The 59,380-nt window shown below is 42.9% G+C and overlaps 2 protein-coding genes and 2 long non-coding RNA genes across 6 annotated transcripts in view; 3 read left to right on the plus strand and 1 right to left on the minus strand.

The window, feature by feature from the left end:
• Positions 1-1,372: 1,372 nt before the first annotated feature.
• On the plus strand, positions 1,373-10,473 carry LOC306827230 (LIM/homeobox protein Lhx8-like). 2 transcript variants are annotated; one of them, XM_079348903.1, is made up of 8 exons: positions 1,373-1,529; positions 3,324-3,488; positions 4,860-4,981; positions 5,992-6,212; positions 7,521-7,624; positions 7,854-7,949; positions 9,037-9,217; positions 9,965-10,473. In XM_079348903.1, exons 1-8 carry the CDS (start codon positions 1,503-1,505, stop codon positions 10,039-10,041), a joined length of 993 nt encoding a protein of 330 aa, XP_079205029.1. In that variant the 5' UTR covers positions 1,373-1,502; the 3' UTR covers positions 10,042-10,473. The 2 variants fall into 2 exon arrangements, with proteins under 2 accessions (XP_079205029.1, XP_079205028.1); XM_079348902.1 differs by lacking the exon at positions 1,373-1,529 and adding an exon at positions 2,762-2,955.
• Positions 10,474-16,186: 5,713 nt separating this feature from the next.
• Positions 16,187-18,202, minus strand: LOC306827039. Its single transcript, XR_013779563.1, has 3 exons — positions 18,060-18,202; positions 16,717-16,794; positions 16,187-16,261 (listed from the first exon to the last, which is right to left on the minus strand). It is a non-coding gene; the product is annotated as an uncharacterized lncRNA (long non-coding RNA).
• A 14,080-nt stretch (positions 18,203-32,282) lies between these two features.
• On the plus strand, positions 32,283-33,315 carry LOC306827474. Its single transcript, XR_013779638.1, has 3 exons — positions 32,283-32,361; positions 32,446-32,523; positions 33,235-33,315. It is a non-coding gene; the product is annotated as an uncharacterized lncRNA (long non-coding RNA).
• Positions 33,316-50,000: 16,685 nt separating this feature from the next.
• Positions 50,001-59,380, plus strand: part of klhl20 (kelch-like family member 20) — a 13,483-nt gene continuing 4,103 nt past the window's right edge. The window contains exons 1-13 of one of the 2 annotated variants that reach the window (XM_079347816.1): positions 50,001-50,132; positions 51,628-51,691; positions 52,292-52,549; positions 52,646-52,754; positions 54,140-54,346; positions 55,372-55,530; positions 55,623-55,717; positions 57,236-57,351; positions 57,676-57,859; positions 57,939-58,082; positions 58,787-58,920; positions 59,005-59,213; positions 59,330-59,380. The exon at positions 59,330-59,380 is cut by the window's right edge and continues 56 nt beyond it. In XM_079347816.1, the coding sequence (XP_079203942.1) occupies positions 51,669-51,691; positions 52,292-52,549; positions 52,646-52,754; positions 54,140-54,346; positions 55,372-55,530; positions 55,623-55,717; positions 57,236-57,351; positions 57,676-57,859; positions 57,939-58,082; positions 58,787-58,920; positions 59,005-59,213; positions 59,330-59,380 (1,689 nt within the window). In that variant the 5' untranslated portion in view covers positions 50,001-50,132; positions 51,628-51,668. Of the gene's footprint in view, positions 50,133-51,627; positions 51,692-52,291; positions 52,550-52,645; positions 52,755-54,139; positions 54,347-55,371; positions 55,531-55,622; positions 55,718-57,235; positions 57,352-57,675; positions 57,860-57,938; positions 58,083-58,786; positions 58,921-59,004; positions 59,214-59,329 lie in introns of those variants that run through there. The other variant, XM_079347815.1, reaches the window with a different exon arrangement.

Genomic DNA, 59,380 nt, shown 5'->3' on the forward strand with positions numbered 1-59,380 from the left:
TCTTTGACCCCTGGCTCTGGTGAGCCATCGTCTCCACTTAAAGTCTCACTACATAGCCTCTTGCATTAAGAGCGCAGTCGGACCCCACACTTGAATTCATTACTTAACGCACTCAACATTTCACCTCCAGAAATGTAAATAAGGGTAGGACAAAATGTCTTCAAACACTGGGGTTAGTAATATGATACAATAACTTAAAAAGCAAGTCTACCAATTAATATAACGTAAAGGTATACGTAGAGTTTTTAAATATTGTATGACAATAAAATCTCAAGGCTGGAAAGTAAGTTAACCCTGTCTCATGTGACATGAACACTAAAGCTTTCAGGAGTTCAGTGTGTGTGAGTGCTGCTGGCGCTCAGACGGTGTTGGTGTCTGAAATAATATCATTCGGTCCCTAAACTCAACCTGTGCTGTGTTCATGAAGTCCCTGAAGAGCAGGAGTGTAAAGATGAAGAGCACAGATAAGGTCACAGGGCTGAGTGAAGAGAAATGCTTCTCACAGAAGAATGTGGACTGTTGAAGAAGGTTTGATAAAGAACATTAAAACAGTTTTCATAAGTTGTGAGGGCAGGTCAAGGGGGTGACCAGTGGTTGCTTTATATACCAGTCCAGACTGTATCTGACAATTATTACAAGTTTATCTTCTGTTAAGTAGTTTTCCATGGTGTGTCATCAGTGGAGCATGAATATTAAAACACCTTGTAAGGCCTTAGATTCACATCCCGCAGATTGTGAGACAGACGTGCAGCCTTCTGACCCACAATTAGCTGACTCCAAATTATTTCCTGATCGGGTGTTTGTGTTCTCATAGACAGGGCTTTAGACATAATTATTCAAGCAGTGTGGTGGCAGCTATTGAGACTTCCCTTGCATTTCAAATGTATCATTTTGTTTTTGTGTGAATGAATCTGAATGCAGGAATATTTTAGAAAGGTTTCTTTAATGATATTAGTTAAGTTAATATTAGTGCATATAGAAAGGGTAAATAATGTGATTTTTTCATCCACGTGTGTGTGCTGTTTATGTTTATTTATAAGTCAGGGCCCCAGTTTGGCTCCCCTGGTCAGGAAAGTCTAGCTCGCCAGTGAGTCTGACTTCAAGTTTTAGACTTCATGACAGGAGAATGCTGCATTGATTGTTCATTTCTTACATTAATTAAAAGAAAAAAATCTGAAATCTTGAACAGGATCAGATAAAAGAGGAATCTTCACAAAAGGCCAAATGAAAAGCATCCGCACATCGTTGATCCGCAGCAGCAGCGGGCGGGTCCAGGCCTCACTGTGGGCGGCGCGCGGCGCTGCTTTAAGTGACAACAGTCAAAGTTGTTCCTCTCTGACTGGTGACTGGAGAGAGAGAGAGTTATAAAGTTGAGACTTTAAACCGAGTTGAAGCAGGCTGAAGTGCGGTGGACTGCTGACGGAGGCAAACATCTGGCTCTCTGTCCTGTCAGCTCCTGTGGAATAAAAACATCTGGCTGCGCCCACAGATGCTCCGTGAACATGTTTACCTCCGTGTCCAACAGCGTGGTGAGTGAAAACACATCCATACAGGTCTAAGGCGCAAAACTCAAATATATTTCATAAGATTTGACATGGAATCTCCTTCATATCGACAATATTACCTTTAAAACCAACAATGAGACATGCTCTAACTTAAATGTAACTTTACATTTTACATTTCAGAGAACAAGCCGATGTGTCATGTCTCTTGACATCTTTTTCTAAATGTTTCATTTAAAAAAAACCTTTTATATTTGCACCGAAGGCTTTACACACATTAATGATTTAGGCTATTCTAGACAGGAACATTTTAATTGATTATAATATATTTATGGCCTATATGCAGAAGCGATATCCGCTCCAGAGTTTCAATGATTTTTCATATTTTCTCTTTGGGGTGTTAAGCTTCCCCCTCACATACTAAATAGGCCACCATGAAACCTAAGATAACGGGCCTACATGTACAACATTGCACCGATATAATGCAAGTTAATAGATACATTAAAGTCAAATAACTGTGATATTAGAATTATAATTAAAGCCTGTTTCATTTAGAAAAATGGGCCTCTTAAGGAGGGATTAATAAAAATGTTTTATGAGGTATATAAAGTCAGGGCAAATCTTATATGAAAAGGTACTTTTATCTGATTGTGTTCTCTCTTAATAAGAGGCCAGTCCATAACGTCACCCTGCCGTGTTTATAATTTATAGGCTATTCATCAGACCATCCGAAAACATCAAAAGCTTAATTAAAAAATAAATAAATATATATATATATATACACATCTTTTTCACTTAAAGTAGCACATACTGTAAGTGTGAAGTCTGTGGATAGGAGACCAGTTTGAAATAGTGATTTAAAAGTAATTGGTTATTAGTTTGATTTGTGTATGTTTACGAAAACATATAGTTACACTAAGCTCTACAGCATTTAAAAACTTTTTTTTTTTTTTTTTTTAAGTTTAAGCGACTTTAAACTAGTTAATGAGAGTCTGATTTGGCTTCATCTCGGAGACGTTGCCTTGACTACCGGGACATCAAAGCGACCTCTCCTCACCTGATGCCTCGTTAACTGCTCACGTGCGCAGCAGAAATCAATTAGTAAGAATCACGTTCAGCTGCGGACAGTCTCCATTGAACCACAAGTTGAAAACGTTGTTTTATTTGCCTTTTTTTATTTTGTGAATAAAATTAAGTGTAGGCTAAGGCTGACACGTGAATAAACAGAGATGCATGCTGAACGTGTGTTTGGACTGAACTTAGTGTGGGGGGTAATTACTTGAAGTGTGGGGGGTAATTATCGCGGTTGTCATGGATATACAGTATGAGGGGACTTTAGGTCTCTTTGTCGTCATTTGGCTTCATGGAATTCACTGACAGCATGTCGGACGGAGGGAGGCGACCGAAGGAGGCTGTGTTCACTCAGCTGCAGGGGAAAAGTTGTATCGACTCAGTAGGTGTTTTCAACGTCAATGAATTCAGGTGTTTAAAGTGTCAAAAGTGGATAGAACTGAAATTGCACGTAGCTGTTGTGTACAAACACTTTCTACAGCTAAATGCGAAATTAAATGAAGAGAACTTTTTTTTAAATTCACATTTTAAACTCTAATAGTTGAACAATGTTTTCACGAACAGATGTTTCGAGTGCTGTTTACATTTGAGACATTTCTCATTCGGATTGAAGCTTACATTGTGTTCAACTCAAACCGAGGCACTACAATGTGATAAAAACATGTCGTCACCCTGATGGTTTAGAGATAACATTTCTAAAAAATAAATACAAATTGTTCTTTTTTTCTTAATATTTGTTTCCTCTGTCAGGGTTCCTCTGGGCCTGAAGATATTTTCGACGAGGACTGCTACTCTCCGTCCTCCCTGTCCTCCTCCTCCTCCTCCTCCCCCTCCGTCCCCACGGTGGCCTTTCTGCCGGGCCGGACCCTGTGCACCTCCTGCGGCCTGGAGATAGCGGACCGCTACCTCCTCAAGGTAACACTCACTTTAAACTACAACTCTTTAACCCGCTTTCAAAAAAACAGAGACAACAAGAGGAAAGTGATATAAATATTTTTTCTCTTTATTTTAAATCTGAAGGATAAAATGAAGATAATGTGTTTAATTATGTCTCTTTTAAGTCCAATGATTAATTAGTGATTTTACTTTGATATACTTATCTTGTGAGAAACGCAACTATTTATATGAAAAAGGAAATGAGACGATGACAAAATAACTTAATTTATAGTAGATTTCATAGTCTCAAAGTTTGCTTTGTTTGAATTATCCAATTTTAATAAACTTTATTAGACCATCATGTTTCAGCATGTGGCCTTCATCAGATTCATAAAAAAAAACACATTGCAAGCATAATTTAAAAAGTGAAATTTAGATGAATGTAAAAAATATAGATAATAAAATTCATCAGACAGCTTATAAGGCACCTCGGTGGGCAGGTTAGACCAATGAGCTTTTCAAACATTTCACTCTCCAGGTATCCTGTCAGAAAGTGAAGTTGTGCCAGAAAATATTTTGTTCTTCAGTGACGTATCCTGAACCTCACCTTTAGAAAAGTCCAATCATGTGATTCTTTTGACTTTTATTAACAGTGTAAAAATATAATTAAGCAGACTGTATGAAAATCTTGACGCCTCACTAAAAAAATTCTCTTAAACTCCATTTAACAGTGGTTCAATATATGTGTGGCTCACACGTTGACATCTTGGCCAGATGAACTTTACACAGGGCACATATCTGATGATCTGCACTACAGAGCGTGCAGCCTCTGGCACACCTTTGGACAGTTCACATCATGCATGATGCCAGCTTGAAGCCAAATCTGAGCCTCGTGCGTGTGCTGTGTGGGTGGGCGACCCTGTACCTACTGTATGTGATATCCATCCTCAAACTGTGAAAGTTAAAACTCTTATTAGATCTATAATCCACGAGTGACACTAGAGACAATCTGATGTCTTTATGCTCTTTCAGTCAATTTTCCCTTTTCTTTATTTAAAGTGAAAATGGCCTTGAAAGTTCTTTGTTCTGTCAGGAAACGTTTGGGCCTTTTAATTGAAAACGCAATCAAAGTTCAGAATTATGCAATTTACAGTAAGGATGATTGATTCCTGTTAGGGTAAGCATTAATGCAGGTTTTAAATATAAATAAGTTTTTAAGTATTGATAAATCTCAACATGTTCTGCGGTCTTATCTTTGTTTTTTTGAGACTGTGTACTTTTTTCACTGATGATAAAAATAATGTTACACTGAACTGTAATACATCTCACTGATGTGTTTGTTTAAAAGCAACAGTGAGCGGATCCTTTTCTCTCCAAAGTGAAAACGTTCCTCTCGTTTGTCGACGTCAGGTGAACGACTTGTGCTGGCACGTGCGCTGCCTCTCGTGCAGTGTGTGTAAAACATCTCTAGGGCGACATGTGAGCTGCTACATCAAGGAGAAACAAGTGTTCTGCAAACTCGACTACTTCAGGTAAGTGAGACACATGTTCATCTTCAGTCTTGTTAAAACATATACCTGTTAAAACAAGAGAACGCTGATCTAATGAGACTGCAGTGGTCTTTAATGTGATGTGTGTGTTGTTCTTTTCTGGGGCATTTTAGCCTTAATGAGGCAGGACAGATGAAAAGTGAAGGAGAACGGCTAAAGGCCAAATAGATCCCATAGAGGCAAGGCCGTAGGTTTGGATTCAACATTGGGGGGGGGGACATTTTCAGCAGGGGGTCTGGGGTCCCCCCCTTCATTTCCTGCATTCTGGTAAATAAAAAATGCAATCATTTGTGCTTTATGGCAGAAACTTCTTTATCGTTTACCCCCGTCTTTACAAGGGCACCAAACATAACTGCTAGGTTGAATGGAGCCTCTGTGTGTTGCATTTTTTCATATTAAAGTTTTTATTTTTAAGAGGTCAGTGTTTAGTAAATACAAAAAAATGGTATAAAAAGTTTTTGCGCCCTGCAGCACTCTTGTTCTTTCTCCCTGATTCTGCCTCCTATGTTGTCTGCTGCGCACCTGAAAGTCATTTAAACTCAGAGTTTAAAGTTAAACACAAGCTTTATTCAATATTATAATACCCCCTCAAGATTAAACAAAGAAAAACTAAAACATACACACATTCACAAAGTGCCCTCTGTGAAACACAAGGGGCTGGAGACCCAAAAAGAACAAATGATGGGAAGGTGGGGAGCTGGCTCCTCTACATACCCCTCCTCCACTGGGCTAATTGAAGGAGCCATGTAAGAGTCAGCAGTCCAGCTCGTCTGTACTGTTTTGAAAAAGTCTTTCCTCATATTTGACTGACCGGTAAAATCTCGATTAGTAAATCTGTGAAACTAAAGACAGAAAGATCACCAGGAAGCCTGAAGTGTTGCTCATGACTTGGTCCGACACTCTCCTTTAGAGACCGATAATTTGACTTCATTAGAATATCTTGGGACATATGATGAATCAAATGAACCTCTGTGTCTCACATCTGTCCACAGGAGGTACGGGACGCGCTGTGCCCGCTGTGGACGTAACATCCATTCCAGTGACTGGGTGCGTCGGGCCCGAGGCAGCACCTTCCACCTGGCCTGTTTCTCCTGCACGTCGTGTAAGCGCCAGCTTTCCACTGGGGAGGAGTGTGGGCTTCTAGAGAACAGGGTCTTCTGCAGACCCCACTACGACATCATGATGGACAATATCAAACGGGCGAAGGAAACCGGTGAGTTAATGCATGGGACTGATGATTGGAGACTGGACGGATAACGATGGTCGGGTTGAATGAAAGGGGGAAAAAATCAAAAACTGTTGACACAATTCAAATAGAATAGAGAAGCATTCACCTTGAATCCATTAAAACAAGTTCAAACATATTAGACACTCTATAAACTGTTCACCCTGAAATGAGGGAAACTCTGGGTTTTTAAGTTTCTGTGAGGTTGGTCCCTCAGACCTGACAAACGGGTAACTTTAGCTCTGAGTCTGTTACTATGGTTACTGAGGCCCCGTCCACACGTAGCCAGGTATCTCTCATCCACATGAAAATGCAGATTAACGGCATCAAAAACGAAGCTTTTAAAAACCTCAGACCAAAAAAGATTCGCGACTTCTCCGTTTATGCGTTTGCATGTGGACGGCAATAACTGTGGTTTTGTGTTTCAAAACGTCACTGCCTGCAACAAAATATGTTCTGACGTCACATAGACGACCTGTGTTTACAGTCGGAAACAGTGTGAATGTGCTTAAAAACACACTTCTGCGGTTACGTGTGTACGTAAGTTTTTTTTCTAGACGGAGGGGACAGGATATTAGTTTTTATAAAAACCTGGCAACGTGTGGACAAGGCCTGAGTCTAACCTGGTCTGGAGAAACCTGAGTTACTCTCCTTCTCCGCCGTCCTTTTAAATGCTGTTTCATGTCCTCATTCCCTCATTCAGGCCATATCGTGGTTTGGTTTGTCTGAATAAAAATCCCGGTCATTTTACAGTAATCACAAACAACACATGAACAAAGAAAAATCAAACAGAAACCAAATAAACCGAACATCCAGGGTTAAATATTTCTAATGATGGAAGGACGTTTATGTGTCAGTCTATGTACTTTACATTCAGTCATAAATCATCCACTGCTCCTGTTTATCACTCAACACTTTTTATCCTACTGTTCAGTTGATTGGTCTTTTTTCTCCAGAGTACAAATGTGTTTTTATTTCTTATACTTTGCACAGCAGTGGAGTCAGTCTGGTCATTTCCCTCTGAGCTGTTGTCAGTTAGGTCTTGGACATGCACATGATTGTTGATAAAATAAGTTACATATTCTTGCATCCCGTTTGTAATTTTATTGAGTTCTTCTTTCACACAGGTGATGCAAAAATGCCAAACGGTAGATAAATCAGACTCATATTGTGTACTAATAAAGCTGCAGTTTTTACATCTCTGATGTTACCAAAGCTCGGTGTAGAAGCTGCACACCTCCTTCAAACTGGCTCTGTGAGATCCATAACCCTGTGTCGTGTTTTATTTTCTTATAGAGCAACCAAGAGACGAGGACGAGGTGGAAGACAAAGAAGAGTCCAGCAGCACGTCCAGACCCGCCAAGAGGGCCAGGACCAGCTTCACTGTAGATCAGTTACAGGTACTGCAAACCACAGGCTGGGAGAAGTCATGTTAAAACCTGTGTGCGCTATAGCAGCTTATTTTTGAGGTTTTCTGCCCCCTAGTGTCAGTGGCAGGAAGTACGTTGTATTTAAATACTGTAGAGATCGTTCTCTGTGCAGTTCGCTCTTGTGTATTATTATATCAGAATTAAACAATAAGTCAGAGAAATGTAACCCTGTCCCCCTCTGTCATCTCTACATGTGTAGGTAATGCAAACTCAGTTTGCTAAAGACAACAACCCAGATGCCCAAACTCTCCAGAAACTGGCAGAGAGGACCGGTCTGAGCCGCAGGGTCATTCAGGTGAGTCACTGCAAGAGCGCTGTGATCAACCCCTGATAAGGTGACTTGATGCGTCCAAAAGTGTCAGTGAACATATTCAGATGTGTCTGTGGTTTTACAGGAGAGCGGCATCTAACCTCCTATTAGTTAAGTTTAAGTATTTGATTCATTTGCTTTCAGATTTGTATTAACAGCTGTAGCTCTACAATTCTTAAATGTTTACAAAGAAAGTCGACACGGTGTCTGTCTCCTTCGGCCTGTCACTCGTGTCTAAGCCTCTCCCAGTGAGGAGTTAGAAAAGACGCCAGGAACAGATGTAAGGACAGAGGAGGCAAAATGAGCCAAGTCCCTCGTTCCGCAGCGTCAATTTGATTGATGACGAGCTGCACAGCTGATTCACCCAACATCTGTTAGGTTTAATATTTATTCAGATGGATGGATGGCTGTAGTACGATTTTGTTTATTGAACCTGTGATGGCCTATAATCAGGTGAACAGCTGAGTTGTTTAATCTTCCTTAGAAATCTACTTATGTAAGATCAGTGTTGTGTTTGATAAATGAGGCTTTTTATTTGACTTTATTGACACTTTTATTAACCCAGCACTGAGCTGCATGAGTTTATATTTATTTAAAGGTTCAATAAAAAGGCAACGACGGACAAACTGTTATGTCTGATGCAGGTAGGTGCCGTGAGAAGAAACTGAAAAGACGTCATGAAAAGTAAATCTATCGTCCACCGTCTCGGCCTCCTCTCTCCTCAATGCCTTCAAATAAAATAAAAAAACTTTGTCCCTGGGGAGCAATTCACCGGCACACAGAGCAGTAAATGAAGAACAGTGCAGCTATACTAAAACTTAACCAAAGATAAAGTGTCAACAAAAGAATGTGTGAAAATACAAAAAGGAGGTATAAGTGGACTGTGATGTCGTGTGTGTTGAGGCACATTTGATGAAGCTGGTGAACAATTTCCAGGTCAGTCGAGGATGATTTAAAGAAATGTAATCAGTAGAACCCAGACTCTCCCTTTGTGCTCGACGTCCGGCTGATTGAGATAGGTTAGCGTTGAAGAGCATGGATAATATTAACAACCTGTTCTCCCTTCATCCAGGTGTGGTTTCAAAACTGCAGAGCTCGTCAAAAGAAATACATCAGCCCACATCCCGCCTCTTCAGCCATGATGACATCACTCGCTCCCGGTCAGCTGACACCGCCGATGATGGAAGATCTGCAATACACAACCTTTATTTCCCCGGACACGCCGCTGCTCACCACTCTGACTTACATGGACGGTAAGAAACATGTTCAGCTGGAGAGCCATGCTTCAGATACGGACGGCCCAGTGAGAGCACTGATGAAGACGCTCTTCTTATCTTCGCACAGCTCTAACACACTGCTGGACTAAGAAATCAGGGACAGTAGTTGTGTACAGGGGTAACTCTTCTGTACTTCTACTTTCAACAGTCAAGTCCTGAAGACTGAGCACTCCCACTCTTTGTGGTTTATCGCTTCAATATTTTAATTTTCCATCCATACCAGAGTTTGAAATATAATAGCAAATTTTCTTAAAACAAAAAACAAAGGAGTGAATAGCTACATCCTGTAACAGCCTAACTATGGATAACACGCATCCATCATAAAATCAAAATGGATGTTTTAAAAAAAAAAAAAAAAAAAAAAAAAAAAAAAAAGTGACCCATGGTTTGTGTGGCCATGAGGACAATGACTAACCAGACAAATATTGTTTTCTATGTTTTTGTACCAGGCTGCGCTGCTTTCATTTTATCAACAGTGGAAGTTGTTGCTTGGTTGTAAACTACTTTTCACAATGCATTGTGGGATACAATGCGTGGACTGTATAGGGTTTGATTATGGTGTGATTTTGGACAGCGCTATCATCATAGCTGTAAATAAAGGATATGATTGTCTTAACAGAAGTTTGTTTAAAAAAAACAAAAGAAGTCATTCATGTTACAGAAAATACTCTTTGAATATATAATCATTTTAATGTACGTTACTGTTTTTATTTTTCTCCACAGTTCAAAATCCAGACCAGCTCCTGCTGCAGCCGCTCATATCTCATTCGTTGACACAGCTGCCAGCCAGCCATGCCTGAGCCCAGCCGGCCTCATGAAGACTTCGAAGAGCAAACCCAAACTCTTCACGGAAAGAAATCAAAAGATTGAATGACTTTGATTCACTTTATTTCCAGGAAGGTCAAAACACTTACTTAAAACAGCTTTTCTTTTTTTATTTTAAAGTGTAAGAAATACAATGAATGAACCTGTTGAGTTACGGATATCAAACTGAGAGTCCAACGTGTGTATATGAGAAGACCTTCAGTTCTTATCTATGTTGTTTATTTGTCTTTAATTTATTTGAAAAATTTAATACAAGAAGGCACTTTGTCAAGAAAAAAAAATGAAGATGTTTTCAGTTGGATCCTATTTAAAGTTTGTTTTCTGGGGTAACAGAAATCAGTATTGTGTCTTTTGTGTGAAGTCACTTTCAGAAAATGCTGCAATAAAATCGACCAGCTCCACCGCCACAGGCCAAGTCTGTCCTTAACATTTAGATCACAATACATTTCCCAGGATGCCTTTCTGTCGAGTAGGAGTTTAGGATGGATTAAAGATGTGTTCCTTTATTGAGTAATATCTGAGTTAATATATGAGCTATGCTTTGACTGTACACTGGAAATACATATAGTCTGTCACGTTTGATAATTGACTGACTGGAGATGTCTTTAGTTTTGTGCCTTTATTAGAGGGATAGAGACTGAAACCAGGGAGAGAGAGTGAGGATCAATATGTCTTTAAGTTATTGTGCTTCCTCGAGTATTGCTCCTCAAACATGGAGTTATGAACAAACAACAGCTTCTTTTACCGAAGCGTGAACCTTGAATGTTTGGTGGCACATTTCTTAAGTGTTCATGAAACAGTTTATAACAGACACTGCTGTAAGATAATCTGACCATCAGCTTGACTGTAGATATCTTTACAAGTAGCCGTCTCACCACATCCGCTTCAATTTTAGTGAAGTGGCGACGATTAGCCTTTGTCAATGTTTTGGAGGACAGTTTTTCAGTGAAAATGAAAGCTGAATCAAGTTTTAGGTTAATCTGATTGACATTACATCCATAACTATGTAACATCCATGCATCGAAAATATATTTTTAGAACCAATCTTAGACAAAAACAGGAAAGTCCTGTGCTTTCTTACGAGAACAGAGAATTAATATGAGACAACACTAAAATGTGTTAAAGGCATTCGATTTTTACGGCCAGGTGAAAGGAGCTGTTACACTTTCTGGCTGTCCTCGCTTAATGCAGCGAAGTCTCTGGATGGATGGATAGATAGATGGATGCATGCTTTATTGAACCCGGGGGAAATTCAAGTAAAGAGAGGTCTTCTCCCTGCATTTTTCCTTGTGTAGTCCCTGAATGAAGGGGAGAGAATCCCCAATAATAATCAGAGCCATAATCACCATGTGCTGCAATGTGGAGTTAAAATAATGAATGAATGATGCCTTTATGATAAAGATGTTGAGAGAAAGCATAAAGATTCCCCTTTTTAGTTCTTATAAATGTCTGACCTCACTCTTGTGTTACGGAGTGACAGCCTTTTTAAAGATGACGGAGGCTCAATTGTCCTTTGTGAGCGTTACTGCTCTTTTTTTATTTAAGGCAAAACTAGCCGCACTCGCGGTACATCTCAGAAGTGTTTTTTTTTACCAATGAAGAAGCGTCACACACAACTTCACAAAAGACTTCTAACAGTATAACAAATCTTGAGTGACAAGATTTCAAAATAAAGTGCAATCCCATTACATTCTATTAAATCACCAACTGTAAATTATATCTCATAACAGTACAATGAAAATAAGTCACAACATCCTCCCGCCCAATGAACAGCCGTTCATCATCAGCCCTGGATTGGCCTTGCATTAACATACCTCTAGGGGATAATAACTGAACAGGCCTCCTTAATAAACCACCTGTAGCAGTGCAAACATTGCAGGAATGAATGAGACTATTCCTGCCTGGAAAAACTTTTGCAGTTCTGCCCATTTTCCAAACCTGTCTGGGTGCATTGTCCTCTGCAATGAGAACAACATCTCCTACTTTCAGAACAGTTGCAGTAGGAGTCTCAACCTTGTGGGCTGATATCAAGTTCATCAGATAGTCTCTGCACCAGCTGTTCCAAAAGCTGTCTCTGCCGGTATTTCCACCTTCTGCTCAGCTCTCTGGCATTTGCTGTGGGTACCTGAGCTGGGCAAGGAACAGTTTTTGGTGGCAAGGTAGTGAGACGTTTACCAACCAGGAAATGAGAAGGGGTAAGAGGCTGGGGCTCTAACACATCACTGTGTACATAAGACAGAGGCCTTGAATTCAGCACTGCCTCAACCTCAGTAAGTACGGTTGTGAGCTCCTCAAAACTCAATGACGCTTTCCCCAGTACCTTCTTTAAGCATGTTTTAAGCATGCCCCCCTGCTTGACCCATGCAGTAATTCTTAACACAGTATTAAGTCTGCTGTTCTTATCTAAATCCAACAGAGGTTCAGTTTGTTCAGTGCTATTTACATTTCAATTCATCATTAACCTCATTCAACACACAGTCATTATTATTGTCCAGCTCACTTTCAGATGCCGATGGTGAAGTGGTTCCACTCCACCACAGCTGGCTCTCAATGAGGATCTGCGCGTGCTGACCTTGTGTGGGCAAGTCAGCAGGGTTAATCTTACCAGCACAGTGGGACCACGACTCCGGGTTTGTCAGCCCTTGTATTTCCGTCACTCTGTTGGCCACGAATGGCTTCCATCGCTGCGCTGAGCTGCAGATCCAGTGAAGAGTGATCATCGAGTCCGTCCACATGTTGAGCTGATTCATCTCCATGTTCAATGGTTTAAGAAGGCTGTGTTCCAATCTTGCTTCTATGAGCGCGCCCATAAGCTCCAAGCGAGGCAACGTCATTTTCTTCAATGGTGCGACCCGCGACCTGGAGGCCACCAAACTAGTCACAGTCTCTCCTTGTTTGTTTTGTCCAGTGATTTTCCACAGCACTGTATGCCCTTTCACTTGCATCGCAGTAGACGTGTAATCGCACATCGTGTGACTCCGGCTGGATCTCGATGTGGTACCATCTAGGAAAAGTTACCAGGTGAAGCAGTAGCAGCTCCAAACACCACTGTTCCCATTTTTCAGTCAAATCAGTGGGTAATTGTTCATCCCAACTGAGCCATCTCTCCCACATTTGTTGGAAAGGGCACTTCACTCTGATGGTAAAGGGCGTGAGAAACCCAATGGGGTCAAAGATACGAGCAGATGTCCGTAGTACACTTCTCTTTGTGTTTTCCTTGTCCCTCAGAATGTTCATTAGGCCCCTTTGATCAAACACAAAGTCGTCTTTCTCTGGTCTCCAAACAAGTCTCAACACCTTGAGCACATTTCAATTGGGTAACCCATTTGCAGAGGTTCATGCCGGCTTGGGACAGAATGTGCTTTGCTGCGGTGGTCTCATGTAGCGCTTCTTTCACAGTAGGTGAGCTTGAAAGGAAGTCATCTACATACAGAGCGTCACTGAGTGTCTGTACTACCTCTGGTTGTTCCGTTTGAAACTGTTTGAGATGCTTTCTATTGGTGGCAGCGAGCAGGAATGGGCTAGGAGACACTCCAAAAACAACTCTGTTCATCCTCAGGACACGTACTTCATTTTTGCAGTCCTTGGACAGAGGTCTGTACAGCAACAGGAACCTCACAGCGTCTTTGTCCTTTTCTGCAAGGGCAATCTGCAGAAAAGCCTTCGCTATGTCAGCATTGAACGCCGTCTCATGCAATCTGAACTTGATGAGCACATCGAGCAGGTTTGGGTTGAGGTTAGGCCCCGTGTACAAACAGTCATTGAGGGATGGCTTCAGTCAAACTGATGTGCATGCAAGTGGTGTCTGCTACATTGGAGGTAGTCACTGGACCCTGTAAAGCCCATCCAAAAATACTTTCCACTGCCACAAGTGAGTTTGTTAACTTTTGGACTTTACCAGTAACTGCTTGCCAGTAGTAGTCTGCTCCTATTAACACCTGCAACTCTTGGTCATTGGCGCCCTCCAGACATTTCTGTGAATGTAACTACGCTGGCTGCCCCAATCAAGCAGACAGCGAGTTATCTTTCTCTCCTTTGGGCCTACTGTCCATGTCTTAACTGTCTGAAGCAGTACTGTGTTTTGAGTATTTCGCTCAACCTTTACAGGACTAGTTACTGATGACAGCACAGCATCTGTGTTTCCACTACTATCAACATCAGTATCAATATCTGGCTTTGCTTCAGACTGCTCACAAACTGACAAGTGATGTTTAAGGTTGCACAAGCTGCACAAAACCTTCATTCTGCAATATTTTACTATAGGTTTTGGGCCTAAGCAGACATAACACCGCCCAAGTTTTTTCAGTTTATCCTCGCGTGCACTTGCTGTCCTCTGGTTTGTGGTTACTGCTGTCACAATACACACAGGTCTTGAGCACAGTGCTGGAGGTGTACAAGGCAGTCACTGATGGAATGCTCACCTTTCTAGGTTTGTCCAAGGCGTAGGATGACTTACCCACATACTTGTGTTGTAGGCTTGGGTCCTTTGAGGCTTGGGCTGCTCTGGTGAGCTGCATTGCCTGTTCTCTGCTTTGCACCAGCTTTGGCACATTCCATTCAATGGTTGAGCTTTGTTGGCGGCTGTATTCAAGTGCTATGTTTTCAGGAATCAGTTGTAGTAGCACTGGACACAAGAGGCAGCCATATGTGTCACTCTGCACTTCCAGTGACTCCAAACCTGATTATCTGAATCTTGCATTCGTCATACAGGTGCCTTAAAGCAGCCACATCAGGCGATCTTTTGACTGATGTCAAGGTCAATAGTTTGGACATATTGGCACTTATTACAATGTCCTTTCTCCCAAAATTATTCTCAAGCAACTGTATTGCAGCATCGTAGTTAGCGTCTGTCACTGTACGCCCTACAATAGTTCTAGCAGCTGCACCGGTCACGTATCTGAGATAGGTAAACTTCTCTGTCTTGCATAATGCATCATTTTGTGAATATCTGTTTCATAATGTGTAAATTTGTAGGTAACAGGAGGATTAAGTTATTTAAAATGTGCAAAATAATCTTTTTATTTCCATGTTGAACTTGTTATCACACTACAGAGGTAATTGTAACCTGAACAGCGATCTCACATCATATTTTGAGTCGTTACTCCTGAACAAATCCAGACTTAATGAAGGTCTCTGCATTGCGAAGTGTTGCTTTACATAAACCCAGACTACATGATGATAATGTAAACAGATTATGTTTCCTCTTTATCAATCCGGCTTGCTGTAATGTGCAAACCTGACTTAGTTTTGTTCCTTCATACTGCCATCCCCCTCTGATCTGCTGCACCTGTCGTTTCCCTTTTCTTTCACTGTTTGCTCAACAATGTCAGTAAAAAAGTCACGTTTGTGATGAAAGACTGTTTTTGATTCTGCATGTTGCAGCAGGTTAATAATAACAGGTCAGAGTTCATTGAGCAGGATGACCTTTAAATAAATACCAACATAGTGAGCTTGTAAAAAAGTGAACAGTTGTGTTTGGAACGCTGCTTTTGTTTCAACTTGAGGTCGTTGTTTTTTTCTGACTGTGTTATAAGGAGAAAACATTGGTGTGACAACTTAAACAATGAATAATAAAGGGTATGAGGTGGATATTATTTAGTGTTTACATACCAAGACGTGTGTGTGTGTGTGATATTGTGACAGGACAATAAGGAGGGAATCAATACAAACTCCAAACTGCATTTGTACTTTTCTTATTCCTCCTCAGTGTCTTTATTTCATTCAAGCTGACATTAAGTAAATGAAACGAAAATACAAAAAACATAAAATAAGAGCATTACACGGTACATTAATTACATATTCACAACAAACTCACAACGCTGATAATTAAACATAAATCAACAAACTCAATCCTCAATATCTCAACCAGCAACAGAGGCCTCTCCTGCAGCAGCCAATGGCCCCGCAGCAGCCACAGCAAAATCTCTTCCTTGTAGCAAGCTTCTGTTTGTTGTAGAAATATGGCATCTGTAAGAAAGATAAAAGACATGAGGAAAGTGTTCATCTCCAGCATCATCACTCACTCAGTTTATTCTCTCTGCTGGCACTCATCAAACCACACAAGGACACTGGTATGTGATTATGTCCTGATAATGAGTTTCATTCATTCAGTTCATGTACCATCAATGAGTCCACTGGGATCTCTGGAGGTTCAGCCACTTGATTCTCATTGTTTATTGGCTCCTCCAGGTCAACCTGTTAAAGATGAAAAGACAATTTATCACGTTACAGGTGGGACTAAGTATTCACACAGGTACCAATCCGTCCCAGCAGGGGGAGCCACCACACAGCTTCTTTTTTTTCCATCACAGAGGTCGTCAACAGGATGCATCAAATTAACTTTTCCATGTCAAGGAAACATTGTAACAAAAACCTAAATGCAGTAGGAGAGGGAGCAATAGTAACAATCATAAGAAACAAATAAATCACATCTCCTCATTCGATCCATCAGGAATGAGAGTACCCAGAGACTGGATCCAATTTGTCTCTCTATAAAGAAGGATCTTCATATCAAAGACTGAAACTCACGTTTGTTTTTCATTAAAAGTAGACATTTAAAACATACCAAAATACAAATTTGAAGTAAAAGTGTACCTGTATCTGATAATGTCATGAAGATTAGTTTCATTCATTCAGTTAACTTAATGTACCTTGTTTGAGTCCTCTGAGATCTCTGGAAGTTCAGCCACTGGATTGTCTTTGCTCATTGGTTCCTCCACTTCTTGAACCTGTTAAAGAAGACACCAAATGATATTATGTCTGTTGACAATTCATGACAAATAAAAGCAAAGAGAAGAAGAAAATTAAAACCGCAAGCGGTGATGAAGGGCCCGAAGCATCCCATGCTTGTCGACGTGTGTTGCAACCGCAAGATTGCGACCGCTGGAGTGCAACCACAACACGTGGCCAAGCAGCAGGCCTTACAGTTTTATTTTTTGTAAAAGTCAAGGTTTGACGGCACGCCGTGGCCACGCCCTATGATGTAGCACAACGGGAGATGTTCAACTTGTCTAGAACACACAGACATTGACTTTGTGATGATCTGATGAACAAGGTATGCTCCAATAGGAAGCTTGAAAATGTAAAATTGGGTCATTTTTTATATATTAAAAAAATATGGCGGACTTGCTGTTGGGTTTTGGTTATAGGTGTAAGACAATTTTTTGTAGGTCCTGACATGGTCAACATAGAAAAACATTGTCATGCATGTCGGAGAAGAAAACCTCGAGGGGGAGGCCTTTCGGAAAGGTAAAAAAAGGGATAAGACGAGACATCAAAATTTGATGGTACGCTGCGGCCACGCCCTTTACCGAAATAACGTGCAGAGCACAACAGGAGATCTTAAACATGTCGAGAACAGACAGACACTGACACACAATGAGCGGATAAATGCTTTTGTAGGAGTTCGTTCAAATAGGTAACTAGGAAAAAGGAATTTCAGCCATTTTTCTTGCTTTCATAAAAATATGGCGGACTTCCTCTTTCGTTATGACAATGGGTGTAAGAGGATTTTATGTTTTTTTGACGAAATTACATGCAGAGCACAATGGGAGATCTTCAACATGGTAAGACAGAGACACTGACTTTTTGTAAATCAGATAAACGCTATTGTTGGAGTTCGTTCAAATAGCTAACCTGTGAAACGTGAATTTGAGCCTTTCAAAAAAGATATGGTTTTGACTATGGGTGTAAGAGGATTTGATGTGAGACCTCATATGCTTAATGTGAATAAAAAATCATGCATGTAGGCCAAAAAAACCTCTATGGGGAGGCCTTTTTGAAAATTGCAAGGGGGCGCCACTGAGCCAATTTGCAAATTTTTTTCACGGAAATATGAAAATATCAAATTTTTCGCCAGACCTGATGACCTTGAAAGTGTTGGTGAGTTTTCATTCACGTTCAAGCTGTCAAAAATGGCTCCAAAGACACAGACCGAAAAAAAAAAGAATAGTAAGGGATACAATAGGGTCCTTCGCACCTAACAAGTTCTTACCTCAGTTAATGGTACAGCAGAGTTCTGCTCAACATAAAGAAATGTGAGCATAGTGGCCACAACGACTAAAACACTGAATGTCTTCATCTTGGTTTGATCTGTTCTTTGATTCTTTGGCTCGGTTTGCGACTCCTGTTGACGTTCTCAAGTTCTTCTTCTGTCTGATAGTCAACGTGGGAATCTGCTGATATTTATACTCATCAGGTTTCGTTATCACCAATGCTTATCACTCTCTGAGGGAAGAATGAGAACATAGATACGACTGCACCAATTCGTGGAATGGACCATACAGTAGGACATTGTTGTTGGGTTGTCCATTTGTGATAAATATTAATAATTAATACACTTCCTGCTCCGCCAGGTAGGCACATCCACATCACCCTGACTCATCACCAACACCGGAGCCCCTCAAGGCTGTGTGCTAAGCCCCTTCCTCTATACCCTGTACACCAACGACTGCACCAGCCCCTCTCCCACCACCACCTACCTTAAATACTCTGACCACACCATCCTCTCCCTCCTATCAGATAATGACTCTACCACAGACTACCATTACACTGTCACACACTTTTCACACTGGTGTAAGCATAACTTCCTCCACCTCAACGTAAACAAAACAAAAGAAATAATAATAGGCACCCTATCACCCGAGCCCCCCACCCTCATCAACAACGACACAGTTGAAACTGTTGACAGCTTTAGATACCTCGGACTCACACTAGACAACAAACTCACCTTCGACCAGCACACAACGGACATTCAAAAAAGGAGCCACCAAACACTGCACGCCATCCAGAAACTCAAAGGACTCTATGTCGCCCCCCATCTCCTCCTCCTGTTATACCAAAGCATCGTCCAGCCCATCCTGCTCTACTGTTCTTCCTGCTTCTTTAACCTACTCACAGTCAAAAACTGAGCCAAACTCACCCGTGTCACAAACTTTGCAGCCAAACTAATCGTCTCCCCACTCCCACCCTGTCAGAACTCAACTCAAAGGCCATCATACGCATCGCTCACACAATAGCACTGGACATCACCCACCCTCTCAACTGCCACCTCTCCATCATGCCCTCCGGACGCAGGTACAGGTCCCTGTTGTGCAGGAGGGCGCAATACGGAAAAAGCCTGGTGCCTGCAGTCATTTCAGCCCTCAATAAAAATCCACATCAATCCCCGATCCCCCCATAACCATATGCACTGTATGTCCTGTTGTCCCACATGTATGTTCCTGTGTTCAGCCTCTGTCGGCGTGCAGCCCTTAAAACTGTGCTATGTTGGTGAAAAAGAATTTCTCCTCGGGGACAATAAAATCAAAAGTCTCAAGTCTTTTGCAGCAGTCTTTCATCTTTTCAGAAAGGCACCGTTGACGTCACCAACACTCTTTTCCAAATGTTTAATATTTCCCATATTTTTGTCGACTGTGGAACGCGTCTTGTACCCACATCCTGCATCTTTCCCTGTGTATGCTGGGGTCAGTAAAACGGATTTCAACAGATTGTTGTAATAGCGACAGGATGGATGTGCAGCGCTTTTCTCCTCAGCGCAAAACGCTTCATACGAGAGCTCTCGAGCGCACAGTCAGCACTTTTCTACCCAGACAAACAATGCTCGGTGGACATGGGGTCTAAAAAGGAAACCTTGGTTGTTACAGAAGAGCTTTGTAGCTTTTATGTGTTAAGTTGATAATGTGACTTTGCAACAACAACTGACAAATAACAATATCAAGACAGTTGTGGACATTTTAAGGCGTCAGACATGCTGAAGATATTGTATGTTGAGGCCTACGATGAAGAGCTCCAGATTGTTGCTCAGTCATACAGTGGTATGTGAAAACAGTTATAACAGCATCTGAAGTCCAAACTGATATTCAGCATTCAAGAAACCTGGCCTCATTTTTCAATGGATTTATACTTTATTTATGCTGCCAGGGGGAATTCGGTTGACCTCATTAGGATTTTATTATCTTTATTATCTTTCAGGTTTGATGGAGGTGAAAACCAGGGCAGAGGTTTTGTACGTTTATAATATCAATCCAATCCAATCCAATCCACTTTGTTTATATAGCACATTTAAACAACAAAGAAATGTCTCCAAAGTGCTGTACATATGATAATAAAAACAGTTAAACAAAAATTTCCAAGACGATTCCATAAACAAAACAATAAAATCAGATTGGAACGTGATGATAAATAACTTATACAACACTTGTAAATGGAAAAAACTGTTTTTCATCTTATCTGTCTGTTTACAGCGAGCAATATTCTTTCTCCCAGGATGCTGCTGTGCTGATTATCCACAGTCACCTGACAATACCTCCTTCCAATCAGGGGTCAATTTAAGGTGCAGGATTTCTGCTCTCTCCCTCTGATGTTTCCGCCCCACATTCCCCACCACAGCATCCACCTGTAAGCTCTGACTGGGCGTTTCAGATATCCTCCCGTCACTCCTCTGCAAAGGAAAAACAAACATTCACAACAAGAGTGTGTCTCTGCACACAAAGACAAAAATATCAACACCTCATCAATGTAGCAGAAAATAAACAAGAAGCACAGACAGGGTTTGTAGTTAAGAAAATCAGACAGTCTCGAGCAGGGCAAACACTTCTCTGAAGAACTTTCATAACAATGTCCATAATATGTCAGTTTTATGATTGAGGACATGAGTCAGCATCTCCATATGTAACAATGCTGGGATTTGTCATATCTGCAATCTCATTTTAAATCCCTCCCTTATCACTGTTTGTTGTATGCACGTGTGGGATGGACTTCTTAGACCACATGCAGACTTAATCACTGGTGTATTCTTATCGTCGTATGTTTCTGCTTTGACAGAAACATACCCTACAAGCTCTGCTCTCAGCATTACCCTACATTAAAAGGAATCTGCCGATTTACTTTTTTAACCTTTATTAAAACAGGGAAAAAAATCTGATTGAAATTAAAAATCCTGACAAGACAGGCAGCGTCAAATGTTGCAGAGTTTTAAAGAGGCAGCCACACATTCAAATACAAAAAAAAAATATATATATATATTTGTAGACATTAAGCACAAATTTTAAGAGCAAATGTTTGTCAAGATCATCCACAAACACATCAATTAGAATCAGAATCAGAAATGTTTTATTAATCTCCTCTGAAAAGCATCCAACTCGCCCAGCTTGTGAAGTCTCATTTGTTTTCAGAAAAATGAAAGCTAAATCAAGATTCAGGTTAATCTGATTGGCACTACATCCTCGCTATGTAATATCCATACATTGAAACATTTTTTTTTTTTTAAAACCAGTCTTAGACAAAAACAGGAGAGCCCTGTGCTTTGTTACGTGAACGGACAATTAATATGAGACATAAAACTAAAATATTGTGTTAAACATTTGATTTTTACGGCCAGGTGAAAGGAGCTGTTACACTTTCTGGCTGTCCTCGCTTAATGGAGTGAATTCTCTAGATGGATGGATGGATAGATGCATGCTTTATTGATCCAGAGGGAAATTCAAGTAAACTAGAAAGCACGAGAAGGTTTTCTTCCTGCATTTTTCCTTGTCTAGTCCCTGAATGAAGGGGAGAGAGACCCCTTTAGTCATCAGAGCCATAATCACCATGTGCTGCAAAGTGGAGTTAAAATAATGAATTATGCCTTTATGATAAAGATGTTGAGAGAAAGCATAAAGATTCCCCTTTTTAGTTCTTATAAATGTCTGACCTCACTCTTGTTGGGTAGATGTCAGACGAGGTCCATCCATCCATCCATTTTCTGCCGCTTATCCGGGGCCGGGTCACGGGGGCAGCAGTCTAAGCAGAGACGCCCAGACTTCCCTCACCCCAGACACTTCCTCCAGCTCTTCTGGTGGAACCCTGAGGCGTTCCCAAGCCAGCCGAGAGACATAGTCTCTCCAGCATGTGCTGGGTCGACCCCGAGGCCTCCTCCCAGAGGGAGATGCCTGGAATACCTCCCTAGCAAGGTGTCCAGGGGGCATCCGGACCAGATGCCCGAACCACCTCAACTGACTCCTCTCGATGTGAAGGAGTAGCGGCTCTACTCTGAGCTCCTCCCTAGTGACCGAGCTCCTCACCTTATCTCTAAGGGTGTGCCCAGCCACCATATGGAGGAAACCCATTTCGGCCGCTTGTATCCGGGACCTCGTTCTTTCAGTCATGACCCAGAGTTCATGACCATAGGTGAGGGTAGGAACGGAGAGCGACCAGTAAATCGAGAGCCTCCCCTTTTGGCTTAGCTCCTTCTTCACCATGACGGACCAATACAGTGACCACATGACTGCGAACGCCGCACCGATCCGTCTGTCAATCTCACGCTCCATCTTCCCCCCACTCGTGGGAAGACCCCAAGATACTTGAACTCCTCCACCTGGGGCAAGGACTCCCCACCGACCCGAAGGGGGCAGACCACCTTTTTCCGGTCGAGAACCATGGCCTCGGATTTAGAAGTGCTGATCCTCATTCCAGCCGCCTCACACTCAGTAGCGATCCGCCCCAGTGCACGCTAAAGATCTGGGTTCAATGGAGCCAACAAGACCACATCATCTGCAAAATGCAGAGATATAAAAGTATATAAAAGTAATGAACAGAACCAGTGACAAAGGGCAGCCCTGCTGGAGGCCAACGCGCACCGGGAACCGGTCCGACTTACTGCTGGCAATGCGAACCCCACTCCTGCGCTGGTCGTGTAAGGACCGCCCCTTAGCAAAGGGCCCCGAACCCCATACTCTCGTGGTGGTGGTGGAGCACCTCCCACAGGACGCCACGAGGGACATGGTCGAACTTCTTCTCCAGATCCACAAAGCACATGTGGACTGGCTGGGCGAACGCCCATGAACCCTCGAGCACCCGCTGGACACCCAGCCAGGACAAAAACCGCATTGTTCCTCTTGGATCTGAGGTTCAACTAACGGCCGGATCCTCCTCTCCAGTACCCTGGAATAGACTTTCCCAGGGAGGCTGAGGAGTGTGATTCCCTGGTAGTTGGAACACACCCTCCGATCCCAATTCTTGAAAAGAGGGACCACGGACGAGTCTACCTCTGAGAACTCGGCCTCTGCTTCCTCAGTGGAAGACGTGACGGTGGGATTGAGGAGATCCTCAAAGTATTCCTTCCACCGCCCGACTACATCCACAGTTAAGGTCAGCAGTTCCCCACCTGCACTGTAAACAGTGTTGGTGAAGAACTACTTCCCCCTCCTGATAATATGGACGGTTTGCCAGAATTTCCTCCATGGACTCCCCGAACTCCTCCCAGGCCCGAGTTTTTGCCTCCACGACCGCCCGGGCTGCGGAACACCTGGCCTGCCGGTATCTGTCAGCTGCCTCAGGAGTCCTATGCATTAGCAATACCCAATCGGACTCCTTCTTCAGCTTGACGGCCTCCCTTACTTTCTGTTTCCACCACCGGGTTCGGAGATTGCTGCCATGACAGGCACCAGAGACCTTGGAACCACAGGTTCAGCTCTGAGCAGCTGCTTTGACAATGGAAGTGGAGAACATGTTCCACTCAGACTCAATGTCTTCAGCCTCCCCTGGGATCTGTGAAAAGCTCACCCCTCCAGGATGGGGACCCGGCTCCGCCATGTCGGGCCCCACGGGCAAAGGCCCAGTCACCAGGCGCTCTCCTGTGGGCCCTAACCCCAGGCCTGGCTCAAGGGTGGGGCCCCGGCTACGCCATGCCGGGCGACATCATGGTCCTTGCTTTTAAAAATTCCATAGGGGTTTATGAACTGCTTTTAGTCTGACCCCTCACCGAAGACCTGTTCGCCTTGGGTGACCCTGCTGGGGGCATAAAGCCCCCGACAGCATAGCTCTTAGGATCATTCAGGTGCTAAAACTCCCCCACCACGATAAGGTAGCAGTTCAGGGGGGAGTTAATTATTGTAATTAATAATAACAATAATAATATTAATAAAAACAATAATTAATTTTTATACAACATTTATATACAATATTCATTGGCATTGTTATTGTTATAATAGTTGTTATTATCATTTCTTTGAAAATATGTTCATATATATTATCATGTAATTCTCGCAGACTCAGACAAAAGAGTTCACTATCACCCCGTCTGCTTCATGCAGGTAACAGCTGGAGGGCAAAGTCACAACCTGCTGTTGTCTGTTTGCTGTGAAGTAGGACAAAGATATAACCGTGCGCCCGCTCACACAGTTTGCAGTGCTGCAGCACACACAGGCACACAGTGGGTCGACTGTACGATGCAAAACTTGGCTCTGTAACCACTCTGTATTAGAGTTCATGTATACGACGTCATATGTGTTGTGTCATGTCATCATGAAGTTCATTTTGTTTGTCTATTCAACTGATAAAATACCTTTTTGAATATCTCAATGTTTAATTGCACTGATTACAGTCTCTCAGGGATTGTTGTTGTTATAATGATCAACTTTCAACCATCTTACACTAATGTGGACTGAAGAAACCAAACAATAAAGGACATAAGACTTTGCAAACACTTTCTGTATTTCTTATATTTAGTGCAATGATAAAAATAACGGGAATTATATCAGATTGAATTTCAATTGAATTTAATTCAGAAAACATTTTAATCCTTCTTGGGGAAAGCACAGCTTGTACATAGACCAATGATCTCACATCATATCAATAAATGTCCTGAACAAATCCAGACTTAATGAAGGTCCACAGTTCAGAGTTCATTTAGCAGTGTTGGATGACCTTTAAATAAATACCAACATAGTGAGCTTGTAAAAAAGTGAACAGTTGTGTTTGGAACGCTGCTTTTGTTTCAATTTGAGGTCATTGTTTTTGTCTGACTGTGTTATAAGGAGAAAACATTGGTGTGTAAACTTAAACAATGAATAATAAAGGGTATGAGGTGGATATTATGTTGTGTTTACGTACCAAGACACGTGTGTGTGTGTGTGTGTGTGTGTGTGATATTGTGACAGGACAACAAGGAGGGAATCAATACAAACTCCAAACTGCATTTGTACTTTTCTTATTCCTCCTCAGTGTCTTTATTTCATTCAAGCTGACATTAAGTACTTCTTGTAAATGAAACTAAAATACAAAAAACATACAATAAGAACATTACACGGTACATTAATTACATATTCACAACAAACTCACAACGTTAATAATTAAACATAAATCAACTCCTTGTCCTAACTCGATCCTGAGTAACTCAACCAGCAACAGAGGCCTCTCGCGCAGCAGCCTAGGGCCCCGCAGCAGGGACAGCAAAATCTCTTCCTCGTATCACGCTTCTGTCTGTTGTAGAAATATGGCATCTGTAAGAAAGACAAAAGACATGAGAAAAGGGTTCATCTCCAGCATCATCACTCACTCAGTTTATTCTCTCTGCTGGCACTCATCAAACCACACAAGGACACTGGTATGTGATTATGTCCTGATAATGAGTTTCATTCATTCAGTTCATGTACCATCAAATAGTCCACTGAGATCTCTGGAGGTTCAGCCACTTGATTCTCATTGTTTATTGGTTTAATTTATCACGTTTGTTAAAAATTAATGGCAAATAATGTCTACACAGGTGGGACTAAGTATTCACACAGGTACCACTCTGTCCCAGGAGGGGGAGCCACCACACAGCTTCTTTTTTTTTCCATCACAGAGGTCGTCAACAGGATGCATTAAATTAACTTTTCCATGTCAAGGAAACATTGTAACAAAAACCTAAATGCAGCAGGAAAGGGAACAATAGTAACAATCATGAGAAACAAATAAATCGCATCTCCTCATTCGATCCATCAGGAATGAAAGAACCCAGAGACTGGATCCAATTTGTCTCTCTATAGAGAAGGATTTTGTCCCTCAGTATGGAGGATTTCTGTTTGGCTAAACTCACGTTTGTTTTCCTTAACATAAAAGTAGACAAAAAATACAAAAATACAAATTTGAAGTAAAAGTGTACCTGTATCTGATAATGTCAGGAAGATTAGTTTCATTCATTCAGTTAACTTAATGTACCTTGTTTGAGTCCTCTGAGATCTCTGGAAGTTCAGCCACTGGATTGTCTTTGCTCATTGGTTCCTCCACTTTTTGGACCTGTTAAAGAAGACACCAAATGTTATTGTGTCTGTTGACAATTCATGACAAATAAAAGCAAAGAGAAGACGAAAACATGTTCTTACCTCAGTTAATGGTACAGCAGAGTTCTGCTCAACATAAAGAAATGTGAGCATAGTGGCCACAACGACTAAAACACTGAATGTCTTCATCTTGGTTCGATCTGTTCTTTGATTCTTTGGTTCGGTTTGCGACTCCTGTTGACGTTCTCAAGTTCTTCTTCTGTCTGATAGTCGACGTGGGAATCTGCTGATATTTATACTCATCAGGTTTCGTTATCACCGATGCTTATCACTCTCTGAGGGAAGAATGAGAACAAGGATACGACTGTACCAATTCCAAGGAATGGACGATACAGTAGGACATTTTTGTTGGGTTGTTTATTTGTGATAAATATTAATAATTAATACACTTCATGCTCCGCCAAAACCCCCATCAACGGGCTTCAGGTGTCACATTGGTCACCAATGGGTAACATCCTTAAGATTTTGATCATTTACAGTCTCTGCTCACATGTCGGGGTGTGTGGAGGACAAATAGTATGTATCTTTGTCTGTGGGGCCTGGCCGGGTCAAGTCCGTAAGGACGGAGCAGGCCAGTCCTCCTGTGGAGTCACCGCTCAAAGAGGAAGCTGTAGGGGTCGGGTGCATTATGGATCGGGCGGCAGTCGGCGGCCCGATCCCCAGACGCAGCTTCTGGCGTTTGGGACATGGAACGTCACCTCACTGGGGGGGAAGGAGCCTGAGCTTTTGCAGGAGGTTGAGAGGTACCGGCTAGATATAGACGGGCTCACCTCCACACACTGCTTGGGCTCTAGAACCCAGCTCCTCGAGAGGGGCTGGACTCTCTACTTCTCTGGAGTTGCCCACGGTGAGAGGCTGCGGGCTGGTGTGGGCTTGCTCATAGCCCCACAGCTCAGCCACCAGGTGTTGGAGTTCACTCCGGTGAACGAGAGGGTCGTGTCCCTACGCCTTCGGTTAGGGGACAGGTCTCTCACGGTCGTCTCGGCCTACAGCCAAACGGCAGTGCGGAGTACCCGGCCTTCTTGGAGTCCCTGGAAGCGGTGCTGGACAGTGCTCTGACTGGGGACTCCATTGTTCTACTTGGGGACTTCAACGCTTACGTGGGCAATGACAGTGAGATCTGGAGTGGGGTGATAGGGATGAACGACCTCCGTGATCTCAACCAGAGCGGTGTTCTGTTATTGGACTTCTGTGCCAGTCACAGTTTGTCCATAACAAACACCATGTTCGAGCACAGGGATGTCCATAGGTGCACATGGAACCAGGACTCCCTGGGCCGGAGGTCGATGATAGACTTTGTGGTCGTGTCATCTTCATCATGTCATGGCAGGGTCTCTGGTGCCTGTCGTGGCGGCAATCCCCGAACCCAGTGGTGGACACCTAAAGTAAGGGAGGCCGTCAAGCTGAAGAAGGAGTCCTATTGGGCGTTGCTAGCGCATAGGACTCCTGAGGCAGCTGACGGGTACCAGCAGGCCAGGCGTGCTGCAGCCTGAGCTGTTGTGGAGGCAAGAACTCGGCCTGGGAGGAGTTCGGGGAGGCCATGGAGGAGGACTTTCTGTCGGCCTCGAGGAAATTCTGGCAAACCGTCCGTTGCCTCAGGAGGGGGAAGCAGTGCTTCACCAACACTGTTTACAGTGCAGGTGGGGAGCTGCTGACCTCAACTGGGGATGTAGTAGGGCGGAGGAAGGAATACTTTGAGGATCTCCTCAATCCCTCCGTCATGTCTTCCACTGAGGAAGCAGAGGCAGAGTTCTCAGAGGTAGACTCGTCCATCATGGATGAGATTCGCCCTGAGTATCTTAAGTCTCTGCATGTGCAGGGGCTGTCATGGTTGACGAGTCTCTGTAGCATCGCATGGAGGTCGGGGACAGTGCCTCTGGACTGGCAGACTGGGGTGGTGGTACCTCTTTTCAAGAAGAGGATCGGAGGGTGTGTTCCAACTATCGGGGAATCACACTCCTCAGCCTCCCTGGGAAAGTGTTATCTTCAGAGGTAATACTGGATTTCTGCATATGTATGTAAAAAGTAACATACTCTGCCTGTAACAGAGCTTAAAAGGCCTGTATGATCTGATCGAGCTTTGGAGGACTAATCCATGAGGCCGATACTTCTGATTTGCATGAGGAATCAGCAAAACATCATCATCAAATGAGTCAATAATGTGTTATGAGTGGAATATTTAAAATAATACATGTACTGGAAATAATCATTATCCCACGATATACTCAATAAATGTTGAAACAGATATTGATTAAAGAAACAGTCTTAAGAAGAGTTGTTTGGAAGATGATGAAAGGTCAAACGTGTGCACGTGTGGGATGGACTTCTTGGACTACAAGCTCTGCTTTCAGCATTACCCTACATTAAAAGGAATCTGCCAATTTACCTTTTCAACCTTTATTAAGCCATGAAAAAAAATCTGATTGAGATTAAAAACCCTGACAAGAAAGACAGCATCAAATGTTATAGAGTTTTAAACAGTGAAACACTGAAAAGCATCCAACAAGCCCAGCTTATGAAGTCTCATTTGTTTTCAGATCCAGGTAAAGGGAGCAGCAAACTTGCTAACTTTTTCCTCCCAGTACAGTTCTGACCTACAGTTCTGGCAGACAGTGGGAAAAAGTCCGGGATCAAAGATTGTAAGTCCCTGTAAGGACTGAAGGAAGTAGATCTAGAATAGACCTGCAGATAAGAATACACCAGTTTAATCTAAATGACCTACAGAGTACAATGCACACAGCCAACCTCTGCTCTCAGGTGCCAGTCAAAGCAGAAACATACAATGATAAGAATATGCCAGTGATTTAATCTGTAGTCCAACAAGTCCATCCCACACGTGCATACAACGAACAGTGATAAGGGAGGGATTTAAAATCAGATTTACAACATCATTGTTGAGTTTTGACCTTTCATCATTAAGACTGCGTCTTTCATCAATATTTTGTAACACTCACCCCTTAAGGGTTGTATTAACTCACACAAGGGATTCAGGGAAGGATTAACTTAACTCAGAAAACTTGTCGTTAAAGTGACTAAACCCACAATTACACCATATTGTCCAAACTCACTTTCACTCAATTCAATTTAATTATTGTCGGGATTATCCCCTCTGTCATGTGACTGATCATTAACCCAACACAACAATTAATAACGCCCCAAATAATCATTTCAACAATACCACAAAACGAAAACCACATAAAGAAAACAAAAAATCATATTTTACGGTCTCTTAGTCTCAGTTTATCCAAAATTAAATCCTCCGTCGGTGCGGCCGTATGCGCATCCCAAACGTTTCGTCATCAAAAAATAAGCGACGTTATCCCAAAAAATAATAATCCAAACAGGGTTCTTCCCACGCAGGCCACAAAAAAGGGAAACAAAAAAAACCGATCTCACCCGGATCCTTGGAGAGCAAATGTCCCGTTCCCTGGCATCGCCAAACTTTTCCTCAGCCACGAGCCGCGTGTCCAGGAATGAATGAGAAAAGTCGGAAATCCTTATTTTCCCGTTCTTGGATTTGATCCTTTCATATTCCGCTGTTTATTTTTTCTAAACACTTTATGTCCCAACAGCATATGAAATTTAAGTTGTCAGCTGCAGAAAAACTTTTTCCTGGCACTGAACTCTCTTTCCTTTTTTTTTTACCTGTTCCCTGGTCCCTCTGGGCTCTCGTTCTTTCCCCCCCCCCCCCCCCTTTATCACCTCCCTCCTCCCTCTCCCTACAGGTTAATTGATGCCCCTACATAATTCTTTCGCTACAATGGAATAATATTTATTTTATATGTTTCAATTGTGGTTCCTTTCCTTCCTCATTTTGAAACATTCATTCTTTTTGTGGCTCTGTCACAATTTGTTTCAACATTTATTGAGCATATTGTGGGATAATGATTATTTCCAGTACATGTGTTATTTTAAATATTCCACTCATAACACATTATTGACTCATTTGATGATGTTTTGCTACATATGAAGAAGCCTGATCAATATTTTCCTTCAATATTCCCCTTTAATTCTGCTTGGTCCCCCTGGCATTAAATCCCGATTCCTCATCCAAATCAGAAGTATCAGCCTCATGGAGTAGTCCTCCAAAGCTCGATCAGATCATACAGGCCTTTTGAGCTCTGTTACAGGCTGAGTATGTCACATTATACACACATATGCAGAAATCCAGTATTACCTCTGAAGATAACTCTGAGTCATGACTGTCTACAATGAGTGTGACACCTTTTGAAAGAGGTTCATTTTTTTGATCCAGGAGATGACCGACAAACCGCGTCCTTTACTTTCTACATCAAACTTGTTGTTGAATCTGACTCAGGATATTTTGCTGACTCATGGCCTCAATCTTAAAACTGACATATTGTGGAGATTGTTGTGAAAGTTCTTCAGAGAAGTGTTTGCCCTGCTCGAGACTGTCTGATTTTCTTAACTACAAACCCTGTCTGTGCTTCTTGTTTATTTTCTGCTATATTGATGAGGTGTTGATATTTTTGTCTTTGTGTGCAGAGACACACTCTTGTTGTGAATGTTTGTTTTTCCTTTGCAGAGGAGTGACGGGAGGATATCTGAAACGCCCAGTCAGAGCTTACAGGTGGATGCTGTGGTGGGGAATGTGGGGCGGAAACATCAGAGGGAGAGAGCAGAAATCCTGCACCTTAAATTGACCCCTGATTGGAAGGAGGTATTGTCAGGTGACTGTGGATAATCAGCACAGCAGCATCCTGGGAGAAAGAATATTGCTCGCTGTAAACAGACAGATAAGATGAAAAACAGTTTTTTTCCATTTACAAGTGTTGTATAAGTTATTTATCATCACGTTCCCATCTGATATTATAAACATGCAAAACCTCTGCCCTGGTTTTCACCTCCATCAAACCTGAAAGATAATAAAATCCTAATGAGGTCAACCGAATTCCCCCTGGCAGCATAAATAAAGTATAAATCCATTAAAAAATGAGGCCAGGTTTCTTGAATGCTGAATATCAGTTTGGACTTCAGATGCCGTTATAACCGATTTCACATACCACTGTATGACTGAGCAACAATCTGGAGCTCTTCATCGTAGGCCTCAACATACAATATCTTCAGCATGTCTGACGCCTTAAAATGTCCACAACTGTCTTGATATTGTTGTTTGTAAGTTCTTGTTGCACAGTCACATTATCAAATTAACACATAAAAGCTACAAAGCTCTTCTGTAACAACCAAGGTTTCCTTTTTAGACCCCATGTCCACCGAGCATTGTTTGTCTGGGTAGAAAAGCGTTGCACATCCATCCTGTCGCTATGACAACAATCTGTTGAAATCCGTTTTACTGACCCCAGTATACACAGGGAAAGATGCAGGATGTGGGTACAAGACGCGTTCCACAGTCGACAAAAATATGGGAAATATTAAACATTTGGAAAAGAGTGTTGGTGACGTCAACGGTGCCTTTCTGAAAAGATGAAAGACTGCTGCAAAAGCTCTCTCCTCACTGAAAAAACTAAAGAAAGACACTGGTGCTCTTTTGAAATAAATGCTCGGTTGACAACGAGGCCAAGTTTTGAAGGTGTTATATTTTCAAAATAAAGCGGTACAGAAAAAACTATTGACTTAATCCGCTCTGTAACCCAGGCACAAAGTTTATCGTAGTTACGTGTGTTTTGAAATGCTGAAAAGAGTTTAAGGTACGCTGGGAGTTTCAGGTATGCAGGATGATCTGTGTCTTCAAAACTTTTAAAGGCTCCCTTACAGTGAATAAATGATCTATGAGGTATAAAACTATTTGTGCTCCACACACCCCGACATGTGAGCAGAGACTGTCAATCAACATGAACAAAGTCTCAAGAATGTGACACCTGAAGCTCGTTGATGGGGGTTTTGGCGGAGCATGAAGTGTATTAATTATTAATATTTATCACAAATGAACAACCCAACAATAATGTCCTACTGTATCGTCCATTCCTGGAATTGGTGCAGTTGTATCCTTGTTCTCATTCTTCCCTCGGAGAGTGATAAGCATTGGTGATAACGAAACCTGATGAGTATAAATATCAGCAGATTCCCACGTCGACTATCAGACAGAAGAAGAACTTGAGAACGTCGCAAACTGAGCCAAAGAATCAAAGAACAGATCGAACCAAGATGAAGACATTCAGTGTTTTAGTCGTTGTGGCCACTATGCTCACATTTCTTTATGTTGAGCAGAACTCTGCTGTACCATTAACTGAGGTAAGAACATGTTTTCGTCTTCTCTTTGCTTTTATTTGTCATGAATTGTCAACAGACACAATAACATTTGGTGTCTTCTTTAAGGTCCAAGATGTGGAGGAACCAATGAGCAAAGACAATCCAGTGGCTGAACTTCCAGAGATCTCAGAGGACTCAAACAAGGTACATTAAGTTAACTGAATGAATGAAACTAATCTTCATGACATTATCAGATACAGGTACACTTTTACTTCAAATTAGTATTTTTGTATTTGTATGTCTACTTTTATGTTAAGGAAAACAAACGTGAGTTTAGCCAAACAGAAATCCTCCATACTGAGGGACAAAATCCTTCTTTATAGAGAGACAAATTGGATCCAGTCTCTGGGTTCTTTCATTCCTGATGGATCGAATGAGGAGATGTGATTTATTTGTTTCTCATGATTGTTACTATTGTTACCTTTCCTGCTGCATTTAGGTTTTTGTTAAAATTTTTCCATGACATAGAAAAGTTAATTTGATGCATCCTGTTGACGACCTCTGTGATGGAAAAAAAAAAAAAAAAAAAGAAGCTGTGTGGTGGCTCCCCCTGCTGGGACGGAGTGGTACCTGTGTGAATACTTAGTCTCACCTGTGTAGACATTATTTGCCATTAATTTTTAACAAAAGTGATAAATTGAACCAATAAACAATGAGAATCAATTGGCTGAACCTCCAGAGATCTCAGCGGACTCATTGATGGTACATGAACTGAATGAATGAAACTCATTATCAGGACATAATCACATACCAGTTTCCTTGTGTGGTTTGATGAGTGCCAGCAGAGAGAATAAACTGAGTGAGTGATGATGCTGGAGATGAACCCTTTTCTCATGTCTTTTGTCTTTCTTACAGATGCCATATTTCTACAACAGACAGAAGCGTGATACGAGGAAGAGATTTTGCTGTCCCTGCTGCGGGGCCCTAGGCTGCTGCGCGAGAGGCCTCTGTTGCTGGTTGAGTTACTCAGGATCGAGTTAGGACAAGGAGTTGATTTATGTTTAATTATTAACGTTGTGAGTTTGTTGTGAATATGTTATTAATGTACCGTGTAATGTTCTTATTGTATGTTTTTTGTATTTTAGTTTCATTTACAAGAAGTTCTTAATGTCAGCTTGAATGAAATAAAGACACTGAGGAGGAATAAGAAAAGTACAAATGCAGTTTGGAGTTTGTATTGATTCCCTCCTTGTTGTCCTGTCACAATATCTCACACTTCTCGTGCACGCACGCACACACACACACGCACGCACGCACGCACGCACGCACGCACGCACGCACACACACACGCACACACCTTGGTACGTAAACACAACATAATATCCACCTCATACCCTTTATTATTCATTGTTTAAGTTGTCACACCAATGTTTTCTCCTTATAACACAGTCAGAAAAAAACAACGACCTCAAATTGAAACAAAAGCAGCGTTCCAAACACAACTGTTCACTTTTTTACAAGCTCACTATGTTGGTATTTATTTAAAGGTCATCCAACATTGCTTAATGAACTCTGAACTGTGGACATTCATTAAGTCTGGATTTGTTCACATTTATTGATATGATGTGAGATCATTGGTCTATGTACAAGCTGTGTTTTCCCCAAGAAGGATTAAAATGTTGTCTGAATTGAATTCAATTGAAATTCAATCTGATATAATTCCCGTTATTTTTATTATTGCAGTGAATATAAGGAATACAGAAAGTGTTTGCAGAGTCTTATGTCCTTTATTGTTTGGTTTCTTCAGTCCATATTAGTGTAAGATGGTTGAAAGTTGATTATTACCAGCAACACAATCCCTGAGAGACTGTAATCAGTGCAATTAAACATTGACATATTCAAAAAGGTATTTTATCCGTTGAATAGTCAAACAAAATGAACTTCATGATGACATGACACTACACATATGACGTCGTATACATGAACTCTAATACAGAGTGGTTACAGAGCCAAGTTTTGCAATGTACAGTCGACCCACTGTAGATTTTCTGTTCAGTACATTGCAGAGGAGCTGTGTGCCTGTGTGTGCTGCAGCACTGCAGACTGTGTGAGCGGGCGCACGGTTATATCTTTGTCCTACTTCACAGCAAACAGACAACAGCAGGTTGTGACTTTGCCCTCCAGCTGTTACCTGCATGAAGCAGACGGGGTGATAGTGAACTCTTTTGTCCGAGTCTGCAAGAATTACATGATAATATATATGAACATATTTTCAAAGAAATGATAATAACAACTATTATAACAATGCCAATGAATATTGTATATAAATGTTGAAGTGGCTAGCTCTTCAGACTGCCCTGTCATGGCGCTGGCCACTGACGGGCTGAGTGAGGAGCTTCAGGCTCTCTTCCTTCTTGCAGACCTCTGCAGGTTCCTACCAGAGGGTGCAGGTGTAGTCCTGCAGCCGAATCCAACATTTCTCCCCAATTGACTCTCTGTTGAGTCAATGGTTTGAGCTCCGGTCTCTCTACTCCATGCAGAGAGGAAAAGAGGATGCCGTGGATGCTGGGACAACACTGTCATAACAAACTTACAGCTTGAACAGAAAAAAGATGATCCTCCATCCTTCTCTGAGTTTTTGTTCCTGTTGTGCACAGAAGAAGATAGACAACTAGCTAAAGAAAATCGAATGAAGAAACACATCAGTTCATCGAAGCAACGAGTCAGTTTGAATACACAACGTGCTTGTGTTTGTGGTTCAACACCAGCATATGATTTCAATGTGATTGAAGATCTCAGAAAACAAATGAGTAAACTGCAAAGCCAGCCAACATCTTTGATTTCACAGAAAAAACATTCTCCGCCAAGATACGAACCACGTCAAGGTAACACAACCAGATCTAGAAATGTCGGTTCTTCCATGACACAACTTTCAAACAAACCCAAACCCTGGTACTGTTTTAAGTGTGGGGAAGATGGCCACATTGTCACTTTGTGCACTAATGCTGCAAATCCAGATCTGGTGACAACCAAACGCAAACAATTGCAACAGAAACAACAGAAGTGGGATATGCAAAACAGTTCTCCCAACAAGTCAAACTAGAGGCAGCTTCTGAGGAGGGACAGATGGGGGCTGCATTCAAGAAATGTCCCATGAAATGGAATCATCCACACTTCACTTCACCACGATGCATGTTGCCAGCAGGACTCATCGGAACAAAAAGCACAGCTCAAGTAGACATCAATAACACACCATTCAACTGTTTATTGGATACAGGATCACAGGTGACAATAGCACCACTTTCTTTCTACAGAAGTCATCTGTCCACTCAAGAAATCAAACCTCTAACTGACATCTTTGAAGTAGAGGAAGCAAATGGTCAAACTGTGCCATATCTAGGCTACATTGAACTTGACATCACTTTTCCAGCTGAGTTTCTCGGTACATCAATAGACATTCACACTCTTGCTTTTGTTGTGCCAGACTTGAAAACTTCTCAGTCTTTTCTGCTTGTTGGCACAATCACACTGGACATACATAGAGAACTATCTGTTAAACAACATGTTAGTAAATCATTATCTTCCTTATGGCTACAAAGCTGTATTGCAGACACTTGCACTTAGACACAAACAGTCAAAAGACGGTTATCTTGCCATCGTCAAGATGCATGGAGCAGGCCCACAAACAATTCTAGCTGGAAAGACTGTTGTTGTGAAGGGAAGTGTTTTCACTCGCTCCCCGTGCTCAGAGAAATCTGTCATTGTGGAGCACCTATCTTCTTTTCCTTTGCCTGGTGGCTTGACTGTAAAATCTTGTCTTGTGAATCTTCCCAGACTTCAGCCTTGTCAGTTACCGGTTATCATAACCAATGAGTCTGGTCATGATATGGTTATACCTGCTAGAGCTGCCATTGGAGAGATAAGTGCAATAAGATCTGTCATCTCAAAAGAACAAAGCGTTGTTGATCCAGTCCAAGCTTCTTCACCAGATCTGGAATCACAAAAGTCAAACTTTACCTTCAACTTTGGTGATTCAGCACTCTCATCTGAATGGAAAAATCATATCACAGCAAAACTCAATAGTATTCCAGAAGTATTTGCAAAACATGATCTTGACTTTGGTAGAATAGATAAATATAATATATAATAGTATAATAGTTACTCACCAGATCAAACTTTCCGATGAAACCCCATTCAAGCAAAGACCAAGACCTATCCATCCCAAAGACATTGATGCTGTTCGTAACCATCTTGTGGAATCTGGAGTAATCCGTGAATCTGAATCTCCTTTCAAATCATCCAATGTTGTTGTGAGGAAAAAGAATGGCAGTGTTCGGTTATGTATTGATTACAGAAAACTAAACCTGCAAACCATTAAAGATGCCTACGCACTCCCAAAGCTTGAAGATGCATTCACAGCACTCTCTGGATCTGAGTGGTTCTCAGTGCTTGATCTGAAATCTGGCTATTATCAGATTGAAATGGAGGAAACAGACAAATCTAAAATTGCTTTTGTATGTCCTTTAGGATTCTGGGAGTTTAATCGCATGCCCCAATGAGTAACAAATGCACCCAGGACGTTTCAGCGACTTGTGGAGAAATGCATAAGAGAAATGAACCTTAAAGAAGTCCTTGTCTTCAATGATGACTTGATTGTTTTTGCACCGACTTTAGAAGAACATGAAGCAAGGCTAATGAAAGTGCTTAAGCGGCTGAAAGAGTTTGGCCTCCATCCATCCATTCTTCCAAACCTCCGTACGTTACTTGGGACATGTAGTTTATTGTAATGGTGTTGAAACAGACCCAGACAAGATCGCCACCCTCACAACCTGGCCAGTACCCAAAACCTTAAAAGAATTGAGGTCATTTCTTGGTTTTCCTGGATACTACAGAAGGATTGTGAAGGGTTATTCTGCCATTGTTAAACCCCTGCATGATCTTACATATGGTTACCCCCTATCACAGAAGAAATTTAAAGAATCATTCAAACAAGAACAATACCTCAATCCAAAAGAACCATTTGGCGGCAGATGGACATCTGTCTGTCAGACAGCTTTTGAAACAGTGATTGACAACTGCCCCAGTCCTTGCCTTTGCTGATCCTCAAAAGCCATACCAGCTTCACACAGATGCCAGCTCCACTGGTCTAGGAGCTATGCTCTATCAAGAACATGAACATATGAACAGAGTCATTGCTTATGCCAGTAGGGGGCTGTCACGCAGTGAATCCCGATATCCAGCTCACAAGCTCGAGTTCCTTGCAAATTTGATGACTACCTCTATGGAAATAGTTTCACAGTAACAGACAGCAACCCTGTCACTTACCTTCTCACTTCAGCCAAACTAGATGCGACAAGCTACAGGTGGCTTGCTGCACTGTCCACATTTTCTTTTAAAATCTTGTATCGTGCAGGCAAACAAAACGCAGATGCAGATGGGCTTTCTCGTAGGCCCCATGGTGATCTGGCTGATGATGTCAAATCTCAAAAGGAGAGAGAGAGGATATGGAAATTTGCTCAATATCATCGGTCAGACCCTACTTTGACTCAAATTGATCAACAGACCATTCAAGCAATCTGTGATAGACAGCTAATTTACAGTTCAGATACGACCGATTCTCATCCTCCTCTTGCTCTTGTCCAGTCCCTTTCCACTTCTGCTGATGCACTTCCTGACAGTTTTGTAAATGACAGTCAGTTTGGTTCCTCCATCACTCCTCAGCTTACAGACTCCAAAATGGCTGCCAAACAAAGAGCAGATCAATCAATCAAACATGTCATAACACAGTTGGAGTGTGAAGAAACACCACCACCTACCTTGAGGGATGAACTTCCTGATCTGCTCCTTCTTCTTCGAGAATTCAATAGATTGGAGCTCCAAAACAACATTCTTGTTAGAAGACAAATAAGAACTCAGTGCTCCTATCAAGTTGTCTTACCCCAAGAACTCCGTGAGACAGTCCTGATCAGTCTCCATGATCACATGGGCCACATGGGTATCGAGAGGACATTTGACTTGGTCCGAAACAGATTCTATTGGCCAAGAATGTCTCTCGATGTTTACAAAAAAGTAACAACGTGTGAGAGATGTGTAAAAAGGAAATCCCTGTCTGAGAAAGCAGCACCGCTTGAAAACATCAAAACAAGATCTCTGGAACTGGTTTGTATGGACTTCTTGTCTCTAGAGCCAGATAATAGCAAGACAAAAGACATCCCGGTAATCACAGATCATTTCACAAAATATGCATTAGCAATTCCCACACCCAATCAAAGGGCCAGAACTGTGGGAAAATGTCTTTGGGAGAATTTCCTTGTGCACTATGGCACTCCAGAAAAACTTCAGTGATCAAGGCCCCGACTTTGAAGCAAAAACAATAAAGGAGCTGTGTGAACCAGTTGAACGTTTTAATAGAACTCTATTAAATATGCTTGGAACTCTAAAGGAAGATAAAACTCACTGGAAAGACTTTGTGAAACCTCTTGTTCATGCATACAACTGTATGCAGTTGTATGCAATTATTTTCACCCTATGAACTAATGTTCAGACGACAACCAAGCCTGCCAATAGACTTGGCATTTGGACTTCCTGTAGTTGATAAACAACATCCATCACACTCCCAGTATGTTCAGACTCTTTAATCTCACCTAGAGGAAAGCTACAAAATGGCAACAGAAAATGCAGAAAAAGTCATGCAAAGAAACAAAAGCTGATTCGACAAGCATGTCACTGCCTCTGATTTATCTGTTGGAGATCGAGTTTTAGATAGGAATGTCCATCTGAGAGGTAAACATAGATAAACGGGAATCAGAACCATACGTTGTTGTAAAGAGAGCAGGTATCCTTCCCGTCTATACAGTCAGGCCCGAAAGTAAAGACCGCCCTCTTAGAACACTACACAGAGACCTTCTGCTTACTTGTGGTTACTTACCCCAACCAAAAGTTCCCTCTGCAAAAGAACCCTCCAAACCAAAGACCTAACCTGAACCCACCTGACAACAAAATAGATATGGACGATCTATCAGATGGAGATGAACCGATTTCATTCCAATAGCATAGTGGACCACTATACTCTGAACCCTCCAGATGCACAATCATAATAGACATCCCAAAAGCTTATGTTACAGTGCCTGATGCTCTGCAGACCCCCCAGTGTGAAACCTCTCCTGAAGCACACCAGGAAGTTGTAGATACTGTTATGGTTGGTACCAACCAAATCTCTGAAAGTGCATCCCTACCTGAAAATATAGAGCTCAGATACTTACCACAAACTTGTGCTTCTGAGGAAAGGGCATTGTCCCCCTCAGAAAATGATTCGAACAACTTACCTGAACCCCCTGATATGGACAGCGACACAGAAATTCCTGTACACCGTTCAACTAGGACTCGGAAACCCCCAGATAGACTGCAGTATATAAAACCTGGACGTCCAGTGCTAGATACTATCCAGTCATTATTTCATGGACCAAGCACAGCATTTTTGTATGCTTTGAGAGAACCTGAACCCTGTTCCCCCACTGTAACACCATACCTACCAGTTAATAGCCAACCACTAGCATGTAATGGGACGTACATGAGATCAGTGGGGAAAAGTGTAACCCAGGTTAATTAATTTGAATATCTTTTAGCCTCTTGTTTTTTTCTGTGCAAGGGGAGTGACCTCCGTGAACCTCCATAAATATAAGCATTGGTTTTTATTTTATTTTGAATATATGTAAACTTTCCTATTTCTTTTCTTCCTTAAAACATTTAATAACTTCAACTAACTCCACCAAAATCGATCAACCAATCAGAGCTCAACCCACTTATCAAAAAGATCCGGTTCACGAGATCACTCCCTCTCATCCCATTCATCGTGTGACAGGGCGGGCGTGGGGATTGTTTGGATTTTCTCTGAAACAATAAAATAAACTACGGACAACGCCACCTGGGGACTTGCACCCCAGGAGATACACAAATATGGAAACCAAAACAGGAAAATTAAAGACACATAAGTTTGAAAAAACTGAAGAGGCAGAGTCGTTTTACCAAAATATAAAAAAGGTGTTTATTATAGTAAATCAAAAGGAAACAAAATGTAGGTTGAACCGAAGCTGTAGGGAGGGAAAACTAAACACAAGGACCAAATACTAATAAGTGAATTAAAATAATTGTTTTAATACAAACTAAAATAGTCGAAATCAAATTTACTAGATATATTAAAACACTAATCACAAAAAAAGGAATAAACCAAAACTGAGCTTAAGCCACTTAGTTAAGAGGCAGACTACGCTGAGGAAGGTGCGGGGGTGCTACCACATACTCACCGTTGTGCAGCACAGCAAACCTCACAACAAACCAAAAACGTCAGTGCCTTGTAATAGTGACCCAGTGCTCTTAACTCTCATGCGAAGTGGAGGAACCTCACCCTGGGTGACTAGCCTCTAAACATAGTGGCTCAGTGGCTGAAAGAAAAGCACAACAAATTAAACCAAACAGAGTAGGAAAAGAACAACTTCAAATGGTGGCAAAATTAAAGCAAACTAATATCAAAACTGAGGCAAAACAGGGCAAAACAACAGCAGTTAAAACACCTAAAAAAAGAAGAAAGAAACCATTAATAAAAACACTGATAACGTGTAAAGTAAAACCAAAGCCACCCTACTCACCAGGAACCCTTCAAACAAATGCCAGGCTGATCTCAGGCACTCAGGTGCATTAAATATGCCGACCTGATTGATGAGCAAAGGGGGGAGGGGCAGGTGAGAGGCTGCGTTCAAGAGCAGCATGGTTGGACTCTACTACAATCGCATGGAGAAACAACAGAGCAGAGAAGTGCAGAATTGTTTGTTGCCCAAGACGGGAAAGCGATTTGGTTTTTAGCACTCAGCGGTGAGTGTGTATTTTGTTTATTGTTTCGCATAGTTTGTTTATTTCCGAGGGAATCGAGGAGAATTCCCATACAAAACCTCATTTAAAAAACAACTAATTTAAACCGTGGCCGTGTACCGCGGTTGATGATGCAGAAACGTAAAATGTATTTATGTTGTATTTATATCACATTTAAGATTAGAGTTTAATCACAAATATATTCCCGTTCTCTTCGTGTTATTGAGATATTGTTTTATTCATTTCAATTTGATAAAGCTTTAATTTAAAGCATATCTGTGTTGTGCTAAATTAAAATGTATTTTTTTCCAATTAGATATTGTTTTGTACTCGTAATGAATTGAATTACTGTTCATTACCTTTGTCTTATAGGTCAGGGGTTTTTTTTAGTTTATGATGGCCCCATGATCAAGATGGCGAGCTACCCACAAGATCACTTCACCTCCCCCTACAAGTGTGGTAGGAAAGGAAACTAAACTCTGGAAACCCTGAAAGACTTTTCTTTTCACTTCTCACCTGTGCGCCGACGTGAGTGGCCGCATATCTCAGTAACTCCGTCCCTGTCGTACACGTCTGATATGTTATTCGTTTTGTCTTGGCTCTGTGCCAACTTCTACTTTTATACTTTTATAGTTTTATAGTACACTTTCGGTGTATAACCTTATGTATCCTATGGATACTCTTTCGTGCCTTCGTGGAAATAGCAGCGGAAAACTTTCTTATTCAAGGGAGACGCTGCTCTCGCTCCGGTCAGCGGGACAAGCCGGCATCGTTCATCCGATACCCGATGAGCTGAGGCGGCGGTACAGAGGCTGTAGAGCCGGGGCTCTGCTAAAGGCTAAGCTAGCGGCTAAGCGAAGGAGGTACAAGCCCTCGGTTCCGGTCCTTACTACATGCCAAGGGAGTTCTCTCACGCGATCGTGGTTACTGTTTACGTCCCACCCCGTGCACACACCGAAACTGCGTGTGACGTCATCCACTCTAACATCGCGAGATTACAAACGCTGCACCCGGATGCTTTCATTGCCATCTCAGGGGACTTTAACCATGTTACATTGAACTCCACACTACCGGACTTTCACCAGTTTGTAAGCTGTCCCACCAGGAAGAACAGGACAATAGACCTCCTGTATGCAAACGTAAAGGACGCCTACACTGCCACCCCCCTACCACCTCTGGGGAAGTCCGATCACAACCTGGTCCTACTCAAGCCACAGTACAAGACTAAGATCCAGAGACAACCGGTAACAACACGCACCTTCAGAAAGTGGTCTCCTGAGGCAGAGGAGGCGCTCAGAGACTGTTTTGAGACCACTGACTGGAGTGCCCTGCAAGAGACCCATGGTGATGACATTGAGGGGGTCACACACTGCACAACTGACTACATGAACTTCTGTATGGACGTTGTGGTTCCCACTAAAACTGTGCGCTGCTTCCCGAACAACAAGCCCTGGATCACCAGCGATGTCAAGGAGATCCTTAACAGGAAGAAAAGGGCATTCAAGGAGGGAGACCAGGCAGAGCTGAAGCGTGTGCAGGGGGAACTCAAGGTCAGACTCCGAGAGGCAAAGGAGGAGTACAGAAGGAAGGTAGAGCAGAAGCTGCAGCAGAACAACATGAGGGAGGTCTGGGAGGGCATGAAAACCATCACAGGCTGCAGGAAGAAAAATAACAATGCAGAATACGGGGACCCTGAGAGAGAAAACCAGCTGAACTTGTTTTTTAACAGGTTTGACAGTCCCGTCGCTGCAGCCAGTGTCTTTCCCCCCCCCCAGCACCCCTCTACACACCCCCTCCCCCCCTCTCACCTGTGGTGAGGCACGCTGGACACACTCTGTGGTGTCCAGCGTCCTCTTCTACGCCGTGGTGTGCTGGGGAGGAAGCTGCAAGAAGAGGGACACAGCACGCCTGGACAGACTGGTGAGGAGGGCCGGCTCTGTGGTGGGTACAGAGCTGGACTCACTGGTTACAGTGGTAGAGAGGAGATCTCTGGACAAAATGCTCTCCATCATGGACAACACACAACACCCTCTGCACAGCACCTTCACCGGCCAGAGGAGCATGTTCAGTGACAGACTGCTGTCACAGTCGTGCTCCACGGACAGACTCAAGAACTCTTTTGTCCCCCTGGCCATCAGACGGTACAACACTTCACTGTCACGGCAGGGAAGAAGCACACGGTGAACCCTGGACTCTTTTTTCACTTTTTTCTCACTCCTCATCTGCTCTGCTGACCTCAGAGTCAGCCTCCAGTTGGACACTTTAATGCATATTGATAGTCACCTTACTGAGCACAGGTCACTTTAATGATAATCACTGTAATCATCTGGTTCCACCCTACTGTATTGTTATGCTACATCTATAAGGGTTGACATGATCACCCTAACTAGGTCAAGTTTCACTCTATTGTCTTCAACACTTAATGCTAATCTGCTCCTCAATAGTTGGGTACTTAAATGGCAATCGCCCTAATCACCCCTGGTTTCACCTCATTGTTTAGGACACTTAAGGCAAATCACTGCTCACTACTCATGCATTGACTGTTTAACGACTGTTTAATGACTGTACTCACACCTCGGGTATAAGCTCAAAGACCTCTGTACATACACCCAGCACACACAGCACACATGCTTCTCTCATGCAAACAGCGCACATGCTTCTCTCTCCTCACAGGTTAGGTACACTATGCTATATAAGTTTTAAATCTAATGCTAATGCCAACTGCACAGGTTTAACCTTTACTCTTAGTCACATAGGGGCTGCTAAATCTTGTTTGGGGGATTATTGTATAGAGAGGGGAGGGGGGACAGCGGGTGTGTATTGTAACCGATGTTTTGTACTGTAACCAATGTCTTGTGTCTTGTGTCTTGTTTCCTGCCTGTCTGTATACTGCTACTGGAGGCCCTGAATTTCCCTCGGGATCAATAAAGTATCTATCTATCTATCTATCTATCTATCTATCTATCTATCTATCTATCTATCTATCTATCTATCTATCTATCTATCTATCTATCTATCTATCTATCTATCTATCTATCAAGACATTGAGTTTTTCTTTTTTTTCCTTTTTTTTTTGCGAAACTGACCTAAAACTCGTCTTTCCAGAGCGGAAAGAGGACAATTGTTTTTTTTATTTTGAACTAAAGGCCTCCATTGTTTTGAGAGTACGCCAAAGTATTCGGTAACCCCTTGTCGAATGCCAGTCTTCCCACTGGATTGTACATGCTATCCAGCAGACATATGTGGGCACAGGGATACCTGTGGGTGCCGGCACACTTTACCAGGGGCATGGCAGCTTCCTGGGCATTGTGGCAGGGTGCATTTCTAAGTGAGATCGGCACAGCTGCTACTTGGTCCTGTCCGTCTACAGTTGGTCGGTTCTACCAGATTAATGTGGCTGCAAGCAGTCGTTCAGCGAACGGATGCTGGTCTAGCCCAGCGATAGCGCCATGTTTTACTTTCCCTTCTCCGTTAGCCTGGCATGGCAGCATCTTGCTGGGCAGGCTAGCCTTGGTAGCATTAGGCACCTTGGCATCAGGCAATGACTGGCAGTCAGCGGTGCTTGCTGGCCTGGGGTGTGTTTATATTTGAATATTTTTATATAGTTCATAAAAGTGACATCCACGTGGGGGTTCTTTTGCTTGGAGCGGCTACGTCTCGTTCAAAGGACACACAGTTCATGTTTTGTGTGGGTGCTGCTCTATCCCCTTGTGGTGTGTCTTACAGAGCCCCATACATATGAAAAATGTAGTGGAGAGATAGTCTCGATACGATAGTGACACATCCGTTTAGTCACTTAAGTTATGTTTGTTTATTTTCTATTTCATTCTTTGCCTGTTCCTGTTTTATTTTGTACTTACCCCTGTCTCTGTCTTCCAGATCCTGCTCCTCATGTTCCTGCCTTGTGTGTCAACTCCGCCCTAATTACCCTCACCTGTGTCTCGTCATTACCTGATTGTCTGTCCATATATCCCTGTTTCATTCCTCATGTTGCCAGTTCGTAGTGTGTTCTTGTGACCCTAGTTCCAGCAATTACTTTCCCTGTTAGATTATATGGTATTTTTGACCCTCTGCCTGCCTCTCGTTTGATTCTCTGCCTGCCCCTTTTTGGATTTGTTTGCTTGTGAGGACTGACTTCTGTGTACCGACCTGGACCGTATTAAAACTACCCTTTTTTGGAAACTGTCATTTTGAGTCTGCATTTTTGAGTCCCTGTGGTTCCTGGCTTTGACAGATAGAGAACGTAGGTTACAAGGTGTAACCATGGTTCTCTGAGTGAGAGACTATCTCTCCAGCTCGAGGCCACACAGGGATATGTTCCATCAAAAAATCAGTGACAGTGTGGTGCACAGGTTCTCTTATACTGTAATTAGCCACCTCACAGGTGGATTGTCTTAAAGCTATTTGTCCACAACGTCACCTGACCCCGTGGGTCAGCCCCATACATATGAAATATGTAATGGAGAGATACTTCTCTCACTCAGAGAACCATGGTTTCACCTTGTAACCTACGTTTTCCTTTGCAGAGGAGTGACGGGAGGATATCTGAAACGCCCAGTCAGAGCTTACAGGTGGATGCTGTGGTGGGGAATGTGGGGCGGAAACATCAGAGGGAGAGAGCAGAAATCCTGCACCTTAAATTGACCCCTGATTGGAACTAGGTATTGTCAGGTGATTGTGGATAATCAGCACAGCAGCATCCTGGGAGAAAGAATATTGCTCGCTGTAAACAGACAGATAAGATGAAAAACAGTTTTTTTCCATTTACAAGTGTTGTATAAGTTATTTATCATCACGTTCCCATCTGATATTATATACGTGCAAAACCTCTGCCCTGGTTTTCACCTCCATCAAACCTGACACACTCAAATCCAGGTATAAAAAAATCCTAATGAGGTCAACCGAATTCCCCCTGGCAGCATAAATAAAGTATAAATCCATTAAGAAATGAGGCCAGGTTTCTTGAATGCTGAATATCAGTTTGGACTTCAGATGCTGTTATAACTGTTTTCACATACCACTGTATGACTGAGCAAGAATCTGGAGCTCTTCATCGTAGGCCTCAACATACAATATCTTCAGCATGTCTGACGCCTTAAAATGTCCACAACTGTCTTGATATTGTTATTTGTCAGTTGTTGTTGCACAGTCACATTATCAACTTAACACATAAAAGCTACAAAACTCTTCTGTAACAACAGAGGTTTCCTTTTTAGACCCCATGTCCACCGAGCATTGTTTGTCTGGGTAGAAAAGTGCTGACTGTGCACTCGAGAGCTCTCGCATGAAGCGTTTTGCGCTGAGGAGAAAAGCGCTGCACATCCCTCCTGTCGCTATGACAACAATCTGTTGAAATCCGTTTTACTGACCCCAGCATACACAGGGAAAGATGCAGGATGTGGGTACAAGATGCATTCCACAGTCGACAAAAATATGGGAAATATTAAACATTTGGAAAAGAGTGTTGGTGACGTCAACGGTGCCTTTCTGAAAAGATCAAAGACTGCTGCAAAAGCTCTCTCCTCACTGAAAAAAACTAAATAAAGACACTGGTGCTCTTATGAAATAAATGCTCGGTTGACAACGAGGCCAAGTTTTGAAGGCGTTATATTTTGAAAAACAAGCGGTACAGAAACAACTATTAACTTCATCCGCTCGGTAACCCAGGCACAAAGTTTATCGTAGTTACGTGTGTTTTGAAATGCTGAAAAGAGTTTAAGGTACGCTGGGAGTTTCAGGTATGCAGGATGATCTGTGTCTTCAAAACTTTTAAAGGCTCCCTTACAGTGAATAAATGATCTATGAGGTATAAAACTATTTGTGCTCCACACACCCCGACATGTGAGCAGAGACTGTCAATCAACATGAACAAAGTCTCAAGAATGTGACACCTGAAGCTCGTTGATGGGGGTTTTGGCGGAGCATGAAGTGTATTAATTATTAATATTTATCACAAATGAACAACCCAACAATAATGTCCTACTGTATCGTCCATTCCTGGAATTGGTACAGTCGTATCCTTGTTCTCATTCTTCCCTCAGAGAGTGATAAGCATTGGTGATAACGAAACCTGATGAGTATAAATATCAGCAGATTCCCACGTTGACTATCAGACAGAAGAAGAACTTGAGAACGTCAACAGGAGTCGCAAACCGAGCCTAAGAATCAAAGAACAGATCAAACCAAGATGAAGACATTCAGTGTTTTAGTCGTTGTGGCCACTATGCTCACATTTCTATATGTTGAGCAGAACTCTGCTGTACCATTAACTGAGGTAAGAACTTGTTTTCTTCTTCTCTTTGCTTTTATTTGTCATGAATTGTCAACAGACACAACAACATTTGGTGTCTTCTTTAACAGGTTCAAGATGTGGAGGAACCAATGAGCAAAGACAATCCAGTGGCTGAACTTCCAGAGATCTCAGAGGACTCAAACAAGGTACATTAAGTTAACTGAATGAATGAAACTAATCTTCCTGACATTATCAGATACAGGTACACTTTTACTTCAAATAAGTATTTTTGTATTTTTTAAATGTCTACTTTGAATGAAAAACAAACGTGAGTTTCAGTCTTTGATATGTGAACAGAAATCCTCCATACTGAGGGACAAACCCCTGTGTAGTGGCTCCCCCTGCTGGGACGGAGTGGTACCTGTGTGAATACTTAGTCCCACCTGTGTAGATAATATTTGTCATGAATGTTCAACAAACGCAATAAATTGTCTTGTCATCTTTAACAGGTTGAACTGGAGGAGCCAATGAGCAATGAGAATCAAGTGGCTGAACCTCCAGAGATCTCAGTGGACTCATTGATGGTACATGAACTGAATGAATGAAGCTAATTATCAGGACATAATCACATACCAGTGCCCTTGTGTGGTTTGATGAGTGCCAGCAGAGAGAATAAACTGAGTGAGTGATGATGCTGGAGATGAACACTTTCCTCATGTCTTTTGTCTTTCTTACAGATGCCATATTTCAACAACAAACAAAAGTATGGCAGTGGGTGGGTATACTGCTGTGGCTGCTGCGGGAGGTTAGGCTGCTGCAGGAGAGGCTACTGTTGCAGGAAGTGGTTGTGAGGATCGAGTTTGGACAAGCTGTTGATTTATGTTTAATTATCAGCGTTGTGAGTTTGTTGTGAATATGTAATTAATGTGCCGTGTAATGTTCTTATTGTATGTTTTTTGTATTTTAGTTTCATTTACAAGAAGTACTTAATGTCAGCTTGAATGAAATAAAGACACTGAGGAGGAATAAGAAAAGTACAAATGCAGTTTGGAGTTTGTATTGATTCCCTCCTTGTTGTCCTGTCCCAATATCACACACACACACACACACACACACACACACACACACACACACACACACACACACACACACGTCTTGGTTTGTAAACACTAAATAATATCCACCTCATACACAGTCAGAAAAAAACAACGACCTCAAATTGAAACAAAAGCAGCGTTCCAAACACAACTGTTCACTTTTTTACAAGCTCACTATGTTGGTATTTATTTAAAGGTCATCCTGCTCAATGAACTCTGACCTGTTATTATTAACCTGCTGCAACATGCAGAATCAAAAACAGTCTTTCATCACAAACATGACTTTTTTACTGACATTGTTGAGCAAACAGTGAAAGAAAAGGGAAACGACAGGTGCAGCATGTCAGAGGGGGATGGCAGTATGAAGGAACAAAACTAAGTCAGGTTTGCACATTACAGCAAACCGGATTGATAAAGAGGAAACATAATCTGCATATATTATCATCATGTAGTCTGGGTTTATGTAAAGTAACACTTCACAATGCAGAGACCTTCATTTAGTCTGGATTTGTTCAGGACAGACGACTCAAAATATGATGTGAGATCGCTGTTCAGGTTACAATTACCTCTGTAGTGTGATAACAAGTTCAACATGGAAATAAAAAGATTATTTTGCAAATTTTAAATAATTTAATCCTGCTGTTACCTACAAATGTGCATCTTTTATCCTCGAGGTCAATTTGACTCCAGCAATTTAAATCTCCAGAAAAATTGCTACCCAAGTTTGTTTAAATATCCCATCAAACAAATCCACTCTCCACCCTCTTATACATTCAGAATACACGTTAAACGACTATAAAATAGTAATGCAGATCACAATAAAAACTCTGAAATTGAACAAAGATTTTTCAATGGTTTAATTTTATTTCTAAATATTCTTATTTTGGCTGTAGGATTTGGAGTGAAAAATAATTTCTCCTGTCAAGAAAAGTAACATCATGGTCGGTGTAAATTTCACCCCAGTAAGAACAGCCTGAGCAAAAAGAAACAAATCAACGTAGAAAGTTATGTTGAAGAACTATTATTTTAGCGTTGTTTTGTTTACTGTGTAAATCACTCAGGAGCTGCTCTCATCCGGGAGAACTTAAATTCAAATGGTTTTACAACAACATCAACATTTTAGATCTGTGTTTATGAACTACCGTGACCTCCTTGTTCGACGTCATTCAGTCAGTCTGGACCACACGGTGCTATGCAGTCAGTGTTAGCATAACCACTTCAAATGTATTTTTGGCAGTATATTTCTTGTTTGTAACTTCTTGGCAATTAATCTTATACCGTTGGAAAGCGTGTTTATTCCACTTTTAAATTATGCCACATTTTCTAAGTAACATCAATGTTTTCGAATGAGCAGCAGAGCAGGGTATTTTAAGAAACTTTAACAACTTCTCAACATCTCCACAATCTTACAATTATGGATTTATCGTTGTCTTGTCGTACTGAAGAATGACGTAATATAGTTCTTTTATTTTGAAAACACGAGCGGAAGTTGCGCTTGGCATTTGGCATGCGCATAAAAAATAGCGAAGAAGAAAAGCAGCAGCGTTCAACCAAAGGTTTTAAGATTGTAAACATTAGCGACCCGGGGGACTTCTGCGTGGTTGGGATGGAAAATTAAGGTAAAAACACAGCTCTGGACGTATTTAATTCTCTTTTATTAAAGTGTTAGGTCCTCTAAATCTACAGGAAGTTAGTTTGTGTTGGCTTTTTCCTCCCAGTTTATCAGAGAAAATGGTTTCTAACTGGGATACCGGGTGGACTTTTAAAACCCGAACACGTCGGCTCTGCTCAGGAAAACCTTTATGTTTATGTAAAGTATTTCTCTATCCTTCTCTATAGTTAGTTTAATGTTTTTATTCAGTGATTGAGTCTCCTCATAGCACCGGGGCTAGCATTAGCACAACTTGTTAGCTCACTTAAAGACTTTATTTCCCGGCCTAAGGTCATCAAATGTCCTTAAATTACATCTGTCATCTGATTAAACTAACTCTTCTGTGTCCTGTGAGTATCATGTACTCTACCTGGGACTTAATCCTAACCACAACATTAGTACTACAGATAAGCTAACAGGCTAGCCTCCTTCTTGTATATGAGCAGCTCCTGAACATATAAACAAACATTTCACCTTCATTAGTTTAGTTTGACAGGAATACAGACTTCATATAAAGGAAGGTGTTAACGTTATTGAAAGAGGTAGCGTGAGCAGATTGTGTGTCCTCACATTAATAGTCCTGATCTGTGATAAAACCCCAGACAGACACACCTACACACACACACACACACACACACACACACACACACACACACACACACACACAAACATAAACACACACAACACACAACACAACACAAGTCATTTGATTCCTCTGATGGTGAAATTCAGATTGAAACAAAGAGAAGGAACTAAATAAAGATGTTTTAAAAGCGTTTTATACACTTCATGAGACCTTTTTTTATTTGCACCCCCTTTTGGGTCCAGATCCAGTTTTGGGTCCAGACCCACCGGTCAATCACAACTGGACCAGTACGTACCCACTGATTGTTAATGAGTAGTTTGACGTGTCACTGGTTGTTTGACCTAACATCCAAACGCTTCCTGTCTTTTCAGCTGTCCTGTCTCCAATAAAAAAAAACCTTCAGACGAGACAGTTCAGAGTTCTTACACTTCAGTTTAAAAGATTGAATTTGAAAACCTGACAGCTGCTTTTCATTTTCAGAATGGTCTTTTATTGCCAAGTACATTTACTGTTTGTCTCAGTGTAAAGGTGCAAATGGTGTCCAAGAGAAAGTAGCACAACAAAACTCTCATTCACTATTTCAGTGGTTAAGAAACAGGTAAAGCAGCACCTGTGTGAGGCGCTCATGTTTGTTACAGGTGTGTCGCTCTTTAAAGCTGTTCATAATTCAGATCATCTGAAGACCGGCTTCATGGTAGACCAGAATTTCATGAATGAATGTCAGTGGAGGACGAGCGCTGTGTTGCTTCTCTGTGAGGACGCTGAACGTACATCCTTTCCTGTTGTGAGAGAAGCCTCGTGTACAGGAAGTAACCCCCCCCCCCCGGCCGGCTCCAAACACATCTGATGTCTGAGTTCTTGTTTGTCGTCTTGACAGGTTGACCTGAAGCTGTTGGACCGATCGTTGATCTTCAGTGCATGGACTCGAAGCCAATGCGCAGGTACGTAAAAAAGAATCTCCACCTGTGTTGTTAAAGCCAGCAGGATGACGAGCGTCTGTCTGTCCCTCGATGGTAAGAACTACAAACCAACCTGAGCTTGTAGTTTAACTGAGGCCCATCTTTTCTTTCAAACAAACTTCACTTTAGGTCTCTGTTTTAGGTGTTCGTGTGTCGACGCCGCACTGTCAGACAAATACAGAGAGTGTTTTAGGAGTCCATCGATTATAACGCAGGAAACGTTTCAAGTCTCAGGTCGGATTACCCCCATGATGTCATCAGGATTATATAACTGACACGTTAGAAAAAGGTCATTATTACAAGTCGTGGGGTGTAAAGACGTTTGACGTCAATCTCTGTTATTTAAAGAAGCTTCAGATCCTGGTGTGAAGAATAACCTCTGTTATTGGACCACGGCAATATTCAGGAAGTAGCTCCTCTCTAACGTTAAGACTCCCTTTCCGTACGGGGATTTGAACCAGCAACCCAAGTCTCCACAGCTGGAGCTGAAGGAATCTTCGTTGTTTTATTTTGTTAACGATCTTTCTGATTTAAAAGGACATCATCACTCACTGTGTCGCTGCTGGTCTGCTTGACCTTTAGGGCCACCAGCGCACGCCAAGACGCCACTGGAATGGACATCACCAGCCGCTGCACTCTGGGGGACCCCAACAAGCTTCCTGAGGGGGTCCCCCAGCCTGCGCGCATGCCCTACGTCTCAGACAAACACCCCCGGCAGACCCTGGAGGTGATCAACCTGCTGAGGAAACACCGGGAGCTCTGCGACGTGGTGCTGGTGGTGGGCGCCAAGAAGATCTACGCCCACCGTGTGATCCTCTCGGCGTGCAGCCCGTACTTCAGGTAACGCAGCCGCTCGGCACGCACGCTCCTGATCTGACATGTGACATGTTTTATTTTGAAGGGGCTTCACTGAGATCTGTTCGTGTCCACCTTCAGGGCGATGTTCACCGGCGAGCTGGCGGAGAGCCGGCAGACTGAAGTGGTTATCCGTGACATCGACGAGCGAGCCATGGAGCTGCTCATCGACTTCGCCTATACCTCACAGGTCAGAGCTCGTGTGTCACAGCTGTTTGGATTCACAAACCTCCCACACATTTAGTTCATCCACAGCCCGACGCGCCCCCGTGCCCCAACGTGCCCCCGCGCCCCGACGAGAGGGAAATCACAATCTGAATATTTCTAGAATTCATGAAACATAAACATCTTCTCCACCTTTCAGTGTCCTGCTCAGTGTGTGCAGACACACTTACAGAAGCCTGGAAGGTCGGTTAGTTGACCAGCGGGGTCGAGTCGGCCGTGTCTCAACAGGAAGCTCGATCCCTTCAGCTCCTGCAGCTACATGCCTGATGTGTCCTTGAGCAAGACACTTTAACAACAAGTCTCTGCTTCGTCAGCGGCGTCTGAACGGTCGACTTAATGACGTGCTGTGATTCGGGATGTAAAAAGGAATCGTGACGCAGTTAAAAACCGATTCAAAGGTTTCAGTGTTCGAACCTGTCCTCTGGAAAAAAGGAATAGCAAGACGATCAGGAAGCAGCTGCAGAGCAGCCTGGTTGGAATAATCCGGCGTCATCCCGGCAGGTGAAGCAGAAAATGAAAGACAAAAAACTGAGTGACAATAAGAACTAAACACAACCAATGTGATGCAGCGTTTAATAAAGAGCACAAGGAGAAGCTCCAATCACCTCCAGATTCTCTCAAAGTAAAGTGAGTCATTGACCAGCCCTCGCTCTGATGTCAGAGTTTGATTCAGTCGCTTCGAGGCTGTTTATAAAAAGTTTTCAGTTCACTTCATCTGCATGTCAACTCTCTCGCTAATGAATCCCTTTATGTCCGCGGGCTTCCAAAGAGAAATAATGCACTTCTTCTTCTTCTTCTTCTGCGCCTTACTAATCGTATGACGCAGTTTAAAAAATGATGGTGATGAGCGTGAACGCAGGAAGAACCTCAGGAGCATGAAAGGCAAGATGACACGTTAACTTTTAGCGGCTCTGCATCGAGCAGCTCAACACGTAGCTCATCAGATCTGTCCCCGTGTGAGTGAATGCTGGGTAATTAAAATCATAGACATGTTTGTCTTTTAAGAGTTTTCTCTTTGTGCCGTAAAGCTTCAGAGACATTCAAGAGCCCCTTGTTCAGTAAAGCTCCTCACGTGTCATGTCTAATGTTCAGACTGAGTGTCATTTATAATCAGATTTGAAAGCTCAGATTTTCTACCTTGTTAAAGGTTTTTAAGTTCGTTGTGCTCTCCCTTTAAACTCAATTATTCTCTTTAATCTGTTTTTTGTACAAAGTGAAGAAAGTCTGTCAGAGTGGAAAACAATATAGAGCAGCTGTTTCTCCAACCAGAGCTGAGTGTCTGTGTGAGGAGACAGTTTCATGACCTTCCACTACACATGACGAGTCTCTGATTAATATTTTTTTTCCCAGGTGACTGTCGAGGAGGGAAACGTCCAGACGCTGCTCCCCGCCGCCTGCCTCCTCCAGCTGGCTGAGATCCAGGAGGCGTGCTGCGAGTTCCTCAAGAGGCAGCTGGACCCGTCCAACTGTCTGGGCATCCGGGCCTTCGCAGACACGCACTCCTGCCGCGAGCTGCTCCGCATCGCCGACAAGTTCACCCAGCACAACTTCCAAGAGGTAACAGCAGGTTCCAGTCACGCGCATGGAGGGAACGCTGACATCTCTCGTGTGGTTCACAGTCTGTGTTTACTGACGACATCAGCTCACTCTTCCTCCTTCTTTGTTTTCCTGCACGTCTTTAAAGCCTTCCTCAGGCTGTCGGCTCACAAAGCGTTTTTCACATATTCGACTTCTATAGACTCCTGGATGCTTTCAGGAGGACTGCTCACATGTGCAGCTCACAGCAGGGAGTCTCTGTCATGAGAGGAAAGAAAAGTGTCACATGATCATATTCTGTACGAGCCAGAGAATTTAAATAATGTGAACACGCAGACTGAGAAGAAATGATTGAAGGTAGGTTATGATAAGAGCACCATAGATCTGAAGTTCTCCCTCTGAAGGAAGGATTTCATGTGTCCTGTCTGCTCGGACCTTTACAGAGCTTCAGAAGGAAAAAGCATCCAGATCCACGTTCTGAAGGTTTTGGGTTGAGAGTGTGTTCAGGTGTTTCAACTTTTACAAACTCAGTGCTCTGATGAAGTGTCACTCAGTTTGACCTGGAGGGGAGGCGGGGCTATGTTGAGCCACCCTTTGTTGCTAGGATACGGTAAAAAAGAAAAAAAAAAGACGAAAAGACCAAATATTTTGGAGCAAGGCGTCATTTCATGAAGAAGCACATGGGTGACGTGGTTAGACATTTATTGAAAAGTGAATTTAGTGAATCGTTACGTTTCATGAGAATTGTGTTTGAAACAGATAATTAAAAATTAGTTTTACACATCAAGTGTGATATCTATGAGCGACATTATACAACAACCGAGCATAAAAGAGCAGCACTTTCTCTTTGAAGGGAATCACAACATCTATGCAGCTATGTTAGTTAGCAACAGAGCTATGATTGCTGATCATTCTGCTTTAGATACGATCGATCAGGAGTGTTTCAGACTGAACAGGCGATCTTCTTCTAAAGAGTCGTGTTGTGTACGTGACCACATGCAGGATGTGTTAGATCAGATTTACGATCGCTCGCTCTGCTCTCTCAGGTCATGGAGAGCGAAGAGTTCATGCTGCTGCCTGCCAACCAGCTGATCGACATCATATCCAGCGACGAGCTCAACGTGCGGAGCGAGGAGCAGGTGTTCAACGCCGTGATGGCGTGGGTCAAATACAGCATCCAGGAGCGACGGCCGCAGCTGCCCCAGGTACGTGACCGAGGACGAAGCCAACGAGCAAACTCTCTGGTTCCTGTCATGAGACGTCAGGAGGACTGATGTGGACTTCCTGTGTTCTGTAGGTGCTGCAGCATGTCCGCCTGCCCCTGCTCAGCCCAAAGTTCCTGGTGGGCACCGTTGGGTCGGACCCGCTCATTAAGAGTGACGAGGAGTGCAGGTGTGTTGGACTAGCATCGTCATGCTCTCTGCAGGCGTTCATTTAGACCCGGTCAATGTAACCATGCCAGAACACGACGCATCGGTTTAGCAGAGAAAAGAAGAAAACGGGACAGGAAGTCCCGTTTATTTTCAGAATAAAACACTCTGTGTTAATGCTTTAGACAAACAACGTACTTGTGTTTTGTTTCTGTGTTTATAAGGTTAATATAGAGTTTTATACCACATCATATTCTCTGCAGGCTGAGAACACAGCTGTAATGGACACGCAGTTCACGCCACGTGTTTTTGGCCTCCTGTAACTAGGGATGTAGGTTACTAGGGAAGGTACACACGCACCTACTGGACTCGTTCTGATTGGTCAGCTGTCAAAGAGGCGCTTAACGTCACACAGCGCTTTTCTGAAAAGTTCAAACAATTCATCTGGTAAAGGCGGCATCCTGTTTTCTTTGTCCGTACGTTTTTGTAAAAAAAGGTGCTGGCGGTTGAAAAAAGAAGTCCAGTGTGATCAAGGCGTGAGGTTGTCAAAATATTCAAGAGTGAGCGAGACACGATGTTGAACATAAAGCTGAGATGTTCTGTTCGGACTGTTTCACTGTGGATACTCTGAAGAACTGTGAAACATTGTCACTACACTGCCTTTAATCCTCTGCTCAACAAATACAGAGGTTTAGTTCAAAGTTCTCATTTATTCATCTTGCGAGGGGAAATCAGAGTGGGGGGGGGGGGGCTTCTCAAAGCGAGTGCTCCTGAGCTGTTGGAGGGGTTTGTTGCTTTGCTCAATGACACCTCGGCAGTACTCAGGAAAATAAACAGGCACCTCTCCAGCTACCAGCCCAGTTTCCAGATTTGGTCGTCACAGGTCCCTGCAGGCTGAACTGTGTCCGAGTATCATGTCATAGTCGCACACAGACAGATCAGAGCAGAGAGACAGTGATGTCACCAGGACTGTTGAGTGTCAACTTCACAAACGCAGACGTCTTTAAATCGTCCTGAACGAGGCGAGGCAAGTTTATTTCTATAACGCTGTTCAGACACGAGGCCATTCACAGAGTGAACAGACGGATCGTACATCGTTAAAAGACAGAAGAATGTGAAAGTACTCGATAAGGGAACACCTGTCAAAGACTATTAGGAAAGGAAGAATGTGTTTCAGTGTATCTGTAGTGAAAGCCTGAGTGAATAATAAAGTTTGAAGGAGCTGATTGTGGCAGCAGTCCTCGGAGGAGAATCACTGCAGACTATAAAAGAATCTTACTGCGGCTGTACATCCATCATGTTGATGTTGCCTTTTATCACTCTGTGTTGTTTTGGTGAAGCTTCCCAACGTACAAACTGCAAATCTGAGCTGACAGAATGAATGAGGTTAGGTGTCCAGGAGGTCTGTTTCTGTTGCCGTGGTAACGGAAAGGGTGTCAATGTTTGATTTTCACATGGTGATGACTTTGATATAAGCGTCCTTTTTGTTGATGAAGATGTTTCCGGAGTTTCACTTGACATCATGTGTGTCTGTTTTCAGAGACCTGGTCGATGAAGCGAAGAACTACCTGCTCCTGCCTCAGGAGAGGCCGTTGATGCAGGGCCCCAGAACTCGGCCCAGGAAACCCATCCGCTGTGGAGAAGTTCTGTTCGCCGGTCAGTGTGCGCCGATTTGATAAATCCGCCTTCAAGAAGCAGAGTGGGACTTTCTGGAACAACTCGTCAACTCACGATGAACGCCACGAGCGAAAACACGTCTGTCTGATTTCTTAATAAAGTTCAGACTACAAGTGTTGCTGGATCTTTTCGCTCTCTCCACGCACCGTGGGAGGTCGGCGAAGTTGTGCCAGGAAATCCCACTCTGCTGAGACGCACCACGAACACGAACCTCCTCCAGCAGGAGCGTCGAGCTCAACGCTCGCCGTGGTGATCATTCTCTGATAACATCTCCTCCGCTCTCGTGTCTTACTGCTCCTGTAGTTGGCGGCTGGTGCAGCGGCGACGCCATTTCCAGCGTGGAGCGTTACGATCCTCAAACCAACGAGTGGCGGATGGTGGCCTCGATGAGTAAGCGGCGATGTGGAGTGGGCGTCAGTGTTCTGGATGACTTGCTGTACGCCGTGGGAGGTCACGACGGCTCGTCCTACCTGAACTCTGTGGAGAGGTGAGACACGTTTTTATTCATCTTTTTAATCAAGAAGGAAAAAAAGTTTAATTTTCTCTTTTTCTGATCTCGGGTGCAGGTACGACCCGAAAACCAATCAGTGGAGCAGCGATGTGGCGCCCACCAGCACGTGTCGCACCAGCGTGGGCGTGGCCGTCCTCGGAGGTTATCTGTACGCTGTCGGCGGACAAGACGGGGTTTCCTGTCTCAATATTGTAGAAAGGTATGAAACGTGTTCAGCTGGAACATGAAACACTGAGAGGTAAACCAAGCTCAGCTGAGGATTTACAGGAAGTTCACAAGCCGCCATTACTGCGATCTGAAGAACAGATGTTTACTTGTAACGTGACCATCGATCCTGCGGCGCTCTGAGCGGCTCGACCAGTCGGGACAAACTGAAACGTGGGCGTGAGCAGTACACAAGAGCAGAGCTTGAACACACATCCTGCTCGGAGGATTCTTCAGTCGAGGATCAAGAACTGTTTGATCAGAGAGAACAAAGTCTCCGTGATGGCTCGTTCTCCAGGAACGCCCTGCTGGATTCTCTTTAAAAAAATCCCAAAACACCAAATCAGTCGATGAGTGAAATGATCTGATTTTAATATCGATGAAGCTGTGAGGCGTCCCAGTTTGTAGGAAGCCTTATATCACACAGCTCTTTTCTCTGTTTCCTCATAATCAGGAGCTCTCATGGGTTTTCAATCCTGCCAAACATGCTGCAGTCACATCATCACACGACGACTTCGCCCGGTGGTTAGAGCGACACCACATGGCCACGCCCACAAATCCATCGTTGTATCTGTTTTCTCCAGAAAAAGTTCTGATGAATGAAATGAAGTTCCATGAATGATCCGAGAGTCGGAGCAGATGGATCCATGACGTCTGACTGACTCTTTGATTGTTGACGCTGCTCTTCTCCGGCTGTAGATATGACCCGAAGGAGAACAAGTGGACTCGTGTGGCCTCCATGAGCACCAGGAGGCTGGGCGTAGCGGTGGCTGTGCTGGGGGGTTTCCTGTACGCCGTCGGAGGGTCTGATGGGACGTCACCGTTAAACACAGGTGCGACACTGACTCGACTCCAGAGGGTGGAGAAGAATGACGCTGACGGATGAGGTCACTGTTTCCTGTTTCTCTCTTCCTCAGTGGAACGCTACAACCCTCAGGAGAACCGCTGGCACACCGTGTCTCCCATGGGAACCAGGAGGAAGCACCTGGGCTGCGCCGTCTACCAGGACATGATTTACTCTGTCGGAGGGAGGGACGACACCACGGAGCTCAGCAGTGCGGAGCGATACAACCCCCGGACCAACCAGTGGTCTCCTGTCGTGGCCATGACGTCCAGACGGAGCGGGGTGAGTGTGTGTTCATATCGGATGATGAAAACATCCTTCATATATCTGAGTCATGTGATCAGCTCTGTAAAGAAGTGGATGCTGAGATAACACAGTGTGTGTGTGTGTGTGTGTAGGTGGGCTTGGCCGTGGTGAATGGTCAGCTGATGGCAGTGGGAGGCTTTGAT

The sequence above is a fragment of the Symphodus melops genome, assembly GCF_947650265.1.
Source record: "Symphodus melops genome assembly, chromosome: 7".
Taxonomy (NCBI): domain Eukaryota; kingdom Metazoa; phylum Chordata; class Actinopteri; order Labriformes; family Labridae; genus Symphodus; species Symphodus melops.

What these genes read in the sequence shown, in the direction of transcription:
- LOC306827230 (XM_079348902.1), top strand. Translation starts at nt 2,866, where the DNA reads ATGGAATTCACTGACAGCATGTCGGACGGAGGGAGGCGACCGAAGGAG. An exon ending in GGAAAAGTTGTATCGACTCA is followed by an intron (nt 2,956 to 3,323) that starts GTAGGTGTTTTC and finishes TTCCTCTGTCAG; the next exon opens with GGTTCCTCTGGGCCTGAAGA. An exon ending in TGAGCCGCAGGGTCATTCAG is followed by an intron (nt 7,950 to 9,036) that starts GTGAGTCACTGC and finishes CCCTTCATCCAG; the next exon opens with GTGTGGTTTCAAAACTGCAG.